Source organism: Arachis stenosperma, chromosome 6 (genome assembly GCF_014773155.1).
Source record: "Arachis stenosperma cultivar V10309 chromosome 6, arast.V10309.gnm1.PFL2, whole genome shotgun sequence".
Lineage (NCBI taxonomy): Eukaryota > Viridiplantae > Streptophyta > Magnoliopsida > Fabales > Fabaceae > Arachis > Arachis stenosperma.
The window spans coordinates 122,610,245-122,682,333 of record NC_080382.1 but is presented as its reverse complement, the minus strand read 5'-3'; the positions used below and the strand labels follow the sequence as shown (position 1 = coordinate 122,682,333).

Sequence of the window (72,089 nt, the reverse complement as noted above, 5' to 3'; positions counted from 1 at the left end):
AGAAGGAGACATCCTCATTGAAGAGGATAAGCCCATCACCAAGAAGAGGATGGAGCAAGCAAGAGAGACCCTTCACGGTTCTCAAGAGATGCATGAGGAAGCTTATCATCAAGAAATCCCTGAGATGCCTCAAGGGATGCACTTTTCTCCCAACAACTATTGGGAATAACTCAACACCTCATTAGAAGATTTGAACCACAATGTTGAACAATTAAGGGTGGAACATCATGAGCACTCCATCATTCTCCATGAAATAAGAGAAGATCAAAGAGCAATGAGGGAGGAGCAACAAAGGCAAGGAAGGGACATAGAAGAGCTTAAGGACATTGTTGGTCCTTCAAGAAGAAGACGCCACTAAGGTGGATTCATTCCTTGTTCTTATTTTTCTCTGTTTTTCGGTTTTTATGTTGTATGTTTATCTATGTTTTGTGTCTCTACTTCATGATCATTAGTATGTAGTAACCATGTCTTAAAGCTATGAATAAAATCCATTAATCCTTCACCTCTCTTAAATGAAAAATGTTTTAATTCAAAAGAACAAGAAGTACATGAATTTCGAATTTATCCTTGAATTTAGTTTAATTATATTGATGTGGTGACAATACTTTTTGTTTTCTGAATGAATGCTTGAACAGTGCATATTTTTGATCTTGTTGTTTATGAATGTTAAAAATGTTGGCTCTTGAAAGAATGATGAACAAAGAGAAATATTATTGATGATCTAAAAAATCATAGAATTGATTCTTGAAGCAAGAAAAAGCAGTGAAAGAGAAGAAGCTTGCGAAAAAAAAAAGAAATGGCGAAAAAAATATAGAAAGAAAAAGAAAAAGCAAAGCAGAAAAAACCAATAGCCCTTAAAACCAAAAGGCAAGGGTAAAAAGGATCCAAGGCTTTGAGCATCAATGGATAGGAGGGCCCAAGGAAATAAAATCCAAGCCTAAGCGGCTAAATCAAGCTGTCCCTAACCATGTGCTTGTGTCATGAAGGTCCAAGTGAAAAGCTTGAGACTAAGTGGTTAAAGTCGTGATCCAAAGCAAAAGAGTGTGCTTAAGAGCTCTGGACACCACTAACTGGGGACTTTAGCAAAGCTGAGTCACAATCTGAAAAGGTTCACCCAGTTATGTGTCTGTGGCATTTATGTATCCGGTGGTAATACTGGAAAACAAAATGCTTAGGGCCACGGCCAAGACTCATAAGTAGCTGTGTTCAAGAATCAACATGCTTAACTAGGAAAGTCAATAACACTATCCAAAATTCTAAGTTCCTAGAGAAGCCAATCATTCTAAACTTCAAAGGAAAAAGTGAGATGCCAAAACTGTTCAGAAGCAAAAAGCTACAAGTCCCGCTCATCTAATTATAATTAACATTAATTGATATTCTGGAATTTATAGTATATTCTCTTCTTTTTATCCTATTTGATTTTCAGTTGCTTGGGGACAAGCAACAATTTAAGTTTGGTGTTGTGATGAGCGGATAATTTATACGCTTTTTGGCATTATTTTTAGGTAGTTTTTAGTAAGTTCAAGCTACTTTTAGGGATGTTTTCATTAGTTTTTATGTTAAATTCACATTTCTGGACTTTACTATGAGTTTGTGTGTTTTTCTGTGATTTCAGGTAATTTCTGGCTGAAATTGAGGGACTTGAGCAAAACTCTGAAAAAGGTTGACAAAAGGACTGCTGATGCTGTTGGAATCTGACCTCCCTGCACTCGAAATGGATTTTCTGGAGCTACAAAACTCCAAATGGCTCGCTCTCAACGGCGTTGGAAAGTAGACATCCAGAGCTTTCCATCAATATATAATAGTCCATACTTTATTCGGAAATTGACGACGTAACTTGGCATTGAACGCCAAGTACATGCTGCTGTCTGGAGTTAAACGCCAGAAACACGTCATGATCCGGAGTTGAACGCCCAAAACACGTTATAACTTGGAGTTCAACTCCAAGAAAAGCCTCAGCTCGTGGATAGATCAAGCTCAGCTCAAGCATACACCAAGTGGGCCCCGGAAGTGGATTTATGCATCAATTACTTACTCATGTAAACCCTAGTAGCTAGTCTAGTATAAATAGGATGATTTACTATTGTATTAGACATCTTTTGACAGTTTAATCTCTTGACTGTTTAGCCTTTGATTATTCGGTCTCTTGATCATTCAGGGGGCTGGCCATTCGGCCATGTCTGAACCTTTCACTTATGTATTTTCAACGGTGGAGTTTCTGCACACCATATATTAAGGGTGTGGAGCTCTGCTGTACCTCAAGTTTCAATACAATTACTATTACTTTCTATTCAATTCTCTTTTATTCTTATTCCAAGACATACGTTGCACTTCAACTTGATGAATGTGATGATCCGTGACACTCATCATCATTCTCACCTATGAATGCGCGTGATTGACAACCACTTCCGTTCTACTTTAGGCCGGGCGCATATCTCTTAGATTCCCTAACAGAATCTTCGTGGTATAAGCTAGATAGATGGCGATATTCATGAGGATCCGGAAAGTCTAAACCTTGTCTATGGTATTCCGAGTAGGATTCTGGGATTGAATGACTGTGACGAGCTTCAAACTCCTGAAGGCTGGGCGTTAGTGATAGACGCAGAAGAATCAAGGGATTCTATTCCAACCTGATTGAGAACCGACAGATGATTAGCCGTGCTGTGACAGAGCATAGGAACGTTTTCACTGAGAGGATGGGATGTAGCCATTGACAACGGTGATGCCCTACATACAGCTTGCCATGGAAAGGAGTAAGAAGGATTGGATGAATGTAATAAGAAAGTAGAGATTCAAGAGGAGCACAGCATCTCCATACGCCTATCTGAAATTCCCACTATTGATTTACATAAGTATTTCTATCCCTTTTTATTTTCTACTTATTATTAATTTTCGAAACCCATAACCATTTAATCTGCCTAACTGAGATTTACAAGGTGACCATAGCTTGCTTCATACCAACAATCTCTGTGGGATCGACCCTTACTCACGTAAGGTATTACTTGGATGACCCAGTACACTTGCTGGTTAAGTTGAACGGACTTGTGAATTCAAATAGAGCCAATTATTAAATTTCATACAAGTACAAAGAACATGGATCACAATTTCGTCCACTAGCAAGACACTCGAATTTTGATTCATGATCGGCCATCATGGGATTCAGAATTGTAGTAATTTGTTGGGTCAATAAATTGACTAAGTCATAATGACTTTCCTATACTTGGTATCGATACGCTTCCATCGCATTACTAGCATTCGAAGTAGCGTCCACATTATAATCGCGAGAGTACTCGGAATGTTGTTGTGGGTTTTAAGTGTTATTCACTCCACCTGCATTCCCAAAACGGATAGGCGGAATAAAATCACCCACCGGTGGGGTATAACCAGGAGGAAAACCATAAGGAGGCCAACCAACGGTTAGTGGAGGCTGGAATGGTGGCAAAGTGCCACATGGACGAGTATTGTGTCCCATGTTTCCAGTTTGAACAGTCATAACTGCTATACTTTCAGTCCCGATTGCACCTTCCGAACATGAATTCACGTCCGCTTGTTGCATAGACACTGGTATGCTATCATTGGTAGATGAACCACCATTCACATTTGACATTTCATCAGCCATGTGAATGATCTTTCCACTTCGTAATCGCATACACTAGATAACACCTCAAAATATTTATTTGACACACTTCGATTTTTAAAACTGTCCCACCGGCGTGCCAATTTATTTTGTCAATTTTTAGCAAATCGATGGTGGTTCGATATCTAGTGGTCTGGGAGCGAAACCTACTCTTCTTTGCAGGTACCAGTTTTCTAGAAGTGCATCAAAGTGTCTTCGATTAGACTGTATTTAGAAATACAAATAAATTAAACTTTGTAAATTGAAGAAAAAATGAAATAAATAAAGTTTTCAAAGGGGTTTGCGTTGAAATTAAAATAAAGCAATAAAATGCCTTCGACTGGATCAAAGGACTTTGACTTGGAAATTAACGATACAGGAATGTAAATTAGACAATGAAGATAAAGAATTCTTGGAAAATAAATTTACTTGAAATGTAAATTTTACAGAAAGATAAATTGAAAGAATGAAAATATGGAAGGAACCCTACAGAAAAGTTACTCGATTGCAGACTCAGGAATTTCCTGGGATATGAGTGTGCTTGAGTGTTTTCTGAGTAAAAGTTCTAACCCTTATTCCCTAAGACTTCCTAATATTTATAACCTACTTTTGGTAACTGTCAATTAATTACAATTAATTACAATATTACAACTTTGAATGCATTCTCTTTGGTAACCGTTCCCGCCTAGCTGTAATTTTCTCGCGTGATAAAAGCCCTTAACTTCTCTACTGCCATAATCACTCGAGTCACTTATTCAAATAACTTATTTCGAATATCTGACTTCGAATATCTTATTCGAGTGGAGTTGCTCGATTTATCGAAAAAGTCCTCACAATCGAATCTGTATCGAAAACCTTAGTCCGATGCTTGTACATGTGTCCTCCTCGAAAATTGCTCATATCTTCGAACAATTTTCTTTTATCGAAAATAGTTTTTCGATCAACAGTATTATAATTAACTAATTAGTTAATACTCAAAATAATAGTCGTTAAAAATATAATTATGAAACAGATTAATTTTTCTTAATCTTATAATGAGAATATATCATGATAAGTGTCACTTGCATACTCATATAGTTAGTGTAAAATGTCAAAATGTGATTTTTTTGGTGTGTTAGTTATATTAGTATCTAAAAATATATTTATAGATCAATTTATTCTCTCAAAATTTGAAAGGTAAGTCAACTTAGTGGCAAGTCGCGTGCCATGTTTGTTAAGAAGCTTTTTTTATATCCAAATTTTAATATCTTTGTTAACTTTATTGTATCTTGAATGAACCAGTAACAAATTTAATTAAATTATTTATGATAGAAGATAACAATATATCTATAAACTAATTTAATAATGTTTTATATAAAATTTTGAAATTATCTTTTATATTTAATTGAGATTTTTATGTAAATAACTTATTTGAAAACCAATATTATGTGATTGTTCTAAATAATTTTTTGTCACATATTTATCTTCTTCTTTTTACGTAAATTATGGCAAAATAAAGTCATTTATCATTTACAATAGTGTTATCTACTACAATTAAATAAGGTGTGAGTCTAAAATACTCAATTTTTACATCATACACGTTTTAGTGATTTAGTAAGATGTAAAATTTGAATAAGTACATTTCTTTTACACCCTTCAACGATTAGTAAGGTGAAATGCAACAAAACAATAAATTGTTATACCCTACAATAATTTAGTATAAGCTGAGGTTGATCTTAATTTACATCGATCTAGCTCGATTTATTTATAGCCTTACTTATATTATATATACCAAAAATAAATATATAATAATAATATAAAAAATTTTACATGCTTAATATATTATAATTAAAATTTTATTACCTTCTAATCAAATTATTTTAGTTAATTATTACATGCTACTTGAGGAATTTAATTAATATTTAAATTTAATTATAAAATCACTAAATTGTTATTATTTATTTTTTATTAATAAGAGAACAAACATAAAAAACTATAAAGTTGTTCGGTAGGTCGGGTACCGGACGGTTCAGGTTGGAATCCTGGTTGGTGAAGTGGGGGTCTTGCCTAGTCGTGAGCTCCCGGGCTGGCGAAGACAATGTTCCGAGTACTTCGTGCAAGGAGTGGGGGGTGTCACCTGCAAAGACACTCCGACGCTCTAGTCAATAGAGTGTGCAGGCGAAAAAGGGTGAGTGATAGGTGACGTACCTTGGGGGAAGGGTATGTCCTTCCCTATTTATACCGTGTCAGAGGTGGGCCCTGTAAGGACAGGCCCACCTCCTTTGAGGCCTCCCTTGCACAGCTGTAGAGCAACTGTCCAGGACGCGTGTCCGGGTCGGCGATCGAGGCGCCCCGCTTCCAACCGTTCGGGTCGGGTGGTGCCCGAGTCGGGCTGGCCCATATTTAGTTTGGGCCAGGCCGTAACAGTGCCCCCGACATGCCAGCAACAACCGTAGGGATCGTTGGTGGCGTGTCACCTCTTCTTTCGTATGTTGTCGCTAGGTTGGTCGTCCGTAGGGTAGACGTGCCTCTTGCGCGCGTCTATTCGTTGCTGGAATAGCCGTTTGTCGTCTCGTTTCTCGCGCGTATCATTAAATGTTCATTATGGGCTGAAAAAATCCTGTATGTAAAGACTATTTTGCCCCCAGGCTTTTCGCGCTTCTTGGGTGGCAGTTTTAAACAGTCTTTGCCTTGGTAACTTCTTTTTTCTTTCTTTACACTCTTACTCCTACATTCTCCTTACCATCTACTTCCTTTTCACCCAGAAATCCCCAGAGCTTCGCTCTAGTTCCCTCGTGCATTTTTCCTTCTCCTTTCTCAGTTTTTGCAACTAATTCAGGTAATCTCTGATCCCTTTTCTCTTCCGCTTTGATTCTCTCTTGCATATCTGCTGCGTGTTTTTGCTGCATGTTGTTTGATTTTTGTAGGATAGACATCTTTGTAATGTCAAGCAGAGTGTGTTTAGGGGGTGTACCATTCTGGGATAGGTCTCATTTGTTATTGACTTTCTCCATGTTTAGTTCGGGTTGTAAGGTAGACTGGTAGACGTAGTTTCTGGGTTTCTTTTGGGTTCCGGACCTCATAGACTAACCGAGTGGTGCCCCCACTGTAGGTATGCCTCGTGTGGTCGCTCGGGCTTCCACCTCCGATGCGGGTTATGACCCGTACGCCTGAATGGTCTCCGACCTCAAGGATTCCCCTAACCAAATGGGTGAGGAGGAGCTCACCGAGTTCCGTCAGGCCAATTACTTGTGTAGGGGTACCGATGAGGAGGCTAACTACGATGTGTACGTCCCTGCTCCTCATGAGCGGTTGTATGAGCTCAACTTCCATGCTCCCCGGGTCCCTGATTGGATTTGGTTCTATAAGGCCATGTTCACTCAAGTGGGGGTTCGCATTCCCCTCTCCGCCTTCCAAATGGGACTCTTAAGCCGAATTTCCGTGGCTCCGTCGCAGCTGCATCCGAATAGTTGGGCGTCGATTCGCTACTTCGAGATGGTATGCGAGTACCTAGAGCTGCCGGTGCCTGTTGATGTCTTCCTTTTCTTCTTCAACCTGACAAACCCTTCCAAGGATGGAAGAGCGAGGAAGGGGTTTATGTCCTTCCGATCTACCCAGGGGCGGAGGATTTTTGGTGTGTTCGAGGACTCCTATCATGGGTTCAAGGACAAATACTTCAAGGTTCGCCCGGTCAAGGGTCGTCACCCCTTCTGGTTATCGTTGGAGAAAGAACGCCTCATTCCGACCTATTGGAGTTTCGTGGTGGGCTCAAATACTTTCATTAAAGTTACCTATAAGGGGATGTCGGCTGTGGATCGGAAGATAGCCGACGTGCTATGGGCCGTTTTTGGGAGGAACCATGTAAATCCTCACCTTCTCATGGGTAGTCGGGAAGTCGGCCGGGATTATATCTGTGAGTCGTCCGTGTCGTGTTTGCGTTTTGAATGGTTACTTGCTTTGTCTTAGTATGCTGGTTACTAATTTGTTCATTTTTTGTTTGTAGTGGGGATGTCTGCTGAAGTGACCGGTCTCGAGAGTCTGTACAAGACTTTCTTGGTGGAGGATGATGGTGAAGAGGCCGGAGATCAATCAGCGGTGCCTCTTGAGGACGAGGGGACGCAGACGGCACCCACGCCTCCCGAGGTGGCCATGGCGGAAAAGGTTGCCACTCCACCTGAGTCCCCCATACTCCAGGAGGTGGCTATCCCCGGGCACTCGTCTTCCGTTCGTCGGGAGGAGGATGAGGAGTTGAGTGTCATCCCCACTCCCAAGAGACAAAGGTCGCAGTCAAGCCCTGAGGGGGTCCTTACCATTATGGAAAGGAACTTTGATGCTGGGTCGTTCATAGATACCCAACTGCTTCCCGGCACGGAGGAACATTTCCATGGTACCGACCTCTCGGGGCAGGCACGATGGATGTACTGCACCCTCATTCGCGGCACGGCCATAGCTCGGAAGGCTGAGTTCAAGCTTTCGGGTATGGCCTCGCTTCATCGGAAGCTCGAGACCGCCGCGACAGCCAACAATAAGCTCAGGGCTCAAGTTGAAACACTTCAGGGGCAACTGATCGAGGCGAGGAATAAGCTTGATGCTGCCGAGAAGAAGACTGCATCGGCCGAAGAGAAGCTGAAGACTGCCGATGCTTCTGTGTCCCGTTTAACCGAGCAAGAAATGACTTTGAAGAGCCTGTTAAGTGCTGTACAAGGTCGAGTGGCCGTGTTGAAGAAAGAGTGAGACACAACCGTGGCAGCCGTCAAGACTGCTCAAGATGAGGCTGATGCGTTCAAGAGAAAGCACAAGGAGGTTAGAGAGCAGGGCAAGAATGCGATTTTCATGACCGAAGATGCTCTCAAGGCTCAAGTGAAGGTTATTGCTCCCGACTTCGACATATCGGCAATTGGTGTCTTCAAGACCATTAAGGACGGGAAGGTTGTTGATATGCCGAAGAAGTGATCTCTTGTAACTTTTTTATAGAACTTTCGTACCGAAACTTTCGCGCCCGTTAGTGGGTCGGTTGGTTGTATATACGTTTGTTTGTTTATTGTTGGTTGTTTTGTTTGCCAATTTACTCGCTTTACCGTTATGTTGGTAATTTACTCGCTTTACCGTTGTGTCGGTACTTCTTTGAAGTCGAGTTCTTTCTTTGCTACGGTTGTTTGTTATGTTCTCGGCCTAAGGGGCTCTCGGGGTGATCAGTCCCGGGGCCGTGTATCGCCGTGCTTTCTGGCTCGTAAGGCGCGGGACTCGTTTTTGCGATAGTCGTCCCAGGAAAGTAAACAAAAGAGAGCAAAAATATGGACAAGTATAACTTAACCGGTAATCAAGCAAGTCTATAACCATGGCAAAGGTATTGTTACAAAGTAAACGACTTAGGAATAAAACCTTCTCAACTTGCTGCATTCCATGTTCTCGGGATCTCCTTGCCATCGAGCTTTTCTAACTTGTAGGCGCCCTTGCCGATCACCTCTTTAACTCTGTAGGGACCTTCCCATTTTGTCGCCAGTTTTCCTTCTCCCGGGACCGGTAAGCCGATGTCGTTGCGTCTTAGGACGAGGTTGTTCTGTTCAAATTCTCTTTTGAGTATTTTAGCGTTGTATCGCACGGCCATCCTTTACTTGAGTGCTATTTCCGAAAAGTGGGCCATCTCCCTTGTTTCGTCCACAAGATCCTTTTCCACCGCTTCCTCTACTCCCTTCAGGAGCAGTCTCGAGCTCGGCTCACCGACTTCCACGGGTATTACTGCATCTAATCCGTATGTTAGTCAGAAAGGTGTTTCTCCGGTGGATGACTGCTCAGTTGTTCGGTAGGACCAGAGGACCGAGACAAGTTCATCGGCCCAAGCACCTTTTTTATTATCAAGCCGCTTCTTCAGCCCCAGCAGGATGATCTTGTTTGCAGATTCGACTTGGCCGTTTGTCTTAGGGTGCTCTACCGAGGAGAATTTCTGTTTTACGCCAAGACCGGCGAGGAAATCTGTGAATTTTTTGTCGGTGAACTGCGTGCCGTTATCCGAGATGACGGTTTCCGGGATACCGAATCGGGTTATTACTTGCCTCCACATGAACTTTCTACAATTAGAAGAGGATATGCTGGCCAGTGGCTCGGCCTCTATCCACTTGGTGAAGTAATCGATGGCGACTACCAGGTACTTGACCTGCCCTAGACCGAGTGGGAAAGGTCCCAAAAGGTCGATTCCCCATTGTGAGAAAGGTTGGGAGGTCGTTAACAGACTCAGCTCTGAAGCTGGTGCTTTGTGGAAGTTGGCGTTCTCTTGACACTTAACGCACTTTCTCACGAATTCTTTAGAATCTGCCATCATCGAAGGCCAGTAGTATCCTGCTCGGATTAGCTTTCTGGCTAGGGCTTTTCCCCTATGTGGTGGCCACAGCATCCCTCGTGGACTTCTCTAAGCACGTAGTCCGTCTGATCGGGGTGTAGGCACTTCAGCAGGGGTTGACTGAGTCCTTTTTTGAATAGTTGTCCCTGAATGATAGCGTACTTGGTTGCCTCCCTCCTCAACACTTTGGCACCCTTTTCGTTGTCGGAAAGCTTGCCGCTTTCCAAGAAACTAGTGATGGGGTCTACCCAGGAAGGACTCAACCTTGACAGGTGCAGGGTGACCGCTGGCTCCTTCATCATGCCCTGTATGAGAGATCGGTTGCCTTCTCCCGGTTTCGTGCTGGCCAACTTGGATAGTAGGTCTGCCCGCGTGTTCCTTTCTCTCGGAATGTGTCGGATCGTGACTTCCTCGAATGTTTTACTCAGTTCCTTGACTTTTTCCAAGTATTTTTGTAATAGTGAGTCTCTAGCTTGATAGCTTCCGTTTGCTTGCGAGGTAACGACTTGGAAATCGCTGCATACCTCCAGCCTCGTCGCTCCGACTTCCTTTGCCACGGCTGAACCTCCTAGAAGGGCTTCGTATTCTGCTTGATTGTTCGAAATGGGGAACTCGAATCTGATTGATTGCTCGTATACGACCCCAGTCGGGCTCTCGAGGATGATCCCGGCACTGCCGGACATTTGGTTGGAGGCCCCGTCAACATGGAGCCTCCACCGTGTGTCCGTCTCTTCGGTTGGGTCCCCCGTTACTTCTACCAGAAAGTCTGCCATTGCTTGCGCCTTGATCGCATGCCGAGGTTCATACCGTATGTCATATTGGGACAACTCAATGGACCAAGTCATCATCCTTCCCGCTAAGTCGGGTTTTTGGAGCACTTGTCAGATTCCTTGATCCGTCCTGACGACGATATGATGACCTTGGAAATACTATTTTAATCTTCGAGAAGAGGTCAAGAGCGCCAGAGCTAACTTCTCCAGTTTGCTGTACCGCAGTTCTGCCCCATGTAGGGCCCTACTCACAAAATAGACTGGTTGTTGAGCTTTCTCCTCCTCTCGCACCAAAACCGTTGCCAGGGCTTCCCCCGTTATGGCTAGGTACAGGTATAGTGGTTCTCCGACTTTGGGCTTTTCGAGTACCGGGGGTGTCACCAAGATTTCTTTGAAGTGTCTGAAGGCTTCCTCGCACGCAGGAGTCCATTCAAATGCTATTCCTTTCCTCATTAGATTGAAGAAGGGTAGGGCTTTTGCTGCCGACGCTCCGAGGAAGTAGGATAACGAGGTGAGGCGACCTGCTAGTCTCTGAACGTCTTTGACACATCCCGGGCTCTTCATTTGGAGTATTGCCTGGCATTTCTCGGGATTGGCTTCTACTCCTCTTTGGGTTATCATGAATCCCAGGAATTTTCTGGCCTCCATGGCAAAAGCGCATTTGAGGGGGTTAAGCCTCATGCCGTGCTGTCGGAGAGATGCGAACACACTTCCTAGGTCGGTCAGGAGGTCATCAGGCCGCGTAGTCTTTGCAAGGATGTCGTCCACGTAGACTTCCACTGTCTTGCCTATGAGGCTTCTGAATATTTTTTTCATTAGCCTTTGGTATGTTGCCCCTGCATTTTTCAGTCCGAACGGCATCACCTTGTAGCAATAGGTCCCTCCGGGTGTTATGAATGCTGTTTTGTCCTCGTCGGGTCGGTACATCGGTATTTGGTTGTAGGCAGAATAGGCATCCATGAAGCTCAAGTACCGGTACCCCGCCGCCGCGTCGACGAGCGCATCTATGTTGGGAAGCGGAAAGCAGTCTTTGGGGCATGCTTTGTTGAGGTCGGAATAGTCCACACACATTCTCCATTTGCCACTGTGCTTCTTTACCAGAACTACATTTGACAGCCAGGTCGAGTAGTCTAGTTCTCGCATGAAACCCGCTTTTAGGAGGCTGGTCGTATGCTTGGCCACCTCCTCTGCTCTCTCCTGGGACATCTTCCTCCTTCTTTGGGCCACTGGACGGGTGTCCAGCTTGACGGCCAGGTGGTGTGACATGACTCTAGGGTCTATGCCCGGCATATCGGCTGGCGTCCAAGCGAATAGATCTCTGTTGGCCCTAATCATCTCTACTAGGGGTTCTTTCAACTCGTGTGGGAGGTTTCTATTAACGAACGTGAACTTTTCCTCCGTGTCACCGACCCTGAACTTTTCCAAGTCCCCCTCTGGTTCTAGCCTTGGCTTGTCGTTGACTCTGGCGTCTAAGTCCGCAAGGAACACTCCGGATGCTTCTTTAGACTTTTTCCTCAAGGAGAGGCTGGCGTTGTCGCAAGCGACTGCCGTTTCCAGATCTCCTCTTACGGATCCTACAGATCCATCATCAGCCACGAACTTCATAACCAACAGCTTCGTGTTGATTACCGCCTCAACATCGTTGATTATTTTTCTCCCCAGGATGATGTTGTAAGCAGTGGAGTCCCGTAGAACCACGAACTCGGCCATAATTGACCTCCACCCTTGTTCTTGTCCCACAGAGGTCGGGAGGAGTATTATCCCGTCCGGCTTAATGAAGTGGTCACCCAACCCTATGACACCGTGTTGGTGAGTTATGAGGTCGGCGTCCCGTAAACCTAGCGCATCGAATACGTTGCGGAACATAATGTTCGAGTCTGGCCCCATGTCCACAAGGATTCGTTTGATGAAGCCGGTTCCTACCCTAGCCATAATGACCATGGGTGGGTTCTCAGGGACCTCATCGAACCAATGATCCTCTGGCCCAAAGGAAATAATTGGGGATCTCTTGGAGCTTCGTGTCGGCGAGGAGGAAATTGTCAGGACTTTGGCGTCTTTCTTGTGCGCAGACCTCGACTTTGGCGCTGTGTTCTTGGCGGTCACCACGTTTATTATGGTGAGGCCGTGATCGTTGTCTTCTGGTTCTTGCCGCCGTTTCTTCGATTGGGTCTTGCCGTCTTCATCGTGGTCGCGATGTCATCTCCTCGGCTCCCTGATAAGGTGGGAGAATTCGGCCAGTTTACCGTCCCTGATTGCTTGTTCTAGCGCATCTTTCAGGTCGAAACAGTCCTGCGTTTGGTTCCCGTAGCCTTTGTGGTAATCACAGTAAAGGCTCTTGTTCCCCCTATACGGTCTTTCAGAGGTCGGGGCTTCGTCAATATTCCTTTTTCGGCGATTTGCTGGTAAACTTCTATGATGGGAGAGTGAGTGGGGTGTAGTTGGTGAATTTTCCTATCCGGGGAGACGGTCTGAGTGCCTTGCTCGGCCCCCCGTCTCTGACCTGTTCCTTCTGCCTTTCTCTGTTACCATGGTGCCTGGGTTGATTGTGGGAGGGCTGCTGTTTGTTGGCAGCCACGACTCGGCTGACTTCCTCATCATTTATGTATTCCTTGGCTACGGTCTGGATCTCATGCATCGTCCAGACCGGTTTAGTGGTGAGGTGCTTTCGGAAATCCTCATTAAGAAGGCCATTCGTCAGACAAAGGCTGGCCACAGAGTTGGTTAGTCCTTTGATTTTCAGGCATTCGTCGTTGAACCGATCTAGATACTTTCTGGTCGTCTCCCCGGCACGTTGGGTCACGCCGAGAAGATTGATTGGGTGCTTTGCCTTCGCGATTCTAGTAGTGAATTGCGCCAAGAAGGCACGGCTGATGTCCGAGAAGGCGGCTACAGAACCCTGCGGGAGGCTATTGAACCACCGTATCGCCGGGCTTGCCAGGGTGACCGGGAAAGCGCGGCACCTCACCTCGTCTCGCACTCCTTCGAGGTTCATTCCGGCCTCGAAGGCCATTAGGTGCTTCTGCGGGTCCTATGTTCCGTCATACCTCATATCTGTTGGTTTGTCGAAGTGTCTCGGCAACCGGACCTCGAGGATGGAACGGTGGAATGGGGTGGCGCCCATGATGACGGGTTGCCGCTTTCTCTCGGACCTTCCTTCTCCGTTTTCACGGTCCCCACGCATGACGCATGCCCGTTTGCCTCGGGCATAGATGATTGTATCGTTTCGCCTCCTAGGGCGCTGCCAATCCTCCCAAATACTCTCTGATTCTGATCTCGGTATAAGGGTACGCTGGGAGCGACTGCTTCGGTTGGAGGTTCTTCCCTGACTCTCAGGGGACAGAGAGTAGTCAGGGTCGGAGGTCCGCTGATGATGCTCCTGATCTGCTAGTTGGCGCTACAGATTCTGCACCCTGTGGCGCAGCTCCTGCATTATCCTAGCGTTGTCACTGCCTGTTCCCCCGAAGGGGCGCCTCTCCTGAGCTCTCAACTGGAACCCGGTTTGTCGGGGAGGGGATCTTAACCTCTCACGGGCCGAGGCAACGAAGGCCGCCCCCTCAGGGGCTGCTGCGCGCCCGTGGTCTCCTGGACCCGGCACGATCTCCATTTAGCTTCGTTGTCCCCACAGACGGCGCCAATGTTCGGTAGGTCGGGTACCGGACGGTTCATGTTGGAATCCTAGTTGGTGAAGTGGGGGTCTTGCCTAGTCGTGAGCTCCTGGGCTGGCGAAGGCAATGTTTCGAGTACTTCGTGCAAGGAGTGAGGGGTGTCACCTGCAAAGACACTCCGACGCTCTAGTCAATAGAGTGTGCAGGCGAAAAAGGGTGAGTGATAGGTGACGTACCTTGGGGGAAGGGTATGTCCCTCCCCATTTATACCGTGTCAGAGGTGGGCCCTGTAAGGACAGGCCCACCTCCTTTGAGGCCTCTCTTGTACAGTTATAGAGCAGCTGTCCGGGACGCGTGTCCGGGTCGGCGATCGAGGTGCCCCGCTCCCAACCGTTCGAGTCGGGTGGTGTCCGAGTCGGGCCGGCCCATATTTAGTTTGGGTCAGGCCATAACAAAAGTAATCACTTTAGAGTGAAAAACACCAATATATAAATATTTAATAATTAATTATTTACTAAATATATCATGTAATTTTGTAAAAAGTAAAAATATAAAATACTTAATGTACATATTATATTCAAAAGTATGAAAATAATAATTTTAGTGGTTAAAAACTTTTTTCTATAACCCAACAAATACTATATATGGATCAAAATGAAATTTACATTTGTTAATAGTGCAAATTTGAATACTAGCTAAATAAAATTGTAAAATATTTTAATTAGTAAGCACCATATTTTAACAAAAATATATATATATATAGCAATATTAGAATCGAAGTATCACACTACCCATGACAACTACGTGCATTTCTAGTTTTATAATAGGACAAACTTAACTCTCCAATACTTTACAAAGCTTAACTAATTCCGTTAAAGAATTAAGAGTAAAATTCTTTTTCAGTGTTTATCATATTTTAATTTAGACAATCTATATTTTAATGATTGGAAAATGATAATCCGTCTTTTATTTTTTTTCATTAAACACATAAATTTGATAAGAATTTTCGATAAAAAATAACAAAAAAATACTTACGTATAATGTAATTTGTATGATCTACCCTTCATTAGTCCTATATGAATGATAATAATTTGATTGGGACTGTTTAGTTTTTACTAGAGATGGCAACAGATTCTTATGGAGCGGGAACATGCCCTCCGCTCCCGCCTCTAATATCTATCTCCATTCCCGTCCTGTCCCCGCGACGGGTAACGGAAACTCTGTATCCGCCGAGGACATGAGTCTCATAAACAACCAAACAAAATTCATCACATTATAAAAATATAATTCTAAATCATCCTTTCATCCCGTAATAGTAATAATGGTAGATTCCGATTTACTTGAATCCTACATTGAAAAGAAAATAATTTAAAGTTAAAATCGTATAATAACTCAACAACAAGTCAATAATACAAAAAATCGTATAATAACTCAACAATAAGTCAATAAGATTGTATAAATAATGAATCAGAATCACATTAACCCTAAATTGAATCACAAATATAAATTGTAATTAAACTAGAAATAAGAATCAGAATCTCATTAACCTAACTCCAGATTAACCCAAAATTGACTCAGAAGTATAAATCATGAATCAGAATTACATTAACCCTAGATTGAATCACAAATATAAATTATAATTAAATTAAAAATTAGAATCAGAATCACATTAACCTAACTCCAGAGTCCAGATTAACCCAACATTGAATCAGAAATATAAATCATGAATTAGAATCACATTAACCCTAAATCAGAAATTCAGAAATCAGAATCACATCAACCTAACTCACACAGCTGACTTATCGATGGCAAAGACGCGGATGAACGACGAAGATGCGACGACCGGCGACGAGGAGAAGACGCTCCTCTACCGCAATGAGGAGAAGATGACGACCGGTGATGATGAGAAGACGCTGCTTTACTATGACAAGGAGAAGAAGATGACCAGCGACGACACGACGAGGTGAGTGTGACGGTGAGCTCGAGAAGTGCGATGAGCGACTGAGCCATTGGAGGAGTGGGAGGTGGCGCTGAGGGACAAAAGGGGTGGAAGGTAGCAGTCGGCGGTCGACGGTATTCGAGAGAGGAGAGGCTGAGTGTTTGACAAAGAGAGCAGAAGAGAAGAAAGGCTCTGAAGTAGTGAATCACTGAAGCTTTTGAATTCTTAATGGCTATGGTTTTCTTTCAAAAAAAAAAAAATATATATATATATATATATATATATATATATATATATATATATATATATATATATATATGGGGTTAAACGGGCATCTACAGGGCGGAGACCTCTACCCCCACCTCCACCCTATTTATTATACGGGGTCCCGTCTCCGTCTCCGCGGGTAGAAATAAGTCCCGATATTTACTTTCTGGCGAGTATTTGTTCCGCTGAAAATTTTTGTCATATCTAACTCTTACATAATTATCGAAATAATGTCCTAATTAAATAGTTATTATTTTTTTGCAGTATTATTTTGATGATTGTATAGATACAATAAACAATTATGATAACAGGTAAAAATTAAATTATACAAACTAACATCGTACGTAAGTATTTTTTGTTATTTTTCGTTAAAAATTTTCATAAAAAGATTCATGCGTCTGGCAAAAAGTAAAAATAGAAAATGAATCATATTTTTTAATTATTAAAATACAGGTTGTCTAAATAAAAATGAATAAAAAAAGACAGAAACCGAAAAAGAATTTTACCCTATAACTGAGATTTTCAACAAATTGGGCATACAAGCTTTGGGCAACGAAGAAGTCACCTATTAAATAATAGCTGGTAAATCCTCTACAGAAGCTGAGTGCACAACCCTGTTTTCGGTGTTCAGTGAGATCACTTATTGGCTAACTATAATTCTTATAGAATTTTTTGGGTTAATGTTGGCCCTGCTATGTGTGGTGATATATATGTGATGTGATAACCAAACTTCCATACACATTGCAACCAATCTCACATTCCATAAGAGGTCCAAAAATAGAAAGTGAATTTTTTTTTAATTAATAGTTAAATTCATTTTTAAAGATAATTTATTTTTTAAATTAATTTTTAAAAAAATTTATTAGTCATATTAATTCATAAAATATATAATTATAAATTAGATAATGACACATTATATTAAATATTATGTGATATGATAGCATAATATTAAATATTAACTCGAATTTTTTCATTTAGGATTAAGCAATTTGTAACTGCAAGTCTTTCTCAATTAAAAATTGATTGATTGAGTGCAAGTGGTTTAATTCATTATTTACATTTTTTCCATATTAAAAAAGGGTTTACATATTAGATAATTTGTCTTATCATTAGTTTTAATCACCCTAATTATTGTTGTGCTTATTTAAGGTTGTTTAAACTTTAAATTAAACAATACCATTAGAAATATGCTTAGACTCGTCTAATTTCAATCATATCGGATTTTATCTATGGATATTACCAATAGATTTTTTTCCGAAAAAAATCTGATGATAATAATAAAAAATTATCGAATTTAGTATTTGTTACCGTAGAATTTAAAAATTCATCACTAAATTCGACGACAATTATGGTGTTAAAAGGCTTTTAAAATGGTGGTAAAATTAGATTATCGAAAAATTCAACGGTAGTAAATAAATGACATTTTTGACAAAAAAAAATAATAAATATACACCGTCGGATAAAATATTCAAATATATGTAATATTTGTAACTAAAAATAATGCTTTTCACCTCGAACATTTGTTAAAAGTTTCAATTTTACTTTCAAAGGTTAAATCCTTTTTAGTCTTTTACTTCCAATATTTCAAAGTTAATCATTTAGTTTTACACTTAAAATAGAATTATAGAAACGACGTATTCTCTATCCTATTGCCCTATTGTATTGTAACTATAGATACTAGATTAATTTAATTTATTATATTAATTTTATAAATATATTTTAATTTTTTTGTGCTTTTGCACGATTATAACTCCCATGAAGTCGTGAAAAAAATACTATGTATATATTAAAATTAGCTACTAAAATTAATTATAATATATTTGTGTATAAATATATGTATAATTTAATTTATTTTAAAATATATTTTAATTTAATATATATTTTATATTTGTGACTGATTTTAATAACTAAGTTTAGTATATCTAATATTTATAGATTTGGTTTAAAAATAGTAATAAAACAAATAAATTTGGTCTAAAACTCTTTGAATTGAATTTTGACAACAATTAACTTTCCGGTTCAAACTTTCTAATGCATGGAAGTGTGCAAAATCAATATGGGTTGTGGCGAAATTATTATGTATTGATGGTCTTACATACTCTTTTTTAAGTCCAAATAAATAGCATATGCTCCATGTGATTCTTTCTTATATTATGTGATCATAATCTTGCACGATAACCCGACAAATTATGTTGGTGACATTTTCAACCCACCAATAATGATTCTTATCATTTCTATTACATTAATTGAGTTTATTTTTAATGCATTTGTACGATCATTTAATCATATATTTTTATTAAATAACTATTCATATATAGATAATATGAAAGTTAGTAATTTTAACTAACATATGTACTTTAACTAATGTAGCATTACATGATTAAATACATATATAAAATTTTTAGTTTATTAAAATTAAATTTATATTAATTAATATAATGTTTCAAACTAAAAATAATTGTAGATATTCCATATTAATATTATTATATAATTAAACTGAGATGAATCTATAAGATTTAAGTAATATATATATATATATATAGGTAAAGTAGTACATAACTACATATAACAAGCAGGCAAAAGAAATTATATAATTTATTATTTAGTGTAAGTTCAATTATAATAAATAATATAATAAATACATATGCTAAATTATATAATAAATTTTTCATTAATATAAATGTGGCCGGGATCGGAATTAAAAAACAATTTTAACACATTAGTTGAAGTTGCTAAATGGAACTCTCTTTTGTTATACTGTCAAGTAAAATAAATTAAATAATCAAATCAAATTACAATTTAAAATAAATTTTCAATGTTCACAAATTAAAACTAATCTAAATTTTAGCAAAAAATAAAAAAAAAATTGTTAATAAATAAAAATAATTTAATTTACTTATATATAAACTCTCTCTCTCTCTCTCATATATATAATAAATGTACTTACACTATGTCAGATGAAAAAGTTTGCGGTGGTTAAATAGCAGCAATTGAAAAACACCGCCATTAAATAACAATGTTGTAGCAGATATGCATCGGTTTAGAGATGTGCAACAAAATCAACGAAATTAGCAGCAGTTGAGCGTCAAACCGCAGCTAAGCCAAATACCTTTATCAATTAATACCTACCCTTACGTGCTTTTTTCTTCTCTCAATCACTCTTGTATTGCAAGTTCATCTGCCCAGTATCATTGTGCCCTTCTTGATCCTCTATTACCCTTCATTCATCTATCCACGCACACCCTTGTCATCATGCTCAGTTCATCTCTGCCTCTTTATTCTCTTGCCATCAGTGCCTCCTCCCCTCTATTCTATTGTGCATTACGAGATCTTCAGCCCTTGCACTCTCTGCTCTCATTCCTCTCTCTTTCCCTTCCTCACAGCCACCGATTCGTCATCGTCTTGTGTGCTGCAGACCACACTTTGCGTAGTCATGATCCTCCGTAGTCGTGGTTAGGGGTGGCAAGCGGGGAAGTCCGCCTCGCCCCGTCCCGTCCCGCCCCAAGCCCGCTCTTTGGCGGGCTGGCCTGCCTCGCCCCACCTAGTGAGGCGGTCCTAGAATCCTAGTCCGCCCGCCTAATTGCGGGCTGGCGGGCTGCAGGCTAAGCCCGCCAAAGCTTCTCTTTTTTTTTTACTATTAACTACTAAGTAATATATATAATTTCACAACCATATTAATAAATTTATAATTTCTAATGGCATAAAAAATTATATTTTTTATATTCACAAACATTAAAGTCTTTGTAATTATAAATATCTAATAAATATAATTATAAACCAAATTTTCATTCAAAATATAAGTATAAATATTCTCTCCAAAGCAAAATAAATATAATCCAAAACATAACTATAAATATTGTCTCCAAAATAACATAAACATAATTCAAAACACTCAATTTTTATCTTCATACTCTTGTAAGTTAGGTTGGGGGAAGTTAGGTTTTGGCAAAAAAAATTACAAAAATACCCCCTCACTAAAAAAACCTTAGCGCGGCGGAGAAGCCCGCCCCTCCCCGCCAAAGCCCGCGGTTTAAGCGGTGCGGGTTAGGCGGACTTTTGCTATTTGGCGGTCCCGATTTTTCAGCCCAGCCCGCCTTTTTTGGCGGGTTACACGGGCCGACCCGGCGGGTTTAGGCCTGTTTGCCACCCCTAGTCGTGGTGTTCCGCGCAGTCACAGCCGCAGTCGCCCTCCACGCAATTTGCAGCCATATCATCCTCAACGCAATTTCTACCCGCTGACGGTACCATCATTGACTTTGTTTCTGTTCTCATAGTCTTAAATACATTAACTCATTATCTTGTATATTTTGGTGTTTTTATGGAATATGCACACAAACTGTTTGTTAGTTTTTCTCAGTGAATGGAGGAGGAGCTCAACTTTTTATTTTCATAGATTTTAAAATAAGTAGCGAAACCCAAATAACCAATGCATCATGAAATTAAGAAGCTACTAGCAGAATTGAACCCTAAAAAATTATTTGAAATCTCTAAAATACCTTTTAATATAATCTAACTCTAACTTTTTTTACTCCACACCACCACTACCACCCAAATCCTTCCTCACCACCATTCTCATCCCTAATCACCACCATCACTACTGTCATCACCATCCCCAAATCTTTCTCTTAACCACCACCATCAAGCAAGGGAGGAAGAATAAGAGAGAAAGCCAAAACAGAGAGAGTGAGAGAATGATTAAAAAGAGAAGTTATCCGTTATTGCTGGAAAATTTATTTTGAAGAGGAGGAGCATTTATATTTAGAATTTTACATTCAAATTCAAATAACAATGCCTCAACAGAATCATATTATTACAGATTCAGCAACAAAACTAATAGAACTACACACACAAATTCAAATCCCAACAACAGAAATGAAGCATTCAAATTCAACAATCATAGATCTATAATTCAATAATAAGTCAGATTATTGATGAGCGGATAATTTATACGCTTTTTGGCATTGTTTTTAGATAGTTTTTAGTAAGTTTAAGCTACTTTTAGGGGTGTTTTCATTAGTTTTTATGTTAAATTCACATTTCTGGACTTTACTATGAGTTTGTGTATTTTTCTGTGATTTCAGGTAAATTCTGGCTGAAATTGAGGGATTTGAGCAAAACTCTGAAAAAGGCTGACAAAAGGACTGCTGATGCTGTTGGATTCTGACCTCCCTGCACTCGAAATGGATTTTCTGGAGCTACAGAACTCCAAATGGCGCGCTCTCAACGGCGTTGGAAAGTAGACATCCAGGGCTTTCCAGCAATATATAATAGTCCATACTTTATTCGAAGAATGACGACGTAACTTGGCGTTGAACGCCAAGTACATGCTGCTGTCTGGAGTTAAACGCCAGAAAAACGTCATGATCCGGAGTTGAACGCCCAAAACACGTCATAACTCGGAGTTCAACTCCAAGAGGAGCCTCAGCTCGTGGAATGATCAAGCTCAGCCCAAACATACACCAAGTGGGCCCCGGAAGTGGATTTATGCATCAATTACTTACTCATGTAAACCCTAGTAGCTAGTCTAGTATATATAGGACCTCTTACTATTGTATTAGACATCTTTGGTCTCAGTTTTGTTTTATTCTTCATCTTAGGAGATCATTGATCACGTTTTGGGGGCTGGCCATTCGGCCATGTCTGAACCCTTTGCTTATGTATTTTCAACGGTGGAGTTTCTGCACACCATAGATTAAGGGTGTGGAGCTCTGCTGTACCTCAAGTATTAATGAAATTCTATCTTCTTTTATTCAAATGCTATCTTAGTTTTATTCCAAGATATTCATTTGTACCCAAGAACATGATGAATGTGATGAGTTAGATAACCCTCATTATCATTCTCACTTATGAACGCGCGTGATTGACAACCACTTCCGTTCTACATGCAACAAGGCTTGAATGCGTATCTCTTAGATTCCCCAACAGAATCTTCGTGGTATAAGCTAGATAGATGGCGGCATTTATGAGGGTCCGGAAAGTCCAACCTTGTCTGTGGTGTTCCGAGTAGGATCCTGGGAATCCGGAAAGTCTAACCTTGTCTGTGGTATTCCGAGTAGGATTCCGGTAATGAATGACTGTGACGTGCTTCAAACTTGCAACCTGCTGGGCGTTAGTGACAGACGCAAAAGAATCAAGGGATTCTATTCCAGTAGGAGCGGGAACCAACCAGTGATTAGCCGTACTGTGACAGAGTGCGTGAGCATTAGTTTTCACTGCGAGGATGGGATGTAGCCATCAACCATGGGTGATGCCTCCAGACTGATTAGCTGTGCGAGTGACAGCCGCATAGGATATTTTCCCGAGAGGATTGAAAGTAGCCACAGCTGATGGTGAACCCCTATACACAGCTTGCCATGGAAAGGAGTAAGAAGGAGTGAGTAGAAGCAGTAGGAGAGCAGGCGTCCTTGGGCCATACAGCATCTTCATACACTTATCTGAAATTCCTACCAATGAATCTACATAAGTATTCTATCCCTTTTTATTATTTCTATTTTATTATTTGAATCTAATCAAGTATCATGTTTAATCCGCCTGACTGAGATTTACAAGGTGACCATAGCTTGCTTCATACCAACAATCTCTGTGGGATCGACCCTTACTCACGTAAGGTTTATTACTTGGACGACCCAGTACACTTGCTGGTTAGTTGAACGGAGTTGTGAATTCAGCTGCTGCCCCTTAGAAGCCTTCATCTCAAAATAATTAGAACAGTGATCACAATTTCGTCCACCAAGTTTTTGGCGCCGTTGTCGAGTATGGACAACTGACGGTTCATCTTGTTGCTCAGATTAGGTAATTTTTCTTTTCAAAAATCTTTTTTTCAAAATTTTTCTTTTTATTTTTCATTTTTCTAACTTTATTTTCGAAAATATTAATAAAAATCCAAAAAAATTAGAAAATCATAAAAACCAAAAATATTTTGTGTTTCTTGTTTGAGTCTTGTGTTAATTTTTAAGTTTGGTGTCAATTGCATGCTTTAAAATTTGTCTTGCATTTTTTCGAAAATCTCATGCATTCATAGTGTTCTTCATGATCTTCAAGTTGTTCTTGATAAGTCCTCTTGTTTGATCTTGATGATTTCTTGTTTTATGTTGTTTGTCGTTTTTCATGTGCATTTTTGCATTCATATTTTCCATGCATTAAAGATTTCTAAGTTTGGTGTCTTGCATATTTTCTTTGCATCAAAAAATTTTTCAAAATTATGTTCTTGATGTTCATCATAATCTTCAAAGTGTTCTTGGTGTTCATCTTGACATTCATAGCATTCTTGCATGCATTCATTGTTTTGATCTAAAAATTTCATGCATTGAGTATTTTTGTTGTTTTTCTCTCTCTCATAATTAAAAATTCAAAAATCAAAAAAATATCTTTTTCTTATTTTTCTCCAAATTTTCGAAATTTTGGGTTGACTTGGTCAAAAATTTTCAAAATTAGTTGTTTCTTACAAGTCAAGTCAAAATTTCAAATTTTAAAAATCTTATCTTTTCAAAATCTTTTTCAAAAATCATATCTTTTTCATTTTTTTTATTTTATTTTTCGAAAATTTCAAAAATCTTTTTCAAAATATTTTCAAAATCTTTTTCTTATCTTTACATCTAATTTTCGAAAATTAACTAACAAGTAATGTGATTGGTTCAAAAATTTGAAGTTTGTTACTTTCTTGTTAAGAAAGGTTCAATCTTTAAGTTCTAGAATCTTATCTTGTAGTTTCTTGTTAGCTAAGTAATTTTAAAAATTAAATCTTTTTCAAAATATTTTTTTTAAAATCTTTTTATCTTTTATCTTATCAAAAACTTTATCTTTTTCAAAATTTGATTTCAAAAAATCTTATCCAACTTGCTATCTTCTTATCTTTTTCAATTTTGATTTCAAATCTTTTTCAATCAACTAACTAACTTGTTGTTTGTTTCTTATCTTTTTCAAAATCACCTAACTACTTTTCCCTCTCTAATTTTCGAAAATATCTCATCTCCTTTCCAAAAATTCTTTTTGTTTTAAATTTTAATTTTAATCATATTTTGTCTTTGATTTTCGAAAATTACTAACCTTTTTTTTTAAATTATTTTCGAATTCTCCCTCCTCTTTTCTTCTTCTATTTAATTATTTAATTACTAACACTTCTCTCCACCTCTCTTCATCTAAAATCCGAACCCTCTTCTTCATTCCTCTACCCCCTTTCTTTTTTCTACTAACATAAAGGGATCTCTATACTGTGACATAGAGGATTCCTCTTTCTTTTCTTGTTTCTTCTCCTTCATATGAGCAGGAACAGGGAAAAAGGCACTCTTGTTGAAGTTGATCCAGAACCTGAAAGGACTCTGAAGAGAAAATTAAGAGAAGCTAAATTACAACAATCCAGAAGAGACTTTCTAGAAATTTTCGAACAAGAGAAAGAGATGGCAGCCGAAAATAATAATAATAATGCAAGGAGAATGCTTGGTGACTTCACTAAGCCAACATCCAAGTTTGATGGAAGAAGCATCTCCATTCCTGCCATTGGAGCCAATAACTTTGAGCTTAAGCCTCAACTAGTCGCTTTAATGCAACAAAACTGCAAGTTTTATGGACTTCCATCTGAAGATCCTTATCAGTTTTTAACTGAGTTCTTGCAGATCTGTGAGACTGTAAAGACAAATGGAGTTGATCCTGAAGTCTACAGACTCATGCTTTTCCCTTTTGCTGTAAGAGACAGAGCTAGAATATGGTTGGATTCACAACCCAAGGATAGTCTGGACTCATGGGATAAGCTGGTCACTGCCTTCTTGGATAAATTGTTTCCTCCTCAAAAGCTGAGCAAGCTGAGAGTGGATGTTCAAACCTTCAAACAAAAAGATGGTGAATCCCTCTATGAAGCTTGGGAAAGATATAAGCAGCTGACCAAAAGATGTCCATCTGACATGTTTTCAGAATGGACCATATTAGATATATTCTATTATGGTCTCTCTGAATTTTCGAAAATGTCATTGGACCATTCTGCAGGTGGATTTATTCACCTAAAGAAAATGCCTGAAGAGGCTCAAGAACTCATTGACATGGTTGCAAACAACCAGTTTATGTACACCTCTGAGAGGAATTTCGTGAATAATGGGGTACCTCAGAAGAAAGGAGTTCTTGAAATTGATGCTCTGAATGCCATATTGGCACAGAACAAAGTGTTGACTCAACAGGTCAACATGATCTCTCAAAATCTGAATGGGTTGCAACATGCATCCAGCAGTACCAGAGAGGTAGCTTCTGAAGAAGCTTATGATCCTGAAAACCCTGCCATGGCAGAGGTTAATTACTTAGGTGAACCTTATGGAAACACCTATAACTCATCATGGAGAAATCATCCAAATTTCTCCTGGAAGGATCAACAAAAACCTCAACAAGGTTTTAACAATGGTGGACGTAATAGGCTGGGCAATAGCAAGCCATATCCATCATCTTCTCAGCAACAGACAGAGAATTCTGAACAAAATACTTCTAATTTAGCCAATATAGTCTCTGATCTGTCAAAGGCCACTTTCAGTTTCATGAACGAAACAAGATCCTCCATTAGAAACTTGGAGGCACAAGTAGGCCAGCTGAGTAAGAAAGTTATTGAAACTCCTCCCAGTATTCTCCCAAGCAACACAGAAGAGAATCCAAAAGGAGAATGCAAGGCCATTGATTTAATCAAAGTGGCCGAATGCACTAGGGAGGAGGAGGACGAAAATCCTAGTGAGAAAGACCTCCTGGGACGTTCCTCAAGCAAGAAGGAGTTTTCTATTAAGGATCCTGAGGAATCTGAGGCTCACCTAGAGACCATAGAGATTTCATTAAATCTCCTTCTTCCACTCATGAGCTCTGAAGAATATTCATCCTCTGAAGAGGATGAAGATGTGACTGGAGAGCAAGTTGCTCAATACTTAGGAGCTATCATGAAGCTGAATGCCAAGCTGTTTGGTAATGAGACTTGGGAAAGTGAACCTCCCTTGCTCATTAGTGAACTAGATACTTGGATTCAGAAAACTCTACCTCAAAAGAAACAAGATCCTGGCAAGTTCTCAATACCTTGTACCATAGGCACCATGATCTTTGAAAAAGCTCTGTGTGATCTGGGGTCAGGGATAAATCTAATGCCACTCTCTGTAATGGAGAAGCTGGGAATCATTGAGGTACAACCGGCCTTGTTCTCATTACAACTGGCTGACAAGTCAGTAAGACAAGCCTATGGAATAGTAGAGGACGTGCTAGTAAAGGTTGAAGGCCTTTACATCCCTACTGATTTCATAATCCTAGACACTAGGAAGGAAGATGATGAATGCATCATCCTAGGAAGACCTTTCCTAGCCACAGCAGAAGTTGTGATAGATGTCAGCAGAGGAGAGTTAGTCCTTCAATTGAATGAGGACCACCTTGTGTTTCAGGCACATGGCCATCCCTCTGTGACAAAAGAGAGTAAGCATGAAGAGCTTCTCTCAGTTCAGAGTCAAGAAGAGCCCACACAGTCAAACTCTAAGTTTGGTGTTGTGAGGCCACAACCAAACTCTAAGTTTGGTGTTCAAACCCCATATCCAAACTCTAAGTTTGGTGTTGGGACTACACACTAAATTGACCTGCTCACCATGTGGCTCCATGAGAGCCACTGTCAAGCTATTGACATTAAAGAAGCGCTTGTTGGGAGGCAACCCAATTTTATTTATCTAATTCTATTTTATTTTGTTTCTTGTTTATTTTTGTGTTTTATTAGGTACATGATCATGAGGAGTCACGAAAAAAATCAAAAAATTAAAAACAGAGTCAAAAACAGAAGAAAAAAATTTTTCACCCTGGAGGCAGCGCAGACTGGCGTTCAACGCCAGTAAGGTGCATCTGGCCGGCGTTCAACGCCAGAACAGAGCACCATTCTGGCGCTGAACGCCCAAAACAAGCAACAACCTGGCGTTAAACGCCAGGATGGTGCACAGAGAGGACAAACTGGCGCTGAACGCCAGGAACAAGCATGAAACTGGCGTTCAACGCCAGAAACATGCACTACATGGGCGTTGAACGCCCAGAACAGGCATCAATGGGCGTTTGAACGCCAGAATGATGCATGAAGGCATTTTACATGCCTATATGGTGAAGGAATGGTATTTGTTTTCACCTCAGGATCTGTGGACCCCACAGGATCCTCACCTCAGGATTTGTGGACCCCACAGGATCCCCACCTACCTCGCCCTCTCTCTCTCCATTCATGGTCATCCCTTCTATTTTTCATTCACCACTCACTCTTTCCCATACACCCCACCTACCTTTACAATTTAACTTCTCTTTCCCACCCAATCCCACCCATATAGCCGAATCCATCCCCCCTCACTCACCTCCATTTTCTTCTTCTTCTTCTTCTTCTCTTCTTTCTTCTCTTGCTCGAGGGCGAGCAATATTTTAAGTTTGGTGTGGTAAAAGCATAGCTTTTTTTGCTTTTCCATTACCATTAATGGCACCTAAGGCCAGAGAAACCTCAAAGGGAAGACAAAAGCTTCCACCTCTGAGTCATGGGAGATGGAAAGACTCATATAAGCTGGAATAGCTCAGTTGGGTAGAACATGTGGCTGCAAATCAAGAGATCCCTGAGATACCTCAGGGGATAAGTTGTCCTCCACACAAATATTGGAAGCAACTAAGGGTGAAACATCATGAGCACTCCATCATTCTCCAAGAAATAAGAGAAGATCAAAGAGCAATGAGGGAGGAGCAACAAAGGCAAGGAAGAGACATAAAGGAGCTCAAAAAGCACCATTGGACCTTCAAGAAGGCGCCACCTTCACTCAGGTGGATTCATTCCTTGTTCTTATTTCTTTCTATTTTTTGGTTTTTAATTATTGTGTTTATCTATGTTTTGTGTCTTTATTTCATGATCATTAGTATGTAACCATACCTTAAAGCTATGAATAAATTCCATTAATCCTTCACCTCTCTTAAATGAAAAATGTTTTAATTCAAAAGAACAAGAAGTACATAAATTTCGAAAATAGCTATTGAATTTAGTTTAATTATATTGATGTGGTGACAATACTTTTTGTTTTCTGAATGAATGCTTGAACAGTGCATATGTCTTTTGATATTGTTGTTTATGAGTGTTAAAATTGTTGGCTCTTGAAAGAATGATGAACAAAGAGAAATGTTATTGATGATCTGAAAAACATCATGAAATTGATTCTTGAAGCAAGAAAAAGCAGCAAAAAAAAAATGGCGAAAATTTTAAGAAGCAAGGATCCAAGGCTTTGAGCATTAATGGATAGGAGGGCCCAAGGAAATAAAATCCAGGCCTAAGCGGCTAAAACAAGCTGTCCCTAACCATGTGCTTGTGTCATGAAGGTCCAAGTGAAAAGCTTGAGACTGAGTGGTTAAAGTCGTGATCCGAAGCAAAAGAGTGTGCTTAAGAGCTCTGGACACCACTAACTGGGGACTTTAGCAAAGCTAAGTCACAATCTGAAAAGGTTCACCCAGTTATGTGTCTGTGGCATTTATGTATCCGGTGGTAATACTGGAAAACAAAGTGCTTAGGGCCACGGCCAAGACTCATAAGTAGCTGTGTTCAAGAATCAACATGCTTAACTAGGAAAGTCAATAACACTATCCGAAATTCTAAGTTCCTAGAGAAGCCAATCATTCTAAACTTCAAAGGAAAAAGTGAGATGCCAAAACTGTTCAGAAGCAAAAAGCTACAAGTCCCGCTCATGTAATTAAATTAATATTCATTGGTATTTTGGCCTTTATAGTATATTCTCTTCTTTTTATCCTATTTGATTCTCAGTTGCTTGGGGACAAGCAACAATTTAAGTTTGGTGTTGTGATGAGCGGATAATTTATACGCTTTTTGGCATTGTTTTTAGATAGTTTTTAGTAAGTTTAAGCTACTTTTAGGGGTGTTTTCATTAGTTTTTATGTTAAATTCACATTTCTGGACTTTACTATGAGTTTGTGTATTTTTCTGTGATTTCAGGTAAATTCTGGCTGAAATTGAGGGATTTGAGCAAAACTCTGAAAAAGGCTGACAAAAGGACTGCTGATGCTGTTGGATTCTGACCTCCCTGCACTCGAAATGGATTTTCTGGAGCTACAGAACTCCAAATGGCGCGCTCTCAACGGCGTTGGAAAGTAGACATCCAGGGCTTTCCAGCAATATATAATAGTCCATACTTTATTCGAAGAATAACGACGTAACTTGGCGTTAAACGCCAAGTACATGCTGCTGTCTGGAGTTAAACGCCAGAAAAACGTCATGATCCGGAGTTGAACGCCCAAAACACGTCATAACTCGGAGTTCAACTCCAAGAGGAGCCTCAGCTCGTGGAATGATCAAGCTCAGCCCAAACATACACCAAGTGGGCCCCGGAAGTGGATTTATGCATCAATTACTTACTCATGTAAACCCTAGTAGCTAGTCTAGTATATATAGGACCTCTTACTATTGTATTAGACATCTTTGGTCTCAGTTTTGTTTTATTCTTCATCTTAGGAGATCATTGATCACGTTTTGGGGGCTGGCCATTCGGCCATGCCTGAACCCTTTGCTTATGTATTTTCAACGGTGGAGTTTCTGCACACCATAGATTAAGGGTGTGGAGCTCTGCTGTACCTCAAGTATTAATGAAATTCTATCTTCTTTTATTCAAATGCTATCTTAGTTTTATTCCAAGATATTCATTCGTACCCAAGAACATGATGAATGTGATGAGTTAGATAACCCTCATTATCATTCTCACTTATGAACGCGCGTGATTGACAACCACTTCCGTTCTACATGCAACAAGGCTTGAATGCGTATCTCTTAGATTCCCCAACAGAATCTTCGTGGTATAAGCTAGATAGATGGCGGCATTTATGAGGGTCCGGAAAGTCCAACCTTGTCTGTGGTGTTCCGAGTAGGATCTTGGGAATCCGGAAAGTCTAACCTTGTCTGTGGTATTCCGAGTAGGATTCCGGTAATGAATGACTGTGACGTGCTTCAAACTTGCAACCTGCTGGGCGTTAGTGACAGACGCAAAAGAATCAAGGGATTCTATTCCAGTAGGAGCGGGAACCAACCAGTGATTAGCCGTACTGTGACAGAGTGCGTGAGCATTAGTTTTCACTGCGAGGATGGGATGTAGCCATCAACCATGGGTGATGCCTCCAGACTGATTAGCTGTGCGAGTGACAGCCGCATAGGATATTTTCCCGAGAGGATTGAAAGTAGCCACAGCTGATGGTGAACCCCTATACACAGCTTGCCATGGAAAGGAGTAAGAAGGAGTGAGTAGAAGCAGTAGGAGAGCAGGCGTCCTTGGGCCATACAGCATCTTCATACACTTATCTGAAATTCCTACCAATGAATCTACATAAGTATTCTATCCCTTTTTATTATTTCTATTTTATTATTTGAATCTAATCAAGTATCATGTTTAATCCGCCTGACTGAGATTTACAAGGTGACCATAGCTTGCTTCATACCAACAATCTCTGTGGGATCGACCCTTACTCACGTAAGGTTTATTACTTGGACGACCCAGTACACTTGCTGGTTAGTTGAACGGAGTTGTGAATTCAGCTGCTGCCCCTTAGAAGCCTTCATCTCAAAATAATTAGAACAGTGATCACAATTTCGTCCACCAATTATGAAGATGCAGAATTAGAGAATGAAATAATAAAATTAAAAATTGAAAATTAAACAAGACCACCACGGCGACGTATTGCCAAATCTTTGAACCCTTTAGTCCCCGGCCTCGAAGCTCCATGAGCAGTGCTTCAAGGTCAAAATGTTGGCGTGGAGGCTGTCGTCGGAGATGGTCCTAATCAAAGTCCACGACATTTTTGTAAAAGGCAACACGAAGACCAATGATTGGGTCATCGAAGCAGAGCTCAAGGGAATCGAAAGTGCAACCACCGCACAAGACCTCATGCGTGCTTGCAAAGGGAAGGCAGAGAATGTTCACGACCCTCGTTGATGGAGCAATAATGGTGGTGAACACAGATCTTCGGGCAAGGGTGGCAATGATGCGCAACTCTTGTCGCCACTGCTGCTGAAGGTCACTGGAATCGCTACTGCCAAGCCACTACTATTGTCACTATATTTTTTGTCTTTGTCGTGGTATTAGAAAAGGAGGTGGTGATGACAGTGGTGGTGATGGCAGCAACGATGATGGTAGTTGGGAATAAGAGTGGTGGTGAGGAAGGATTTGGGTTCCGCGGTGTGGTTTGGGATTGGGGGAGTGGTGGTGTGGAGTAAAAAGAGTAGTTAGAGTTAGGTTATGTTATGTTAGAGAGTATTTTGAAGATTTTAAATAATTTTTTAGGGTTCAGATAGTTTTGTTAGAAAAAGTCTATCTTTTTTATGAATAAAAATAGTAATTTTGTTTATTCGTAGATATATTTGTCAGTATTTTGAATTTTTATGAATAAAAATGATAGTTTATTCTAAAAAATATAATTTTAAAAGGAGAGAAAAAAATAAAATTAGAGGGCCAATATAAAAATTGGCTAATTTTTTTTTATATTGTATAAATATATGTGTAATACATTGTTATGGGGAGATTAGGTGTTTTTTTTATATGGTGTTTTATTCAAATCGGACGGTCCGATTTGTTTGAAGAAAAAAGTAAACTACAAATCGGAGGGTCTGATTTGTTTGATAAAAAAAAAAAAATACAAATCGCATGGTCCGTTTTGTATTTTTTATTTTTTTTATTTTTTAAAATAGAAATCGGACGGTCCGATTTCAACATTAAAAATTTTTTTGTTTTCGAAATCACAAATCGGATCGTCCGATTTGTGATTGTTTGAAAAAAAAATAAAAGAATTCGGTGCCTCCGATTTGTAGCTCCCATATTGAAGTTAAACACTTCTCTTCTCACATCATTGGGAAATACACCCTTCTCCCTCCCACACAAAAAACAAAATAATGTATAAAAATTAAAGGATTATATACATAAAAAAGTTTAAATTAGGGGCATTGCTCCCTTTAAAATGTATGAGGCTCCTCCGGGGATTCATGGAGAAAAAAGAAAAAAGAAAAAAGTTAGGGATGGTTTGGGAGGAAGGAGAAAGATGTTTCAAAATTTATTACTTTTTTATTTTAAGTGGAATGCTAACTTTTGATTTTAAGTTGTTATCATCATATTAATTAGATGCTAAATTCTACTATAATGAACTCGTAATTTTAAAGAAATATGTAAGATAAAAATTAACATCAAATTTATGTTTCAACAGTAATATTTATTTTCTGATGTGAATATCAGATTTTTCAATTGTAAATCTAACAAAAATAATATGAAAATATTTTAATAGAAAATTTAATGATAATAAATGTATTTTTTTGTAATAGAATAAGAAAAAAGAGTGGATAACAAAAAAAAAGGGGAAAGAAATATATAAAAAAGTATTAACTCGTCTAAAAATTAGTACAAAGAATGGAAAAAAATAAACACTATTTATTTTTTATTTTTTTACCAATAGTAATATGGAAATTAGATCAATAAAGGAAAAAACGAAACATGGTAAATTAACATTTAGCAATATATAATCATTTCCGCAACTCCGTTATTTATTTATTTTATTGTCTTAAAAATTAAAATATAGTGTTTTCTTTGGGTCATAAAAACCACATACACTTAAATGACCTATCCACTACACTGATTTGGCCATTTGAAGTGTGGGAGGCCAACTACCCAACCAAGTGAACCAACCTTCCAATCCAATAGAACATCACCATCAGAACCACACGCAGACAAACATCGCGTGGTATTAACGCGCGGTTCACAGAATCACTGGCTCACTGCTCTCCTGTAGCTGCATGCACCAATACTCATCATGGTGCGCTGGATACGGATCGCTACACGCAAACTTCCACATCAGCTTTCAATTTTCACATTGCTTCTTGCTCGCTCTGTGGCTCTATTCCATTTGATCATTATTTATTTTCCCTCATTTATTAGTAATCTTATAAACCATATAATTTATTATCATTTTATGGTTTAATACTAACATTTAATATTTAACTAAATTGAATTATTGATCCTTCTTTGGAATCACTGAACTAACTCGTGACTCGTATTAATGTATGATTATATGATGATAACATTATATATATAACTTAATGATAATATTAAGTTGATAAAAAAATTAAAATTTATCTTATTTAATATTTATTAATTATATTATTTTTTGATTAAATTTTTTTATTATTAAATATTTTTATATATTTAATTTTAAAACACCGCCATATACAAAATAATTTTATATGTATATTTAATTATTTAATATCATTCAGCAAAAAATAATGCATAAATAATTATTTAAAAAATAAAATGTACGATGACATAAAATATTTTATAATATAATATAATATAACAAGAGAGTTGTATCGTGTTCAGTTTTGTTTGGTTTCGCTCTCTTTCTTTCGCTGCTTACAGTAGTCTACTATCATCTCTCTCTCTCTCTCTCTCTCTCTCTCTCTCTCTCTCTCTCTCTGTGATGGAACCGGAATCTGGAGCTTCTACTTCTCGGAACCCTTCGCTGGTTAGGCTTCTTCCTCAACACGCTAACGCAGTGCTTTTTTATTCCGAAATTCAAGTGAAATGAAGTTCATTTTTTTTTCACTACTCTGAACCAATTCTGAATTCTACTTGTTTTGCCTCATTCTTCTTTCTGGAACTTTTTGTAACTGACTTTGCTCCGCGCTCTCTTTGTTTTTTGTTTTTATTTATTTAATTTAATATGTTTAAGCATATTTTTCATTCTTCATGTGAGTTCGTGTTTCTTGTCAACGCATGGAGGTGTGTGTCTTTGGTTTCTGCTTGGATTCGCCACTGTAATAAGTATTCAAATTATCTTGAACAACTTTTGAGAATGAGATACTCAATTATGCTGATTTTAAGTGTTTTTTCGAGTTCCTTTGATTATTATTTGTTTCCTTTTGTTTGATTTATGCCATTGTACTGAATTTCATTCTTTTTAGATGATGTGGTTCACTTCACTGGTTCATTTTCCAGTGTTTTGGTTGTTTGAACTTGATTGAATGATGGATAAATGGATAATCGATAATTTGTTTTGGCTGTTTGGGACCTTTCAGTTATCATGGGTGAATCTCTCTAGGAATCTATTATTAGCATATCAAAGCTTTGGTGTGGTGTATGGAGATCTGAGCACTTCACCACTCTATGTTTTCACAAGCACATTTCGAGGCAAATTGAAGGACCACCGCGATGAAGAAACTATATTTGGAGCTTTTTCTTTGATTTTCTGGACACTGACACTAATACCGTTGATTAAGTATGTGTTCATCCTATTGAGTGCTGATGATAGTGGCGAAGGTATTTGAATGGCGGCCTTTATTAGGATTATTTTCTTGTAAGATTGGTTATAAGTTATAACTCTATGATTTTATTATGATCATATAGTGCAATACTACTGTCTTCAGGTGGAACGTTTGCTCTTTATTCGCTGCTCTGCAGGCACGCCAAGTTTAATTTGCTCCCCAATCAACAAGCAGCTGATGAGGAGTTATCATCCTACAAATATGGTCCCTCGCAACAGGCCATAACCTCTTCTCCACTGAAGAGGTTTCTGGAGAAGCATAAAAGGTTAAGAACGGCACTGCTTATTGTGGTGTTGTTTGGTGCTTGCATGGTCATTGGCGATGGTGTTCTCACCCCAGCAATTTCAGGTAAGTGATTCATAATTAAAATTTGGGATGCCTGGAGCTTTGTAGCATCTTATTTTGTTGTGAACTGCTTCCAATATAATAATAATATGACAGAACTCGATTGGTTTTTTTACTTGAAGGCTTGCTTCTAAGAAGAAACTAACAATTAGCCTGATCTTTACCTTGCAGTTCTAGCATCTGTATCAGGGTTACAAGTTACGGAAAGAAAATTAACTGATGGTGAGCTTGTCCTGCTTGCCTGTGTCATATTGGTTGGGCTGTTTGCTCTTCAACACATTGGCACACACAAAGTGGCATTCGTGTTTGCACCAGTTGTAATCATCTGGCTATTATCGATATTTTCTATTGGGCTGTATAACACAATTTTTTGGAATCCTAGAATTGTTCGTGCATTATCCCCATACTATCTCATCAAGTTCTTTATCAAGACTGGTAAAGAAGGTTGGATTTCTCTTGGAGGGATACTTCTCTGTATCACTGGTATGTTAGTTCTGATCCTTTTTAACAGTTATATCATAGGATATGCTCTATAGTTTGTAGGGATGTTATGCATGATGTATTGATGTTCCTTGTTCTATTTACAATTGTATAAATTTAGTCAAAATTTGAGTTACTAGAACTGTAAAACCTGAGGTTTTAAGAAACTCAGATGCTATACTATACTAAATTACTAACTATTTGAGTTTTTTTTTTTTTTTTACCTCACCAGGAACTGAAGCTATGTTTGCAGATCTTGGTCATTTCACTGCTACATCGATAAGGGTGAGAAAAACTTGATGCTGAATTTCTTGCAACTGTTGTTATGAATTATGATGTTATGATTCTTATTGCTTTAGCTGTCCAATCGTGTCACTAGTCTTGATGGGCTGAGATTGTACCAGTTGCACTATGCTGGTACATGGCTTAAAGTATTATTAGAAATAAGGAGTACTTATAGTTGAGTGTTTTCTTTCTCTTCTTTTTCTCTTTCCCTCTTATCCACCATTTTCTCTATGATATCAACATAATCAAATTGATCTTAGTTTTACAAATTACTACTATTTTCTGGGAAAGCAACAATAAGTAGTACATGCTCAATTGTCAAGAGATTCCTTAATATTTTCCTCCCTTTTGCAGATTGCATTTGCATTTGTTATATACCCTTGTTTGGTGGTACAGTATATGGGCCAAGCTGCTTTCTTGTCTAAGAACCTTCAATCTATTCATAACAGTTTTTATGATTCAATACCTGGTTGGTCCATTCATTACTCTCATTCGTTAATACTGCTTTGAGAATTCAGTAATTTAGTGCAATTGCTAATTTTTTTTGCTTCTACTGCAGAACCTGTATTTTGGCCTGTCTTTGTTGTTGCCACCCTTGCTGCTATTGTTGGGAGTCAAGCTGTTATAACCGCAACTTTCTCTATCATCAAGCAGTGTCATGCACTTGGCTGCTTTCCACGAGTTAAAGTTGTCCACACTTCAAAACATATATATGGGCAAATCTACATCCCAGAGATAAACTGGATACTCATGATCCTGACTCTTGCAATAACCATTGGATTTCAAGACACAACTATAATTGGAAATGCTTACGGTAATATAAGGTTCCCTGCTCAAAAAAGCGTACCACCCCCCCCCCCCCCCCAAAACCCCCCACCCCCCACCCCCCTCCCACAACCACACACACACACACACACACACAAGTTAGAGGATCTTTTTCCTTGTGAGTATGGTAATTTTCTGTTCATTTGCTTCAGATCATTGTTTTCCTCTGATTATATGTTTGGATTGATAGTTCAATTAGTCAAAGTCCTAATAGTTGTTATGAAGGAACAACAATACAATAATTACTGGCTTGTGGATGTGAAAATAATGATAGTATGGTTAATATCCCAGCCCTTTATTTTTTTTTTTTTCTGTTTTCTAGTTTGATATGTTACAATTCCTGCTCTGCTACCTTGAATTCAGGAGTTTCTGCTAACAATGTTGTTACAAATTACAGTTTGAATGTCGGTTTTTTTCGTTTTGAATTTAATTCATGGCATTGATTTACAGGACTCGCATGTATGACTGTAATGTTTGTGACGACCTTTCTGATGACTCTGGTCGCAATCTTTGTCTGGCAAAAAAGTGTTGTGATTGCTATAGCATTCCTTTTATTCTTTTGGGTGATAGAGGGCACCTATCTATCAGCAGCATTCATGAAAGTGCCTCAGGGAGGATGGGTTCCTCTTGTCTTATCCTGCATCTTCATGGTTGTTATGTATGTATGGCATTATGGTACTCGAAGGAAGTACAGCTATGATCTGCACAACAAAGTTTCATTGAAGTGGTTACTGGGTTTGGGCCCAAGCCTTGGCATTGTTCGAGTCCCAGGAATAGGTCTCATCTACTCAGAACTAGCAACTGGAGTTCCTTCAATATTTTCCCATTTTGTAACGAATCTTCCTGCCTTTCACAAGGTGTTAGTTTTTGTCTGTGTGAAATCAGTCCCTGTTCCATATGTCTCCCCAGAAGAAAGATTCCTTATTGGTCGAGTTTGTCCAAGACCTTATCGAATGTACAGGTGCATTGTCAGATATGGGTACAAGGACATTCAAAGGGACGATGGAGACTTCGAGAACCATCTAATACAGAGTATAGCAGAGTTTATACAGAGGGAAGCAGAAGAACCACAGTACTCAAGTTCTGAAAGCTCTTCGCTCGATGGGAGGATGGCTGTTATAAGTACCAGAACTTTAGAATCCACTGCAAGCTTAATAGTTTCCGAGATTGAGGAAATTGGTGTGGACAGCTCCATCCCCAGCAGTAAATCTGTAACCCTTCGCAGCTTGCAATCGGTTTATGATGATGAAAGTCCACAAGTTAGAAGGCGTCGAGTAAGATTTCAGCTACCAAACAATCCTGGTATGGATCCTGCAGTTAGGGAAGAACTTGTGGATTTGATTCAAGCTAAGGAAGCTGGGGTTGCTTATGTATTGGGGCACTCATATGTTAAGGCTAGGAAATCATCCTCATTCTTGAAGAAGCTTGTGATTGATATCGGTTACTCATTTCTACGCAAGAATTGCAGGGGTCCTGCTGTGGCTCTTAACATTCCTCACATCAGTCTCATTGAAGTTGGAATGATATATTATGTTTAGTTTCTTGCCTAAATTTGATTTACAACTTCTTCCTGGCTGTATAGAATCTATGCTCCAGGCTATAGGTGTTATTTTTATTGCCTCGCTCATGGAAAAATGAGTATGGCAGAGGAGGGTCTCTCTGAGAAAAACGCTTGTAAGGTTTATGGTGCTCTCCTAATGTGTAATTATATTATATAGTTGCAATAATTTTGTATTAGAAGTTTTTTTTTTTTGGGGGGAGTATTAGAAGACTCAACTTAGAAATGATCTTTCTCCTTTCCTTCTGATTATTTATTTAGTAAAAGTGTTATTTGCGCACCTAAATTATGTCCAATTAGCACATACCAAAGGGCACTTTTCCTCGAACTGCTCTCTTCCATTTCTTCCACAAATCCACAATCTTAGTGCTTCTGGCGTTTACCCCAATAGTTGTGATAATGCTGAGGGGCCTGGATCAAAAGAGATTCTGGTAATACTAACTCTACCCTCATTGTTCCGGCGTTGCGGTGTATTTGGAATGGGCATAAACTGATGATCACTGGCCCCTTCCCTTGCTGTCCCATTATGCTCACTTCTCAGCCTTGGAATTCCAGGCTCTACTGCAGCATGGCCAGCTTATGAGCCATCACTCAATCTCTTTTCACTGGTCTCCACCTCCTTTAGTGTTTGTGAAAGTTAACTCTGATGGAACTGTTTTCATGGAGCCTCAACAGTCTGCCTTTGGCACCGTCATTCGCAATGCAGACGGCAGCTGGGTGAAGAGCTGCTCCGGAACTTGTCTGCATCATCGGCCTCTTCATGCAGAGCTGCTGGCTATTTGTTGCAGTTTGCAACTAGCTTGGGAGTGTGGTTATCGGGGTGTTTATTGCGCAGAAGCTCGCAATCTTTGATCTAGCAAAATTGTTCCACAACACCACATAGAGGGGCTTTCTTCTCAAGATCGCTCTGAGACTGGACTGGCAGTTTTGCTTTACTTTGGTGTCTTGCTCTGTGAACGAACCAGTGGATACCATGGTTAGGAAGGTTCTGATGGAAAGAACCTACGTTGAATGGCTTCAGCCAACATGCTTATGCTTATTGATAGTTATTCTATTTTACGAAAGAACGGCCTGAAAAGAAGTTATTCCTCTAAAGCCAGCATAGAAAAGAGAGTACTCTAGGATAGCCCTGTGAAAGCATTGATGGTTGGCTAACCCAAGACCATGTTAAATGCCTAAGAGCTCTGCACAATTACTTAAGAAAATGTTAATTTATTGCATGCCTGATACAAAGTGATGGCTCCTCCGGCCTCCGCTCAAAGGAGGAATTGGAATTCGAAGATATCCCTCTTATTTCCCTTTTCTTTTTATTTTTTGGTCCTGAAACTAGTAATTCGTTTTTTTTTTGTTTCTACTTGCTGGAAGAGGAACCAAAACCGCAGGCCCATTAAAATATATAAAATAAGTAAATAAATAAAAGAAGGAAAAAAAATATCCTGCGCAGCCTCTTATGTCTTATCTCAACCCCAGAAAAAAAAATAATTTGACAAAATATTTTTGATATTAAAGCTGGAAGTTGAGTTATGCTGATATAAGATATTTGTTCCCTGTTTGGGCAAAACCCCTCCAAAACCTCCAACATTCATCTCTGAATTCGGTTCTATCTTCCCAAAATACGCATTCTTCACAAAGATTCAAACTTTTCCAATGACCCATTTCCATTCTTCCCTCTGAAAACCACACACCACTCTCCTCTTTCCATGGCTTCACTCCTTCCAACTCCACACTTTTCCACACCCCTTATCTCCAAGCTCACTTCTTCCCCCAAAACTTGGAAACTCTTCATCCTCCCCCACCCTTTATACCCTATAGCCCTTCACATCAAGAAGAAAAACGTACTTCTTTTTCCCACCAATGCATTCTATACGCAAGGGGTCTATGCCCCTTCTTCTTCCCCTTCCGAATTGCGGAACAGAACAGAGAAAAAGAATGAGCTTGAGAATGACCCAATTGCCTTGCTTAACGAGAGAATTCGTCGTGACTATGGCAGCAGGGAGGTTTCAAGAACTGTTATGGACTCAGAGGAGGCTGATAGGTACATACTATGCTTCACAAATAAGTATTGAGTACAATATGAATCAGCCATGAACTTAAGGAGTTTAAGATTACAGTATTTGCTAAATCATACGTATATGAATACAGTTAGCAAACGCGAGTGAAAATGAGATATTTGTGTAATATAGGTACATACAGATGGTGAAGGAGCAGCAGCAGAAGGGGTTGCAGAAGCTGAAGGGTGAGAGGAAGGAAGGGAAAGATGGTACCTTCAGCTACAAGGTTGACCCTTATACGCTTCAATCCGGTGACTATGTTGTTCACAAGAAGGTTGGCATTGGGAGGTTTGTTGGGATCAGGTTGGATGTTCCAAAGAATTCTACAGAACCTACTGAATATGTTTTCATCGAGTATGCTGATGGGATGGCGAAGCTTCCTCTTAAGCAGGCATCGAAAATGCTCTATAGATATAGTCTGTGAGTTTTCCTTGCCCTCTTACTCTTACCTTTTTTGTTATTGTAATGTAATTCATATATATAGAACAAGTCAGTTAGCTAGACATTTCAATAGTGAGATATTGCACAATCATGGTCGTCGATGAAAAAATTGATGGTTGAGATTGAGAATTTTGCATGATACAAGAACCGTAAGTGTGCCATAATTTCTTTTGATGCAAACACTTTACCCTGTTAAGGCACTTTAGAGAAGCTAGTATTTTGTTTAGCTAGTAGTCAATTGTGTTTGGAGAATTGTTTTGATTTGGTCATGATCGTGTCAAATTTTGGTGTGCCTTGGCAGTCCAAACGAGAACAAAAGACCTCGGACATTGAGCAAGTTAAATGATATTAGTAGTTGGGAGAAAAGAAAGATTAAGGGGAAGGTTGCCATACAGAAAATGGTCGTTGACTTGATGGAGCTCTATCTACATAGGCTCAAACAGAGAAGACCGCCTTACTCGAAAAGTCCTGCCATGACTGAATTTGCTGCTCAATTTCCTTATAAGCCTACACCTGATCAACAACAGGTGACATCTTAGTAAATGCTATGTGTTTAGATGGAAGGGGAATTGTTAATTATGATTTTATATTCTAATTTTAATTTGTTATTTAAAATTTTTAAATAATTACATGTTATGTTCTAAGGCATTCACGATAAATCAGAATTTATACATATACATATTCACATTTATTTCAATATGACATTTTTATTTGATGCTTATGAGTTATTTCCATCTCTTCCAAATACGTACCTTTTTATCTGTCCAGGCTTTTATTGATGTTGAGAGGGATTTGACAGAGCGAGAAACTCCAATGGACAGATTAATTTGTGGAGATGTTGGTTTTGGCAAAACTGAGGTTGCACTACGTGCTATCTACTGTGTTGTGTCGGCGAAAAAGCAAGCAATGATTCTAGCACCGACTAGAGTTCTAGCAAAACAACATTTTGATGTTATATCTGAACGCTTTTCTGTATATCCTAATCTCAAAGTTGGACTACTAAGCAGGTTTCAGGTATGGCCGAGTTTTCTCTGTTTCCCATTTTTATTATAGTTAAATACTCAAATATATCTAATTTTATGAAGTATGGAGATTATAGTTTAACTTATTTCGTAGTCAAATAAGAATAACAATATGCTTTCATCCAGTTGAGTTTGTTAAGAACTCTCTCTAATGCTAAGTCAAAATATCCCATAAACTATAATCATGAGCTAAACTGAATACATGTCAGTTTTTGGTTGAAGTAACACTTCCCTTCACTAACAACACAGTTTCCACTTATTGGATAAACGTGATGTCTTTTCAGTAGCTCTTTTTTGTGAAGAACCCTATCAGTGCATCAAATTGGAAGTTTCTGACTTTAAATGATATATTCTTTATTTTGCTCGCTGGATATATATTTCATTGCCTACTCATTTTTTATGGAAACGATTCCTTCTTCTGGTTTGGCATCTCCATTTATAAAGGGTGTTATTTTATGCTCAGTGTTCAATTATATTAAAATTTTCTTTCATTTCCATTTTCATGGCTATTATATGACAATACATGATGTACTTCTGCTACATATATACGTAATCGAGTGGTGCATGGTATCACGACTTTTAGTCTGGAGATGTCTTGCTTCCTCATTTTTTATATATATTAATCTAGCTTTTCTTTAAAATTGGTGGCATAAGTACATTGTAGGAATTGATATTTAGCCAATTATTAAGTTCAAGAAATATGAGCTGCATCAAGGGAAAATGTTATCATCTTGGTGGATATTTATGAATAATTAGGAACATGTCTATCAATTTTAGACTATGTGATTTATCACTACTTGCAGACCAGAGCAGAGAAAGAAGCACAATTGGACAAGATTAAGAATGGTGACCTGGACATTGTTGTTGGAACTCACTCGCTTCTTGGAGATCGTGTTGTATATAACAAACTTGGCCTGCTTGTGATCGATGAGGAACAGGTTTGCCAATTCTTGGCAATAGTTGTTTCCCTTGCAACTACAGTCCTATTGCTTTTCTCTACTAAGTAATGAGTTATGCATTGCAGAGGTTTGGTGTCAAACAGAAGGAGAGGATTGCTTCTTTTAAAACTTCGGTGGACGTACTTACTCTATCGGCAACCCCTATCCCGAGAACTCTCTATTTAGCCTTGACAGGGTTTCGTGATGCTAGGTAACTAGCCTTAACAATTTTATTTTCACCTTCTTTATCTTCTGCTTCTATATTACCTAGCACTTCATCTCTTGCAAGATTAGCTTTTTTCATTAAACTTGCACTAATCAAAAGAAGCAGATCAGTTAAGGCCAACTAATCCAAGCATAAAGTATACTATGGTAATTTCGTTCGTTAATTTCCATTTCAGTTTAATTACAACCCCACCTCCAGAAAGAGTTCCCATCAAGACTCACCTTTCTGCATTCAGTAAGGATAGAGTAATATCGGCCATCAAGTATGAGCTTGACCGTGGCGGTCAAGTTTTTTATGTTCTGCCGCGTATTAAAGGTGATTCTCATGTAATAATTTTTCATTTATTTACATAATGTCAAGTTTTTTTCATTTCTTTGACTTAAGTTGAAGAGTAGTTACCATAACAGTAAATTTACTTTGAATATATTAAAGAAAGATAAGCTTATGAATTTTAATTTGAGACGACAATCATGGACATAAAAGGGAAATTATGCATCATGGTGCATGGTGGTGCTATGCTTTATGGTATGGAGTGTTGGGCGACCAAAGGGGAGCACAAAAATAAGCTAAGTGTGGCAGAGATGAAGATGTTGAGATGGATAAGTAGTTATACGCGATTGGATAAAATAAGGAAGGAAGATATAAGGGAGAGAGTTGGAGTAGCACCCATTGTGGAAAAGATGGTAGAATTGCGTCTCAGGTGGTTTGGACATGTGAGAAGAAGATTGACAGAACACCCAGTCAGGAGGATGGATGAGATGGAAGATGGACAAGAGGTGAAAGGCAGAGGAAGACCTAAGAAGACCATTCATGAGGTGGTCAAATGAGATTTACATGTAAACGGTCTCTCTGTAGACATGATACATGACAGAGCTCAATGACATCGTTTGATTCATGCAGCCGACCCCACCTAGTGGGACAAGGCTTTGTTGTTGTTGTTGTTGTTGTGGTGCATGGTGGTGCTGTTGACATATATTTGCTAATTTACATTTATTTCCGTGTTGACTGTTTTCTTCTCAACTATTTGCCTTACAGGACTTGAAGAAGTAATGTATTTTCTTGAAGAGTCATTCCCAGATGTTGAAATAGCCATTGCCCATGGGAAGGTAGTTGCTTCTTTTTTGGGTCTACTGTCGCATATCACATGAAAGAGAAATGTTGAGTTTAATTATTCTATGGGTCTTATAGTTTTACTAATTTTTTAGTTAGGTCCTTATAGTTTAAAACTTTGTAATTGAGTCTCTATACTAGCTAAACATTTCTAATTAGGTCCTTACTAGTATTTATCTTTCATAAAAAAATGCAATAATCCTAGAATATTTGCTTTTAGAATATTCCACCCTTCGTCTTACATCAAACACAAAAATGACTAAAGAATATTTCATATTTTTTAGCAAGAAGCTTATTGAGAATTTTTATCTAACATAAAGGCTCAATTACAAACTTCTAAATTGTAAGGATCTAATTAAAAATTTGGTTAAACTATAAGAACTAACAGAATAATGAAGTCGAAATTTTAATGAACAAAGGTTTTGCATATAGTAGGCAATGAAAATATAATAACTAGGGAGTGCATATAGTAGCCAATTAATAAACAAAGATTTTACAGCTTTCTGAGCTGAGAGCCTGAGAGGGTAGAAGAACCTCAAGGTTTTGCTACATGTATGTCCTCCATTCTTTCTCTGCTTTCTTCTTCCATAAGCAGTAATATATGACAAGAAGAGCTTTTTTAATTACTACAAACTCAGTTCACAGTTATTTTTCTTTAGATGAAAAATACATGTGATCGTCTAGAGCTCTAGAATTGATTATCTTGTAACAACAGAATATACATGCATTATATACATACTCAATTCACAGATGTTTCAGCATTAATTGTGTAAATTTCATATTCTTTCTGGTGTAGCAATACTCAAGGCAATTAGAGGATACCATGGATAGATTTGCTTCAGGCGAAACAAAAATCCTTATCTGCACAAATATAGTAGAAAGTGGGCTTGATATTCAAAATGCAAATACCATTATCATTCAAGATGTTCAACAATTTGGACTCGCACAGTTGTACCAGGTTTTCTGTTTCCTAATTCCATCTTCTTTTGTTTGTTTGTTACATGTTTCATATGTCATGTCTTTACTCTTTGACTCCAAGCATTGTTCAGAACTTGTTATTGTCATTATGTTTCTGATATATGCATTTTATGGTTGGAGCAAGTGATATTAATCCGATTTCTCTATTTCTGTTTAACTAACATCCGTAATGCTCTTAGTTACGTGGAAGGGTTGGGCGAGCCGATAAGGAAGCACATGCACACTTATTTTACCCTGATAAAAGTATGCTCTCTGACCAAGCACTGGTATGTTTGTGATCAATTTTTACCTTTTATTTTTACTCATAAACTTGATTGAATCTTCCGCTTGTAATATAGAAAACCGATTGCTTAAATATTACCTAAATTTAACATTCTGCTTAGTGATGTCCCATAGGAGAGGCTTGCAGCTCTTGAAGAATGCCATGAGCTTGGTCAAGGATTCCAACTAGCCGAGCGAGACATGGCTATAAGAGGTTTTGGGACAATATTTGGTGAACAACAAACAGGAGATGTCGGAAATGTCGGCATTGATCTATTCTTTGAGATGCTCTTTGAGAGCTTGTCCAAGGTTAACTTTGATTCTGTGATCTATTTTTCACCATCTGCCACTGATCCTAGTTGAAAATAAATACTCACTCACAGTGTAAATTACATGGAGCTATATATATATATATATAACCTTGATGCTTTTTAAACTGCAGGTTGAAGATCACCGTGTAGTTCCGGTTCCTTATCACTCAGTGCAGGTATGCATATTATAGAAAAATGTAGGATACGGTAAAGATATAAGTTCATAGATAGACGCCTGGTGCATGTTTATGGGAATGCAGACTAAAAATACGGTTCCACAAATCAAATCTGACAGATGAACATTGTTTTCTCCTGGTGGAGGTGAAACAGGAAAATGAAAATGCCGAAAATAATTTGCATTCGAAGACTTTCCTTGAACCAGACAATAAAGCTATTCTAGTTGACACCAATTATGACTTTTCTTTTTTAATTTTCATGGGGGAGAATAATTATTGGTAAATGTGTTTGATCTAAATATAATTTCTGAATACAAACACTTCAGAGCCTACTTTAAAATAGTAAAAAGGATCCAAAACACACATGAATCTGTTTTTTTTTTTGCGTATGAATTGAATGGTTCATGTAATAGATTCTCCAATTTCCTTCTGCACTTTATACTTATGTATTTCAGGTAGACTTGAACATCAATCCGCATCTCCCATCTGAATACATAAATTATTTGGAGAATCCCATGCAAATAATAAATGAAGCTGAGAGAGTTGCGGAGAACGACATATGGAGTCTTGTGCAATTTACGGAGAGTCTGCGCCGTCAGTTTGGCAAAGAGCCTCGGTCCATGGAGATTTTGTTGAAGAAGCTTTATGTGAGGAGAATGGCTGCTGATATGGGAATATCTGGAATCTACTCTTCAGGGAAGACTATCATAATGAAAACAAATATAAATAAAAAGGTATTCAAAATTATGATAGAGTCAATGGCATCAGAAACACTCAAAAATTCATTGGTTCTTGAAGGTGACCAAATCAAGGTAATTTTTCTTGATTTATCATTCGCTCTAATTCGATTATATTTGTTAATCATCCTTTCTGTAAGGAGATTGGTAAAGTGATAAAGTAAAGGGTTAATCACTATTGAATTTATAACTTCCATCAATTGTGAGCTCCACAATCTTAATTTAAGAGTGATTAACTTCTCACTTTACCAATTCGCCAATCTCCTGACTTTAGAGGAGCTTGATCCAAATCCAATAGTTTCCTGAACATGATGTCGATCATTAATTGCGAATCTTTGCATTTTGTTGTTGCTGTTGTTGTTATATACTTACTTAACGAGTTCAGATTTCTTAACGATTTTACTTCGTGCAGGCTGAGCTTCTCTTAGAGCTACCGAAAGAACAACTCCTCAATTGGCTTTTTCAATGCTTGGCTGAACTTCATGCTTCACTACCTGCCCTCATAAAATACTAGAATTTTTTTATCGACCAGTTCTGCCAGCATGGTGGAGTTTGGAAACTTGAATTACAGCTTAATTCACAAGTATACATTGTTTCGATGGATATGCTGCATCGAGAGCGACAAACGGAACTAACTGAGATTGTATTGCATTACTGACTAGGCTGCTACAAGAAATCGAAACAAATTAAGGACGATCAGAATGTTGAATACATGATGATCCGAATAGGAGCGATGAGGTTAGCTACGAGTGCTGTTTGTTCTTGACTCTTTGCCAAGTGGCCATGGAAATCAATTTGGCACTGGAAAAGAATTTTAGTTTCAGATGTTACGCTGAATTTTGATCATCAAGGATTCCTTTAAAGGATGCTGCTACCGCAGTATTTTAATTATTTATTTATTCTTTTTGGTATCTCTTTCATTGGAGTTACCTGATTTGGAGAAATTCAATATGAAGATTCAGGCTCTTCCTCTTGCTAATACATGGTAAGAAAAGTAGGTTACTTGTTGCAAGAAATATAATTCTGGTTATTGTTGTTGTAGCTATCAAAATGTAGAAGTGCTTGTTTTCCTTTTCCCTCCTAGGAATGTGTGTAACTTTATATGCCACTGTGGCATGCAATTGTAATGAAAATTATTTGAGGAGACAATCTTAGAATTTAATATTTTATTAGGTAAAATACATAAACAAACGAAATGAAAACCATTATTACATGATAGTTCTAAATGCAATAACGTTACATGCATATTTTGTTTGTGTTTATATGTAGATTCGATTTAGTAGGAAAAGCTTTAAATTGAAATATATATCTTCGATTTAGTAGGTTAAAAACGGTGAAATGATTAGTACATGATAATTTAAAACAATGAGCTTCAAATTATACCCATAAAAAATCGAAACAAGTGGTTTCGATTTACACTTTTTAATAAATCGAATGAAATTGCTTCGATTTAGATATTGTAGTACATAGCTAAATAAAATGTATTAGATTCGATTTACTAACATTACATTTATATATAGAATTCAAATTCAGTTATTTTGAATTACAATTTACAATCTTTCTCACCCTCCAAACGCATTCTAGAGAAAAAAGTTTGGCAACAACACCACAAGTTTCAAAAATACCTACATGAAGGACAACCTGAGCCGTATCTATCGGTTGGACAGAGTTGCCTATATTGTTGGTGGCATCAATTGAGAGGTTAGTGAATAATTTTTTTTTCAAGATAGATTAGTAATGTTAGTAATATTAAGCTACTTAGAATAGTTGTTTATAACCGTTAGTTAGAAATTCGAATTTTTAAACTAGAAATGGTGGTTAGAGTAATGATTTAATAGTTTGTTATAATTTTAAAACTACAAATGTTGCTTAGAATAGTGATTATAAATAACTGTTAGTTAAAATAGTGATTAGAGGGTATGTTAGAATTTGTAAATTTGTAAATTATAAATGTTAGATTAAGTAGTGAAAATTAGTTTAGTTAAAATTTAATTTAACTCAACAGTGCCATTGATAATAGTGATGGATATGTTTTACACTAAAGTTACTTTTTATTAGAGTTTTTCGTGTTAGGTCCATTTAGATTTAGATTAGATTTTTTTTGTTTGAACTCGTAAGATAATTTGTTTGGGTTTAAGGCATTTTTTCGATTAGGACATTCATTATTTAATATTTTATTTAGTGAACTGTTTTGTTATCATTCTTAGAAACAATTTTTTCATTGTTATGCAGTCCCACCGATATATCACCAGCATGAGAAAGTAGCATGGTATGTCCATAGACGATAGGATTATACCGTACTTGTAGATGACCGGTTTATACCATCTTGTGAGGCTGAACGAGACCTAGTTTAGGTTGGATGAGCCATTAGTGAGTGCATTTGTAGAGAGATGGCGTTCGGAAACGCATACTTTTCATATGCCATTTGAGGAGTGCACGATTATGCTATAGAATGTAGCGTACCGGTTAGAGCTCCCAATCGATGGTCAGTACGTCAATAGATGCCTAAAGAACTTTGAGAGATACATCGAGGGTGGCCAACTAGCATGTGCTTTCTTCGAGGAGCTATTGCCTTCATCAGATGCTGACTAAACTGCTGCCCGGTTCCTAACTGTGCCTCTGCCTCTCTTTCCTTATGGTTATTTGTTTCTCGCTTCTATTTATTTCTTTTTTCCTTATCTGAATCTTTTTTTTCCTTCCGTTTTCTTGGGTGTTGAACTAAATAATTAATAAGTGTTGTTGTTCTATCTTTTTTTTTCACCATTTGCTTCAGATTGGAGCTATTTATCTCTTATATTTCTAACTGATGAATTATGCCTTTTTATGCATTCAATTTCGAAAAACTATTGTGTTAAAACAGTGAAAAATTCTTTAAAAATCTGTATGGTGTAATTTCAATCGCTGGGTTCCTTTATTTTATTATATTATTTCTTGATCTTTTGGTTTTTATCTTCTTGGGTACTTATTTTATTAATGCATATTTTGTTTTCCTCTATTCTGACGTGTTATGAGTGATAGACGTGATGGATGACGATTTGCTTTTGATGGTCCGCTCTGATTTTGTAGTGGCGGCGGTGCTAGATATGACTCTTCATTCATATTACTCTATTTTTTGTTATTTTTTATTTTATTTTTCACCTCTGTGCCGTATTATTTATATATAGGCGTGCATCACGATTTTTATTTGGAACCTGTTTAAAATATTTTCTCACTTTTTAGGTCTTGGTTTTTCTCTGTTTTTTTAATAGGCCAATAAGATTATAATAGATTAAATCCTTTAAGCTATTGTGGAGCTAATGAAAATTAAATGTGATTATTATGCTAAAATTATGCCATTTAAATATTTTCTTTGGTTTAGAGAATGTATCCATTCCTGCTGTGAAGAAAACAAAAGAAGTTTACTAAATGAGAAAAATAGTAGGCTTATATTAAGAATTGTTGGTTATTAAGTTTGTTTTTCTAATTTTCTTTTGTTGTCACGCAAAGGGTAGGAGATTGAAACCATTCTTTTTAGATGTCATCATATGTTGTTACTAGGATTTAGAATGTTGATTTATATAATTGGTTGATAGATATTTAGCATTGCATAAGGGACCAATTCATGTTACTACTTTGTATTGTAATTATGTCAATATACTCATTTAATCAGAAAATGTCCATTGATTTGGGAAAAAAGATATTCTAAATTTTTTTTCTCATCTCATTAAACACCATAAAACGGTATATGGTATTCTTACTGAGTGTACTAATATAAGTTATATTACGTATTTATCACATGCCATTACCAAATAGGCAAAAGATGAAATTTATGGGAAGAAGGTAAGGTACATTATTTAATTGTTCGAATAAATAAATTCTGTTCTGTATTTATCACATGTCATTTAGTTGTTTGAATTGGATAGTATTTATTTAGTTACATGACATACTTTCAAATTAAAAACAATTACTAACCAAATACATACCATGAATGCCTTTAAGCTAGGAATGTTATTGCAATTGAACTGAAATTTTATTTTGTTCGTTTTGATTTTTCATTTTTTGGAGGTTATTGTGGAGTTGAAAATATTAAAATATCTCCAATTGCATGACGAGCTTCCAAATTTTTTAATTTTATATTCTTTCCATTCCACGATCTCAAATGTCTTTTTGTTCTTTGTTCTCGGTCTTGGTTTATTATTTGGAGCTTTTATTTTTTTGTCTTCTTTATTTCTTTATTTAATTATACCTGATTCTATGTGAATGATTTTTTTATACCAAGCATCTTCACTGTATTGTTATCTGTCTCAAGGGAGCTTTTTATTTCATTTTCTGCTTATACTATGCATCTTGACTGTTATTTTTCATTGGTTGGCAAGTGTTTTGTTGTGGACTTGTGGTAACTACTTCATCACTTGAAATTGTTTGTATATATTTTTAGTAGGCAACATGATTCGGTTAGAGACGAGTGAATAAATGCAGCGGCATACGGGGAACAAATTGATAGGATTGCCAACTTACTGATTCTCAAGTTTGTGAATGTAGCTTTGGAGTTTAATTTGTTAAACATTTTTACATGAATCTCCCATTTTTTTCTTTCATGCTTCTTCTTCAAGTAATGCAGTAAAAATGTTTGTGAAAGTGGATCTGATAGGATCCGTTAATTTCATTTAAAAATACAATGGTGGTGAAAAAAATCTAAAGTTGTTTCGCAATTATAGGACTTTTTTTAATTTAAAAATTACTAAGGTTTATAAATTAGGAAAGGATATGATGTCTTTCAAAATTTTAAAATCACAAATTAGTCATTTTATACAAAATTCATGCATATAAATGGAAGGACTGGCTGGCTTTTATTTGATATCTTTTATTTTTTAGTTTTTTTTGTTTCTATTGGGGTAAATAATGGGATTGTTATTTCTACATGATGTCCATGTTGATTTTATAGGTATCATAAATATTTTTTTATTTTTGTTCTGAAATTTTGGACAAAAAAGATTTGAGAGTGAAATTTTGCTTTGTGCCTTTCTTATTTTTTTCATATTAAAATTATTTGTTGATAGTAACCAGATTTTATTTGTATAAAATTAGTAAAAATTTGAGGTCCATGTTGATTTGACAAGTATCATGAACATTTAATTTCATTTTTCTTTTTCTGGAATTTTGCACACACATGAATTGAGAGTCAATTTTAGTTTTTTGCGTTTTTTTTAATTCTGATTAACGCTACGTGTTGTAGGTTAATAGCCGTATTTGATTAGTATAATAAGTACTGCTGTTGTGAATGTGGTAACTGACATACGCTTATATACATAATTGTACACCACTTGAGTTTTACTTGGATGCTATTTATATATTTTTTTTGCTTGACTCACCCATTCTTTAATTGTGGAGCAGCTCTTGGCTTGGGAGAAAAGGATTTTTGGGCAAGTTAAGTTATACTACTACTTGCTTATTTTTATATGAAATTTAAGACGTTAAATATTTATATTTGGGTGTCTCGTGTGCTATTTGGTAATTTTGTGTGTTGTCAGGTTTGCTAGGACTAAGAAAGTAATGAGTGTCTTCAAAAGTAAGGGGAAAGATGGGAAGTGAAAAGGTGTCCAAAGACTCTAATAAACCAAAGAGGCAACTGAGTGGTTTCTTTGTTTAGTGTGAAAGGATAAATTATTCTTCAGTTTTTACTTTTTTTTTTACTATAGCTGCTAATTCTGAATGCATCTTGCTGGTTGTCTTGTGCTTTATTGTGCATGACACATTTTGCTTTGATTCTTTTAATTAAAAAAATTACCAAGGTTTAAAAACTAAGAAAGAGAAGTTATTTTTCAGAATTTTAAAATCACAAATTAGTCATTTTGTACAGAATTCATGCATACACAAGGGAGGACATTATTTTGGCCTTTATTTGATATCTTATGTATCTTTAAGATTATTTATTTATTATTTTTTGTGAGCCTTATTCTGTTTTGTTTACTTTTTTATTTCTTTATTGAATGATCTTTTTTTTTTTGTTTTTTGTTTCTGCGGGGTAAATACTCGGAATTGTTATTAATATAAGTTACATGTTAATTTTATAAGTATCATAAACATTTTTCTTTTTCTGATTTTTGCATTGAAAGGAATTCATACTTAGATTTATATTTTTGTCTTTTTATTTTTTTTTCTTCTAACTAAAATTTTATTTTTTAACTTAGTAACCGAATTTCATTTGTATAATTAACACTATTGTTGTGAATTTTATAATATGTTGGCTTTTATTTGATATCTTCTCTTTTTAGGGTTATTTCTTTGTTTTTTTTGTTGACCTTACTCTCTTTTATTTATTTCTTTATTTCTTGATTGAATGATCAATTTTCTTGTTTTCTGTTTCTGTGGAAGTAAATGCTCGGGATTGTTAATATATGAGCTCTATATTAGTTTTATAAGTATCATGAACATTTTTTCTTTTCTGATTTTTTGTACCGAAAGGAATTTATAGTTAGGTTTAGATTATTGTCTTTTTATTTTTTTTCTTCTAATGAGAATTGTTATTTGTATGAGGTCTATGTTGATTTTACAATTATCATCAATATTTTTGCCATTTTTTTTCTTTTGAAATTTTATACATAAAAGAATTGAGAGTGAAATATAGTTTTCTTTCCTTTATTTTTTTAATTCTAATTAATCCTGATTATGTTTTTTTTTTGTGTTTTTTAATGTTTATTTTTGGAGAATTTTTGAAACATTTTTACAAGTGATACATTTTTATGCATTTAATTTCAAAAAGCTGTTGTGTTAAAAAAGTGAAATATTTTATATTTCGTTGCTGTATTTTTTCAAATCAAATTAGTAAGAAGGTTATTCTTATATATTACTCTCTTTTGTTTATTTTTTTAATCCTTGATTGAATCTTTCATGTTCTTGTTATCTATTTCTGTGGGGGTAAATAATAAAAGTTGTTATTTCTATATGATGTACATGTTGATTTTATAGATATCATAAACATTTTTTCAGTACAACTACTTGTTTATTTTTATATAAATTATTTTTGTATGTTCTTTTAAGTGCGTTTATAATCTTTATTTTTTCTGATATATGAAAGCTCATACGTATGTAAAAAATAAGTTAATAAATTTATTTTTGGTTTTTTATATTTTTGATTAGTTACTTTAAAAATACATATTTTGTTTTTCTCATTATTAGAATAAAATTAGTAAGTAGTTTATCCTTATTTGTTACTCTCTTTTATTTATCTCTTAATTTCTTGATTGTATATTTTATTATTTTTCTTTTAGCATAATTTTCTAAGTTTATTGATGCCCTATTTCTTGAAAATTTAGTTAAATAAATAATTAGCTTGTGTGTATTTTCATTGAAATATGATATATTTTTTTAATGGAAATCTAATTATATAGAAAGCCTACTAAAATCATGATATTTAAACAAAAAGGTGTGTTCATTACCTAAGCCTGCCATCCCCTAAATTTATGCATAGGCTTTTTTGTTTTGATTCTTGCTTTTATCCTTATCCTGACATCGGTGTTGTTTTTGTTCTCTTCCTCTTCTCTCTCTTTATCTATGCATTAGGTTAGAGTTTAGAGGGAGTCATGTTGATTTACGTGTTATTTTTTATACCTCTTTGCTATATTTCTCTCCCAATATTAGGTTAGGGTATATGGTTCCAAGTCTGTCTTTCTCATTCTTCGATCTGAGCAGTTGCTCTATTTTATATTTGCTGTATTTTTCTCTTAATATTAGGTTAGGGTATAGAATTTATAGCAGTTTCACTATTTTATTCCATTTTGCCCCTTTATTTTTAGCCCGTTTAAATTCAAACTATTCTTGTGTGCTATAATAATGTCCTCTTAAGAGAAAGTCTGTTCATGCTGTGAGAGACAAATTAAATAAATTAGATCATTCTAAAAATTCATGTGATGAAATTGATGAAAGTTAGGAGGTGAGTAATGTTAAATTATTTTTCTGAAAGGGTATTGACTTTTATTTTTGGATTCTTTTGACTACGGCTATTTGTAATTATCTCTATACTTTGGTTTCAATTTTCATGCTTTTTTTAAATTAGGAGTATGTGATTGGTCGTAAATAATGCTCTGTTGAGGAAAGAGGAGCATCTTCCCTTGGAAGAGGTTGAGAAGATCCTTGATACTGAAATTTGATGAGTCTCATGTTAAATGAGATGACTGCCTATGCCAGTTAACTAGAGCTACTGATTAGGACTAATAAGACATTAGATATTTTGGTTGTGTTCATGTAAGCATTTCATATTTTAGGTTGTGATATAGGAGATGTGTGGATTAAGATATTTTCATCTTCTATATAGAATGCTTTGTGCATTTTTATTGGACTTATTTCTTATGTAATTGATTAAGTGTTAGAGTGTGGAGTGTGTTCACAATATCATTAGTTACGAGACAAATTAATTGTGCAGTCCTTTATGTTTGTAGTTTAGTTATTTCTTTAAAATTCAATAAAGTGAAGTAACTCCTTTACGATATTAAAATTTCATTCCACATTTTAGCTTATTGCTTCACCTATTTGTTTTTGGCAAGTGAATGTTTTATAGGATTTAAATGAATGCATGTGCATGCTTGAATTATATATATAGAGTTTTTTTTATATATTATACTGAATCAAAATATTCATTTTTATACGTTATATTCTTTTGTGGTGTTTGTTTTTAAATTAGGAGTTACATATTAATAAAACTGAAAGAGTACATAAAGAATACATAAACATAAAAAATATTATATTATGTATTTGTTGATTGAAAAATGATAAAAATAAATCAAAATTATAAGATTAAACATTCTTACAAATCTTATAAATTTCTTTGCAAATTATTGTTAAAATATCAAAATATTATAATTAAATGATCATTTAATTAAAAATATTAAAATATTGTTAAAAATTTTCTTTATTTGTCGTACTTTAATTAAATGATCATTTAAATATTTATTTGTCATAATAAAATAATACGTCTTCTATTAATGGTTAAAAAAATAAGGATGACAAAATATCATCTTCTATAGATTTATGCTGAAGTAATAATAATAAATATTATTTATAAAATAAATATAAAATTTAAATAAAAATAATATATTAATTTAAAAAATAGATTAATTTATCCTTTTCATATACGACAAAAATTCTAATGACAGTCTCAGAGAATTTTCAAAACATTTTTTTATTTGCGACCTCTAAGTGCGTTTAAACTATACCTCACTGACTAAGAATTATTGATGTTGCACATATATATTGAGATTTTTTTATATATACAAAATTACAAATTACATCCTTAGGTGGTGCTGCTTTTAAATTGGGAGTCATATATTAATAAATTTAAAAAAGTACATCGAGAATACGCAAAAATAAAAAAATGTTGTGTTATATGTTTTTTTTATTGAAAAATTACAAAAATAAATCTGTAAATATAAATTTATACTTTTTTAAAAATTTTATAAACTTTTTTGCATATTATTGTAAAAATAGTATAATATTATAATTAAATTAAAATCAAAATAATAAATATAAAAAAATAATTTAATATCATCGTGAACTATACAATTAATTGCTATCGAAAACATGTGAGAAATTAAAAAGATAGAGTGAAGAGTATAAACAAAAATTGAAAGGAGAGATATTATTATTATCTTCGAGAGTTTATAAGATTAGTAAAAAATTGTATAATTTACCATGACATTAAGGCAAATTATATTTTTATGTTTATTATTTTGATTTTACTTTAATTATAATATTTTGATATTTTTACAATAATTTACAAAAAAATTTATAAGATTTGAAAAAAAAAAAGAATAATTTTAGACTTTAAATTTATCTTTATAATTTTTCAATTAATAAATACATAACATAATATCTTTTATTTTTATGTACTCTATTTATTCTTAGTTTTATTAATATGTGACTTCCAATTTAAAAATAACATCACAAAAGAATATAATATATATAATTGAATATTTTGATTAGTATATAATATATAAAAAAACCTCAATATACATGTGTAACATTAATAATTCTTACTATAAACAACGCATTTATACGAATTTATTAGGTTATGTATACTTGAATTTGAAAAACTGAAATTGTATATTAATTTTTAATACAAAGAAACAGAACCTTTTTTCTTTCTTCTTTGTTGGATCGTTTTAATGATAGCTTCAAGTAGCTATTTGTTTACACATTTTAATTAACATAATTATAACATTCTTCTTGAAAACCAAATTATTATTTAATTTTGTCTTTGACTTTATTATTTGACTTTTTACTCTAATATTTATTTGCTGAAAGATTTTATGGTACCAATAAAGAGTGAACCACTTTTTTTTTTTGGTCCGGTATCCAGGCCGTAAGAGGCTCAGACCAAAAACAGCTCCATGCCCAAACCCGGCTGAACTCTACAGTAGAACGCCTTTGCTTTGAGGGGGTGTTTTCCAAACCAAGAAATCAACCAACAGAAGCTGAGAGTGAGAGGAGTCGCTAACGCCTTCACAGCCGGTGAAGAGTTGATAGGTTCTCTCCCCATTACCGACCAGAATAGCCCGGTTTTTCGCCGTAAGTCACGCCGAGTTGCGTGTTAAACATGCCGCTAAGGCCCTTTAGATGGAATTCAAGTCAACAAGATCCTTCTCCGCTCCCCGTCGTTTCAACGTCAGCTCCTCCTCTTCTTGTCGGCGTCTCTGCTCCTCCTCATCTGCCTTCCTCCTACCTAAATCAGCGACAGCTTCATGCTCAATTTTCTCCTAGACGGAATCAGCTCCTAGCTCTTGGAACCTGTCCAACCTGGTATAAATTGCCACCGCCGCCTTCAACCGAAGGTTGCATTGATACCACGCCTTCTACTTCGCAGCGTTGATACGCCGGTCTCGAGGAAGTAAGGAAACGCTGCTGCTGCTGCTGTGGAGAAGGCAACTGCTGCTGATTCAGACCTGGAATAGCTTGATTACCAGAATCCCCGATACATCCATTTTGGTCCTCAACTGTATGGCACGTTGTTCCTCTTTTATTAAAGCTTAGTTCTTTGTTGATCCTCAAATTTTAATCAAATTGAATTTCGTTTCTGATGATTCTGTGGATGTTTGCAGGTGGTTGAGTGCTCCAATTATGGTGCAATGTCCCTATTTCTGCTGCTTTGGCTATGATTTACTTGTCCTTCATTAAACTAATGTACTGGACTTAGTTGATGAGATTTGTTTGTATTATTGATTCATATACCAGTCTCATTTTTGTCCAAATAGCAACAACAAAGACAATTTATTCTTTTTTTATTGGACTGCTCAAAATTTTACACTATGAACACTCACATCAAAAAAATTTTCGGAATTTCGATCTAACTAAATATATGTTTGTAATCATTAAAATAAAATTTATTATTTTCTAAGCCCAACATTTATGTTTAGTTTTAATTTTATCCATAAAATTTGATTTAATTTTATTATAATCGTTTTAATATGTTTTAAATATATCTCTAGACATTAACAACCTGTGATATGGCAATTATATATGATATCTCACTGATACATTAATATAAGATTATTCCGGTAGGATCTTCGTTAATGGTATCAATTAATTCCAAAAATATAACTAAAACATATTTAAAATATTAAAAATAAAATTAAAATAATTAAATGTTAACCGTATTTCTCTCTCTTTTGTTTTTTGTTTCTTTCCAAAAGCACATTTGAAGACCGAACTTAAGTGTGTGAAATAAATTTCCTCAAATGTCTATATACTAGTGTTAAACCCGTGCGATGCACGAGCTTATATTTAAATTTGATAAGTTAAATTAAAAATAATATTTTATAATCATATATTTTTTAAATTTAGTATAACACTATCATCGTTATATAATAAATATGTTAAATATGTTATTTTATCTTTATTCAAAGTAAAATATGAATAGAAGAGTTTAAAGTTTATAATATTCTTGAACCATAAGGAAGAAGATAAAAAAAATAAAAACATATATAACTGTAATAATAGCATGTTAATTTTACCCTAAATTTTATATCAAAAAACTAATAAAAATTTATCGACAACCTAGTATCTTACTAACTTCATTAGAAAATCATTGGATGTTGGGCTCCTTGTTACACATTTCATTTCAAATTTGAAAAAAGAGTTATAGATAAATTAGTTATATCTATAGTAAAGATTTGTACAAAAGTGTAAATCATAACATGCTATTAAAATAAAAATAATATTATTCTTACCTAAATATTATTAGAAACCTCTTTGAACATTGATTTTGGCAAATAAAACCGTACATGTGATAATGATTGACCATGACTCATGTTAATGGTCATTGCAAAGCATACTGTTAATGAAAATTGTCTCCGTTGGAACTTAAATGGCAATCCTGAATCTGAAGGGATCAAGTTCATTCTTGGAATGTACACTTTATCTCCAATATTTCTACCGGCCACTACCGCCGCTCCAATTACGTTGCTGCTAAGTTTGTTAACTATTAATCTTGTCCCGTTGCATAAACCTGAAGTCTGGTCTATGTTTCGCAGTAGCATTACAGCGACTCTTTGCTTCAAAGTCAACTTGTGATTGAGGAGTCCCGAACATTTGATGTCATTTAGAAACTCTGGTGTGAACCACTCTTGTTTTACATCTTCATTCTCATCAGCTTGACATGTTGTGTCAGAGCTCAAATACTCCTTTTCCATCCCTGGAAATATTGTTAAGACAAAATCGTTTACCTTCTCGACACTCTTAAGTGTGGGTGCAAGAATTGCTCTATTCTAAAAATACCTGTAATCTGATATGTTTTGCAACAAATTTGGATATGCAAAGTCTACCAAATGAGAGAGAGGATCATCAGTAGTTGTAATCAATAGATCATCTGGAATTTCAACTTCTAATTCATCACCAACAACAGAGTCAATATTTCCATTTCCAACATCAAGTATCCAATTAGCAAATATCTTCATTTCACCTTCATCTTGATTCGAAGAAGACATTAGAAGCCTCATATTCGTATGCAGTTTCAGAACCTTACAAAATGACCACAGATGGGATGAGTTAATAGCGGATGCTAATATATCGTGTCTATTTCCTTTCAGAATCACCGGAAGTATCTGTCTGAAATCACCTCTTAGAACAACAATCTTACCACCAAATGTTTGATGTGTCTTATGTTGATCGGTAACTGACATAAGATTCCTGAGCGTCCGATCAAGTGCTTCAAAACGGCAGTTGTACCTTTCCTCACATACAACATATTGAGAACTCAAAATTGGATCCTGTTTTGGACTTCTCTGATCTCTCCTCATACCACATCATGGCGTCGCAATGCCGACAAAAAATTCTGGGTCACCAATATCTATCACATCTAATAATCACCAAGATAATAAATTGTTTTAGTTATATCTGCAACAAATACTTTATATAAAAATATACATTTCTTTCACCATGTTAAGTATAAAAATAATATTTATAAAAGATTACATAAGAATGCAATTTATGGATTAAAAAGATGAGATCATATAATACAATTTCATTGTGCCAACCTCAAGACTTAAGTTTTACAATAAATCAATGTTCAAATACAAAAATTATAATATATAACCATATCTTAGTTTGAATTTTAAAACTTGAACACTAAACGATAATTTTTTGTTTATAAAAAGCATAACAATAGTAAATAATAAAGTGCTGATATTGCTACTTCTTAAATTACCTCTATTCTCAGCAACATCGAATATGGTTGGGTATTAAATTTGCACAGAATCATCTAAAATAGTCGTATTTTCAGTAATATCCTCAACTTCTTGAAAATTTTTTGAAAGATTTGTAGTCAATTCCTTCAAAAATATTTCTCTTTGTATCAGGTGTCTTTTTTTTCAGCTATGCACACTTCTTCTAATTCTTTAGTATCTAAATTTGAATTAAATGTACTTGCTCCTATAATCATTAGAGATAATACATCAAGTACTTTATATTATAAAAAAAGAAAAATGAATATATGTTAAATGTTTAAATCAACTGAATTATGAATATATATTATGAAAGTAGTATTAAAGATAAAAGAAGTAAAATTTTAGCTTTGTGATGATTACAATCTATCATGCTTATCTTACCATGTCTCTTTTGAAGTAGCATAGTCTTCCTATTCAGTCTTACATCCATTTGCAATCTAATTCGATTTGTGTATTCCAATGAATCTATAATAATTATTTAGCATATACCAATGATTATTTTTAATAGACCAATTAAAAAGTTAAGTGTTTGGTCTTTTAAGTAATAAAAACATATTAACATAGTAACTGGTAGATATTATTTTATGTTTGTTAAAGATGTTGTTGACTTGTCTGATGACATGGACTATCATATGCTTCATGTGTGATACTCGAATTACTAATATCACTGATATTGGAACATCATTTTTTTTATCTACAGAGTGTAGATTAGTAGTTGGAGACCTTGATCAATATGGTGTTGGGTTATTACCTAATAAGATAACTCGAGATATTAGTTTTGAACATATTTTCTATTAAAGTTTATAATTGAATAAATAATAGGAAAATCAAAATACATAAAGTGCATGTACATTCCCATAAGCAAGTTCAAAAAAAATCATCTAAAAATAAATCTATATTAATGCTATTTGTAATGTTCGACAACACCGATTGAAAATGCACACCATTGGAACTATCACTTGAATTTCCTGTAATTTTTTTTATAAACAAATTTAGTAACATATTACGAAGACAATGTAAATTAATAATTTATTACTTGTCAATAGCTAAATAATATATAGAAAATATTGTATTTTATGGGCTTTCATTTGGCCAAAATACTCATGACATGTTAGTTATTTTGTATACCCAATAAAAACTAAATATATAGAACTGACATACTTAAAAATACCAAATAAAAGAATATATTATTCTAACCTAAAAACAAAAATGATAAAATAATTAATTTATTTTTTTATATGAAATATACCTTGAATTGTGCTTTGCTTTGTATTTTTTTTGTCTTTTAATATCAATTTTCTTTTCAATATAATCTTACTTCTCTTTAGACTTCTTGCATCTTTCAATATATACCTAAAAATATCAAATAAATAAATTTTTTAACCAATTAAAAATATATATACATTATACATAATACATTTTTATTATCAAATTTTTTATATTATTAAAAAAAATAAAGTAGTACACATATGACAGTGTCTGTTTTTGGTATACATGTCCATCAAAATATAGACACAGGAGTACACAAGAGTACATGTATGGTATCAATTTTATTATTTATCGATAAAAATAAATAAAATTAAATACAATCTAAAAATTAATAACCTTATAAATTATATAAATTTAGAAAAAATACTTGAAAAGAGAGAAAAAGATGAAAGTACTTCTACTGTGGAGAGACAATCTAAAAGATAATAATAAAAATTTATAAATGTGGCAAGTAAAAAAATTTAAATTTAAAAATTGAAATGGTTAAAAACTTACTTAATTAGAAATTAGTATTAGAAATTCAAATTTAAAATTTTTAAAATAGAATTTTCTAATTAGCTAGTATAAATTTTAAATTTTTAGATAAAATTTTTTAATCAAACGTCCGTTGTCTATTAGTAATATAGAAATTTGTTAATTTAAAAATAATTTTTTTAGTTTCATCATAAACAGTATTAACTTTATTATACTTTTTCTAAAATTTAAACAGTATTACATTTTTTTAAATAGTATAAATAATTTCACATCTAAATAAGACTGATAATTCTATTTATTTTATTATAATCCTTTGTAATTAGCATAGTAACTTATAAATTATATAAATTTTTAAAAAATATTTTCAAACCCAATTGCTTACGTAAAAATTCAAAAAAAACTATATTTGAATTTAAATTTAAAATTATAAACATAATACTTTAATTAAAAATTATAATTAGATTTTTTTTAAATAAGTATACATTAAAAATTAATAATTAACTTAATTGTATCAATAATAATTCAGAGAAAAAATTATAACTTTATGACATTAAATATTAAATTAAAAATTATCAGAATATCAACGGTGAGAATCGAATTAAAAATAAAACCACAAGTAATAACCAAATAACTTCAATTTATATTTAAAAAAGTTCTAAATTCCAAACGTAAAAATCGAAAAGAACCAAAAGAAAAATAACAACTCAAGAAAAGACAATGTTTCCACCAAAACAAACATATGCTTGGCATTATTCTATTAGATAGACTTTAAAAGAGATTCCAAAACATGTGCATCCAAATTCTCAAGTTTCTTTCTCAATCTTGATTCTTGCAAGTTGAGGTATCTCCTTCCACCTTCGAATCTTCCGACTCCGAGGATAGTCACTTAGTTGGTGTAATAGCACTTTTCAACAATTCAGATTCATCATTGGCCGTAACTTCATTGGAGAATTCAAGCAACAAATTTTGTACAAAAAATCATGTTAAATTAAAAACTTCTTTCTAACCTTTGATTTTATCTCACTAATATTTTTTGAATAAAATTAAGATCTAATTTTGAGAGAACAAACAAAAAAAATTATTTTTTGAACAAATACCTTAGTACCTTTTACTTTCTCCCCTTCAATGATTGTGGATGTCTTTGAAATTGGAAACAAACCACCGGTGTAGTCAACATCCTAAAATTATAATTAATTATTATTTATAAATTAGATACTACTAATGACCAAGAAAACAAAAAATAAATTAATTTTTAATAGAAGTACACTTATATATACTCACCATTTGAATACGGTGAGCCTCTTTGAATTTATTTATGAGATCCACATTATTAGTCATCTTCTTAACTTTATAAGAAGGTGAAAAATATGAAATATCAGATATTTGAACTTCAACGATGAAGAGAAAGATCTTATCAATTAGGTTGAGTAAAAGTGTAGGTGTATCTGATAGATCTTCTTTCTGCAGGATATTACATAATATATTAATAATAAATAATATAAAAAGTACCAATACAAATATCTTCACTAATGTTTTTAGAAATAAATATTGGTTAGATCTTACCAATAGGAGTGGATCAAGTATCTCTACACAGCTCTCTTCCAAAACTTGTTTTGCCTCCTTGTCAAAGACTACATAATATGCACAGTCGAATCATCAATGACACCAAGCTTTATTTGATACCTGCTTAAAAAAGAAAATAACATAAGAAAAAGTTAAATATAGACTTATTTAATATCTAATCTAATGTACATAGACTTTAATTTAAATAAATAAATAAATAACCTTGGAGTCATGGATAAAAGGATTTAAATAAATAAATAAATAACCTTGGAGTCATGGATAAAAGGATATTAGTAGAAAACTTGCGTCTTTATCGAGTCAAACCATCTCAATTGAGTATGGCAATGGAGAATTTCTGTAATTGTGGTGCTTTACATCTCTCATAACTTATCCTTTTATAGTTGCATCATAACTAAGCTTTTTAAAATTTGGTTGACTTTAATTTAAAATTTAAAAAAAAACAAACTAAGTAAAACAACCCAAATTTAAAATTTAAAAATAATAACTTAAATAAATAATAATTTAAAAATTCTAAACTAACATAAATATTTATTTATTGTAATATTAGTATGTAACAACCGAAGAATAATTAACGTAAATTTTTTAAAAATCTAAATTTCTTTAAAAGAATTTATATAGCTGCAAAACTAAAAAAAATCAACAAAATTTTTAAAAATTATGCTAAAAAGAATTAACAGATTTTTAAAAATTAGTGTTAAAATATAAAAAAGAACAATCTAAATAAAATTTAAAAAATAACAACTTAAATAAAATAATTTAAAATTAAAAAAATAACAACTTTTATAAAATAACCCAAACAAATAAAACAATTTAAAATTTAAAAAATAACAACCTAAGTAAAACAACCCAAATTTAAAATTTGAAAATAACAACCTGAGCAAATAATAATTTATAATTTATAAATATAAATCTAAAAATTTCTAGTGATGACACGTAAGCAAATAAACTCCCAGACTCAACGTATGAGCGCCACGTCAGCAAATGAGCTCCCCATTTGTATTACTATAAAGATTTTGTGATAGTGTGTTGATATTTGACGAATACGACATGTTTCACAAGGATTAGCTATTAAATTGAGTCTCCTTTGATTCAAAATATGTCTTTGGATCAATTTGGAAAGGACTACCCATTTACAGTACAAGTCTAAAATTCATAATATAGTTATTAATGCAATTTCAAAATAATAACTAAAGGATAATGATATGAGATTATTAATAGTTGAGTCTTTTAATTTTTTTTATAATATAAAAAAGATATTACTTTGTATGAGAGAAAATAAATTTCGACAACATACTTTGAAGTCGCAAATGATATGAATTAATAATAATCAAAATTTACTACATGCACAAAATAAAATTTAAACTCCTGAGATTAATAATTTGTAAAAAACGTATTGTATTTTTAATATTTAAATATACAATATGCAAAGAACGCATTGTATATTTTAATATTAAATATATAATACATGAAAAATGTATTAGCAATATATGAAATTATATTATTTTATATTTTTATTTTTAAAATTTTAAAAATATGATAAAATTTAATAATTAAGTGTTACACTAAAATTTGGTTAATATCTAAAAAAATTTCTGGATTTATGAACCTACCGTTCAAAAATATTTTAGTTTTTGACGAATATATCATTTTAGTTCAAACAATGACATCACTCGTACATAAATTTATTAAAGTGATCAATTCTTATTAATATTAACTAACGAGTTAATAGTCAAAATCGTCCCTAAAAGATACCCCGATTTTCATTTTAGTCCTCGAAAGATAAAATTAATCAAAGTCGTCCCCGAAAGTTATTCACGTTGGTCGAGTTTGTCCTTCCGTCCTCTGAGGTAGTGACGTGGCTAACGTTTGGTGAGGTGGAACGTTAAGTGCCAGCGTGGAAAGGTGCAAAACAATGTAGTTTCATACCCTCAGCCCCAAATCAGTGGAACGACGTCGTTTATGAGCCACATGTGGATATTCAAACGTTCTCCCATTCTCTTCTCTCGTAACAAACCTCTTCCACTTTCGCTCCAAAACCCCTCGTCTTCTCTCTACCCTGGTACTCTGCCCAAAGATCCTTTGATCAGAACTTGGTGGCGTTATCGAGCATTCGTGTGTGCGAGGCTTGTAGAAGAGTAGGCCCTGCTACGTTGGAGGAGGTCGCGGAGGAGTTTCGTAGTTGGAGGAAGGAACAGTAACTGCCATAGGTAAGGCTTAATTTTTTTTCACAGTTTCTGTTGATTTTGCAATGTTAGTGTCTGTTGGTTTAGGGTGACTTAGTTCTAAGAACCATCTACTGAGGCTAGGGGTTTGGATTAGACTGAAGATATTCTGTATGCGTTTGTTAGGGGTTTTCTGGTCCTTATGTGGTGGGTTTTTCTGGGGAGTTGAGGGTTTGAGATGGTTATGATTATATAGTTTGTTGTGTGTTACATGCAGTTGTAAGAGAGGAGTTGTTTTAGATGTTGATGTTGACTACATTTATTTATTTTTGCACTTGTAGATGGAGGGTCCTCCGATGACTTTTGTATTTCACCATGGTGGGAAGTTTAAAAAGGATGAGGGTGGATATCTGTACTATGAGCCGGATCACACAGAGGTATTAATAGGAGTTGAAGCTGGCACACTTGACGTGTTCTTTGTGAGGGGGTACTATGTCAAACTGGGATATGCTGAGGCTAGGGAGTGCTGGTGGAAATCTCCAGGAGTTCCCCTTGAATATGGGCTGAGGAGGCTGGCCACAGATGATGATTTGGTTGCAATGGTGAAGGATTGCAGGAGGAACTTCAACTTGATCAACCTGTATTTCGAGCATGGTGTTTCAGAGCCATGTGTGGTTGATGAGCAGGAAGAAGATGTGCCTAAAATTAACCCAACCCAGACCAAGAGACATCAGTCTCAACCCACCAAGTTACCATCCCACCAAAAAGCATGCTCTGAGTCCACGAAGGCATCAGCTGAAGGAAGCAGATTATCTCAGCCTTCAAAGTTGCCTTCTCAGTCCAAGAAATTTTCTACCCAATCCACAAAGGAACCAAGTCAGCCCAGTAAACTGCCTACCCAGCCCACTAAGCAACCAATGCAGCCCATTAAGGAGCCTACTAAGCCCACTGGACCATCATTGAAGCCCACGGGTCCATCAGCTAAGCCTACTAGACCAACCACTAAGCCCAGCAAACCATCATCTCAGCCCACCAAGAAGTCACATGAACCTGTGCAAACTTCATCACAGCAGAGAAAGGCCTATAGTCAGCCTACCAAACCTACCCCTGCTACAGCTCAACCTAAAGGTAAGGCCAAGGTCACTACCACCACAAGGGCAAACAGGCATGTGAAGACAGTAGAGGTTGAGGAAGACAGTGACTCTCATGACTCCTATGAGAGTGCTAAAGACAGCCTTTACAAACCTCCAAAGGTACTAGGAGATGATGAATCTAGCAGTGACAATGATGATGGTGTCAACTCTACCAGGCTGAACAAAAAAAGGGAGGTTAAGGAAAAGCACAAGCCTGCTAAGACCAGATTAGCAGAGAAAGAAATAGAGACTGACGATTCAAGCTATGAAGCTTCTGAGAGTGAGGATGAAAGTGACTCAGGTATTTGGTTAAATCAATTGGTTTGTAGATGTTGATTTAATTTTGGTCACATGACTGATTACTTAATTTGTGGTTTCTATTTGGCAGACCTAGAGGATAATCCCCTTGAGGACAATGATTCGGATCTCAACTCATGGCACTCAGAGGACTCAGGCCAGGAACTAGACTCTGATGAGGAATCACCAACCGTCTATCCCCAGTATAATGACAAGGCAAAGTTCGGGGACCTCAAATTTGAGGTTAGTATGATATTCAAATTAAAGGAACATTTTATGCATGCAACTAGGGACTACACAATCCAGTTAGGTAGAAACATATTGTTTACAAAGAATGACAATGTTCGGGTTAGGGCTATGTGTAAGGCTGAGGGTTGTCCTTGGGTAGTATACTGTGCACGTAGTAAGCAAGACGGGTCGTGGCAGATTAAAACCCTGGTTGATAACCATATCTGTCCTAGAAGGCGAAAAAACAGGGCAGCCACCCAACAGTGGACACTAAGCAAACTTGTTCCAAAACTTAGGAAGCATCCTACAATGAGACATCGTGAAGTGTATGAGTGGTTTGTGAGGAAGTGTAACGTAAACCTGAACAGCACCTGCATCACTAGAGCATTGAAAGCTGCTAGGAAAGTGGTAGAGGGTGATGAAGTTGCTCAGTATGGACTAATCTGGGACTATGCGAATGAGTTGCTCACAAGTAACCCTAGGTCTACAGTTCAAGTTGGTGTAATCCCAATGCCAGAGGGTCATCCTCAGTTTGAGAGGTTTTATGTGTGTCTTGATGCCTGTAAAAAAGGATTTAAGACTGGGTGTAGACCAATGATAGGATTGGATGGGACTTTTCTTAAGACCCTGCACGGTGGACAAATATTGACGGCGTGTGCTCAGGATGCCAATAACCACATATTTGTTGTTGCCTATGCAATTGTGGATGTGGAAAACAAGGACAACTGGAAATGGTTTCTGGAGCTGCTGCAATCAGACCTTGGCAACTTCAATGGTAACAACTTGTGCCTCATTTCAAACATGCAGAAGGTGAGGACTAAATTGATTTAATTAGTTATACTTCTAGGACTAAATTGATTTAATGATCATAATTGAGGGATTCATTTGACTAACAATCTTTTCGGGTTTCTTTGTATCTGGCAGGGACTCATTCCAGCAGTGAAGGAGGTCATGCCCTTGGCCCAGCACATGTTCTGTGTGTGGCATCTGTGGCGGAATTTTTCAAAACAATGGGGTAGCACGGAGTTGAAAGACCTGGTTTGGGAGTGTGCTCGATCAAGGACACGTAATGAGTTCGAGAGAAACATGAAGAGAGTAAAGGTCATCAACGAACAGGCTTGGCAGTATCTTGAAAAGTGGCCGAAGGAGGCTTGGACTAAGGCTTACTTCAATGAGGATCCTAAGAATGACAATATTTGCAACAATGCTTGCGAATCATTCAATGCTAAGATAAAGCATGAGAGGACCAAGCCGATTTTAACTTTGGCTGAAGAGGTGAGGAGAATAATCATGAAGAGCATGGTCGATAACAAGCTGAAGTTGAGCACTTATCAAGGAATTTTACCCCCGGTTCAGCAAAGCAGACTAGAAGTCATGACAAAGTTATCTAGTCACTGGGCTCCCCAATGGTGTGGGGATGAAAAAGAGGAGTTGTTTGAAGTACATGGCTGGCCCACAAACATGGTGGTCGACTTGGGAAAGCACACTTGCACCTGTCGATTCTGGCAACTCACAGGTAATTCATTCGGACCCTATAACTCCTTCCCTTAGCCTGAATTAGTCAGAGTTGCTTTTGATTTTGTCATTACCTTTGTCTGTCTACACTTGGCACAGGGATGCCATGTATGCATGCAATTTCAACAATTCAAGACAAAAATGGTAAGAGAACTGAGGAGTATTGCCATGAGTTGTTGACAATGGAGACGTATAAAAGGACATACTGTTTCAATATTAACCCGGTTAAAGGACAAGATATGTGGGAGAAAACATCTTCACCTGCCCCTGTCCCACCTCCAATCAAGCCTAAACCTGGGAGGCCTACCAAGAAGAGGAGAAAGGACAAAGGAGAGCAGCCAGTTGGGTCAAGCACCAAGATGAAGAGGAAGTACAACCCAATTAGGTGCATGTTTTATGGTGACGTTGGACACAACAAGAGAAGCTGTGCAAAGAAGAAAAAGGAGGATGCTGAGGAACAAGCTAGACAAATGCAACTTCAGCTTGCCCTTGCTAAAGGGCCTGCTCCCCCTACAGATGACCCAAACACCAACAATGAAGTTCAATCACATTCTCCCCCTCCTCCCCCAGTCCAGCCAGAACCTGCTGTGGAAGTCAACCAACCTGGAGATACCCAACCAGTGCAAGATACCCAACAGCCTGTTCAAGACATTCAGGTTATTTATTTGCTGCTTCTTATTCTGCCCAATTGCATTTATTTTATTTACTTGAAATTAATTGGTCTGCAACTGGCCTATGCAGGATGAAAAGAGAGGCAGGCCACCCAAACTGCATGTAATAAAAAAAAAGGCAAGATCAAATGCCTCCACCCAGTCACCTGTGGCCATATCTGCTGAGACATTGAAAGGAACAACTTCTGTCACTGCAAAGAAGATGCAAACCTTCATGACATTCGTGCCTACTCCAGGGTTCAAGCGTCCAAGAAAGAAAGATTAATATGTTTAACTAGGAAATATATTTTGTATGTAGTTGAAAAGTTTGCTTTTTGGGAACATGGCTCTGTAAACTGCCTCTGTGTTCAGGATCATTTATGTTAGGCCTAGTATGTTTTTTTGTTTACATGAACAATGTTGTCTGAACAATGTTGTCTGGATCCTTGATCACCTTTGTGGTGTGTCTACTAAGACAATATGATATCAGTATAATTATGATGTTTGTTATGGATTACAATTACTTTGTCTACTGTCATGTATGCTTCTATTTGGTGAAAAGATACTTATAATAGTTCAAACATCACCATCATGTATTCTCAGTGAAACCCATCAAGCTTAAACAACAAGTTAAATTAAAGACAATTAAACCATACTTTCATTCATAATTAACATCATCATTACATATCAACTAATTCAATTTCTCTGATCTAACAACACCTCTAACACACAAGAGCATAACACTCCATTTGTGGCTTTACTTGGAGATTAATGTGAACAACAGTGATACACACAATACAGTAGCCACCACCACTGCAACTGACAGGAACATTATCAGCATCTTCATTGCTCTAACCTCACCCTCCAAGCTACCCAATCTCCATGACACATTCAGTCTCCATTCATCATAGTCCCCACCAACCTCTGCATCAGTTTCCGCCCCTGCTACATACCCATCTTCCTCAACCCACCTAAAGAAGTTGCAGTGACTTCCCTTCTGAATTTTTCCAAAAAAAATAAAATCAATTTCAACAACCCAGCAGAATAGACAAAGGAATATTGAAAACAAGCTTAATATATCATAACCTAACTCACCGGGTATCTGGCACAAGTGTGGAACAACCTATCCGGATTCTCTCTTGTGCCAGATTTCTTGATTGTCGTCTTCAACCCACAAAAGCAAGTCTGGTCCTTCATCTTCCTCCTCCGTCGCATGGCAGAGTTCGACTCATGGCTACCGATAGACTGCGACGGCAGGTCACCACTCCGGCTTCCACTCATCATAGCAGCGACTCCTCAAACATACATCGCCACCTGAGAATCGCGCACATATATGCTTCAAATTGGGGGTTAGGGTTGTAACATTAGGACTAATTTGACCTAAATAATCAAACATATCTTATCAGCATTAACGGTTTTCATGCTGGACTTCTCCACGCTGGCACTTAACGTTCCACCTCACCAAACGTTAGGCACGTCACTACCTCAGAGGACGGAAGGACAAATTCGACCAACGTGAATAACTTTCGGGGACGACTTTGATTAATTTTATCTTTCGAAGACTAAAATGGAAATCGGGGTATCTTTCAGGAACGATTTTGATTATTAACTCATAAAAATAAGCTAATAGCTAAATGTTCTGAAAAAAAAAAGGTTGTACTAAGTTTGTAATATAAAAAATGTTAAAAAATTAATAAAATTTATTATTTTTAGTGAATAATTATTAATTAATAATATATAAAAATATATATTAAAAATAATAAATTCTAGTACTCTTCAAAGTTCAAAGCAATAATGTTAATGTTTAATTTTGATTCTGAACCATTGCTTTGATGTCTCCAAAGTCGTCTTAGTAGAGGAACCTAAGCTAAGGATCAAATGTAGGTATAGTTAGGCACAACAATCAAGAAATTAAGCATTCAAATAAATCTCATTCTAACAACACTCAAGTGTATACTTGAAGAAGGAATTGTCTATAGTGAAAAAAATATCTTTCAGTCCTTTAAGATTTATAAACAAATATTTTAAATTTGGGACTATCATTTATGTTGTACAAGAATTGTAATTATATCTATTTCAGTCCCAAAATTTTAATAATAGTAAATCGGTATTAATTTGATAAAGTAAATAAATCATGTTCTGTTTTTGGTTTATAATAAACTACGACTTTGATTGTGGTTGTATAAAGTTATTGGTGAGTTATTTATCGGGGTTGAATGGACTGTTATTAATACAAAATATCTATTATATATTTTATTATATATTATTAATTTTATAACAAAAATATATGATATGATTTTTTTATTATAATTAAAAAAATTAAAATTAAAAAGTTTTTTCTTTTTTATTTTATTTTTTTATCATCTATTTTATTTTACTTTTTAATTTTAATATTAAAAAAATATTTTATAATATTATTAAAGTATGATGTGTATATCTTATGATGTGTATAACTAAGATATAAAGGATATAAATTTAACTAACAGATTTATTTTTAAAAATACAAATTTTATTATATATTT

General features: G+C 35.8%; 5 protein-coding genes across 5 annotated transcripts; 2 read left to right on the top strand and 3 right to left on the bottom strand.

The window, feature by feature from the left end:
- Positions 1-13,112: 13,112 nt before the first annotated feature.
- LOC130934519 (uncharacterized) lies at positions 13,113-13,712 on the bottom strand. The gene has a single exon (XM_057864080.1). The coding sequence runs from the start codon at positions 13,710-13,712 to the stop codon at positions 13,113-13,115; it is 600 nt and encodes a 199-aa protein (XP_057720063.1).
- A 20,169-nt stretch (positions 13,713-33,881) lies between these two features.
- On the top strand, positions 33,882-38,504 carry LOC130935387 (potassium transporter 4). Its single transcript, XM_057865114.1, has 8 exons — positions 33,882-34,018; positions 34,572-34,812; positions 34,920-35,165; positions 35,334-35,645; positions 35,875-35,927; positions 36,282-36,396; positions 36,487-36,741; positions 37,203-38,504. Exons 1-8 carry the CDS (start codon positions 33,974-33,976, stop codon positions 38,288-38,290), a joined length of 2,355 nt encoding a protein of 784 aa, XP_057721097.1. The 5' UTR covers positions 33,882-33,973; the 3' UTR covers positions 38,291-38,504.
- Positions 38,505-39,871: 1,367 nt separating this feature from the next.
- On the top strand, positions 39,872-47,761 carry LOC130932717 (ATP-dependent DNA helicase At3g02060, chloroplastic). Its single transcript, XM_057862125.1, has 14 exons — positions 39,872-40,345; positions 40,494-40,781; positions 41,104-41,329; positions 41,571-41,816; positions 42,628-42,762; positions 42,849-42,973; positions 43,164-43,303; positions 44,024-44,094; positions 44,895-45,056; positions 45,256-45,342; positions 45,473-45,646; positions 45,780-45,824; positions 46,280-46,636; positions 46,974-47,761. Exons 1-14 carry the CDS (start codon positions 40,011-40,013, stop codon positions 47,073-47,075), a joined length of 2,493 nt encoding a protein of 830 aa, XP_057718108.1. The 5' UTR covers positions 39,872-40,010; the 3' UTR covers positions 47,076-47,761.
- Positions 47,762-58,761: 11,000 nt separating this feature from the next.
- LOC130934518 (uncharacterized) lies at positions 58,762-59,223 on the bottom strand. The gene has a single exon (XM_057864079.1). The coding sequence runs from the start codon at positions 59,221-59,223 to the stop codon at positions 58,762-58,764; it is 462 nt and encodes a 153-aa protein (XP_057720062.1).
- A 75-nt stretch (positions 59,224-59,298) lies between these two features.
- LOC130934517 (uncharacterized) lies at positions 59,299-59,829 on the bottom strand. The gene has a single exon (XM_057864078.1). It carries the CDS (start codon positions 59,827-59,829, stop codon positions 59,299-59,301), a length of 531 nt encoding a protein of 176 aa, XP_057720061.1.
- Between the last annotated feature and the right edge of the window lie 12,260 nt (positions 59,830-72,089).

Coding starts and splice junctions, on each gene's coding strand:
- LOC130935387 (XM_057865114.1), top strand. CDS start 33,974: ATGGAACCGGAATCTGGAGCTTCTACTTCTCGGAACCCTTCGCTG. Junction 34,813..34,919: donor TGCTGATGATAGTGGCGAAG/GTATTTGAATGG, acceptor TACTGTCTTCAG/GTGGAACGTTTGCTCTTTAT. Junction 35,646..35,874: donor GATACTTCTCTGTATCACTG/GTATGTTAGTTC, acceptor TTACCTCACCAG/GAACTGAAGCTATGTTTGCA.
- LOC130934518 (XM_057864079.1), bottom strand. CDS start 59,223: ATGGAAAAGGAGTATTTGAGCTCTGACACAACATGTCAAGCTGATGAG.
- LOC130934519 (XM_057864080.1), bottom strand. CDS start 13,712: ATGGCCTTCGAGGCCGGAATGAACCTCGAAGGAGTGCGAGACGAGGTG.
- LOC130934517 (XM_057864078.1), bottom strand. CDS start 59,829: ATGAGGAGAGATCAGAGAAGTCCAAAACAGGATCCAATTTTGAGTTCT.
- LOC130932717 (XM_057862125.1), top strand. CDS start 40,011: ATGGCTTCACTCCTTCCAACTCCACACTTTTCCACACCCCTTATCTCC. Junction 43,304..44,023: donor TGTTCTGCCGCGTATTAAAG/GTGATTCTCATG, acceptor TTTGCCTTACAG/GACTTGAAGAAGTAATGTAT. Junction 45,343..45,472: donor TGCTCTCTGACCAAGCACTG/GTATGTTTGTGA, acceptor GATGTCCCATAG/GAGAGGCTTGCAGCTCTTGA.